At 37.0% G+C, this 72,089-nt stretch overlaps 4 protein-coding genes across 6 annotated transcripts; 3 read left to right on the top strand and 1 right to left on the bottom strand.

Moving 5' to 3' along the window:
• The first annotated feature begins 237 nt into the window (after positions 1-237).
• LOC126825275 (uncharacterized) lies at positions 238-8,867 on the top strand. The gene is made up of 2 exons (XM_050554865.2): positions 238-436; positions 6,031-8,867. Exons 1-2 carry the CDS (start codon positions 347-349, stop codon positions 7,027-7,029), a joined length of 1,089 nt encoding a protein of 362 aa, XP_050410822.1. The 5' UTR covers positions 238-346; the 3' UTR covers positions 7,030-8,867.
• A 45-nt stretch (positions 8,868-8,912) lies between these two features.
• On the bottom strand, positions 8,913-29,014 carry LOC126825252 (SET and MYND domain-containing protein 4). 3 transcript variants are annotated; one of them, XM_050554830.2, is made up of 16 exons: positions 28,866-29,014; positions 26,920-27,064; positions 25,563-25,655; positions 25,273-25,396; positions 24,411-24,473; positions 24,041-24,089; positions 22,261-22,402; positions 21,455-21,582; positions 18,705-18,765; positions 17,882-18,030; positions 16,353-16,993; positions 15,293-15,366; positions 13,576-13,694; positions 11,382-11,547; positions 10,633-10,746; positions 8,913-9,965 (listed from the first exon to the last, which is right to left on the bottom strand). In XM_050554830.2, exons 10-16 carry the CDS (start codon positions 17,912-17,914, stop codon positions 9,697-9,699), a joined length of 1,416 nt encoding a protein of 471 aa, XP_050410787.1. In that variant the 5' UTR covers positions 17,915-18,030; positions 18,705-18,765; positions 21,455-21,582; positions 22,261-22,402; positions 24,041-24,089; positions 24,411-24,473; positions 25,273-25,396; positions 25,563-25,655; positions 26,920-27,064; positions 28,866-29,014; the 3' UTR covers positions 8,913-9,696. The 3 variants fall into 3 exon arrangements, with proteins under 3 accessions (XP_050410787.1, XP_055957978.1, XP_055957979.1); XM_056102003.1 differs by lacking the exons at positions 22,261-22,402; positions 24,041-24,089; positions 24,411-24,473; ... (2 more) ...; positions 26,920-27,064; positions 28,866-29,014 and adding exons at positions 19,503-19,608; positions 22,107-22,164; XM_056102004.1 differs by lacking the exons at positions 22,261-22,402; positions 24,041-24,089; positions 24,411-24,473; ... (2 more) ...; positions 26,920-27,064; positions 28,866-29,014 and adding an exon at positions 19,503-19,608 and having other exon boundaries at positions 21,455-21,894.
• A 3,603-nt stretch (positions 29,015-32,617) lies between these two features.
• Positions 32,618-47,617, top strand: LOC126825271 (metal cation symporter ZIP8). Its single transcript, XM_050554860.2, has 7 exons — positions 32,618-33,285; positions 40,040-40,208; positions 41,049-41,218; positions 42,149-42,277; positions 43,271-43,529; positions 44,031-44,218; positions 45,290-47,617. The coding sequence occupies exons 1-7, from the start codon at positions 32,995-32,997 to the stop codon at positions 45,440-45,442; spliced, it is 1,359 nt and encodes a 452-aa protein (XP_050410817.1). The 5' UTR covers positions 32,618-32,994; the 3' UTR covers positions 45,443-47,617.
• Positions 47,618-69,410: 21,793 nt separating this feature from the next.
• LOC126824263 (cartilage matrix protein-like) lies at positions 69,411-70,585 on the top strand. The gene is made up of 2 exons (XM_050553461.1): positions 69,411-69,426; positions 70,038-70,585. Exons 1-2 carry the CDS (start codon positions 69,411-69,413, stop codon positions 70,583-70,585), a joined length of 564 nt encoding a protein of 187 aa, XP_050409418.1.
• Positions 70,586-72,089: the final 1,504 nt, after the last annotated feature.

Below are 72,089 nucleotides of genomic sequence, written 5' to 3' on the forward strand. Positions count from 1 at the left end.
AGAAAATTCCAATTGTTTGGCCTTACAGATGTATCTACAATCCTTCACATTAACATTTCTGTGGCAACCATCACCACCATTTATATTCTTTTCAAAATAAAAACTCAATTCACACCAAAATCTAGACATTTATTTGAGGTCATTCCCATTGATCAAAAGTCCGAAAAACATAGAATCAAATTGGTGTTGCCTAAGTATTACACTATCCGCGTATACTTTCACTGTAATAATCGAAAAGTGTGGAGATTTCCATTCTCCTTATCATTCATAAAAGTATGCTTCATCTGCTTCTATTCGTAAAGTCTCATTCTATGCAGAACTAACGAGCACGACTATAGTGCTGACTATGCAGCGTACAGATATTCGAACTACACAAGAGAAACCAACATTAGGATACGTTAAAAGAAATAACATGTATCGAGAAGTCGTATTAAGGGTAAGTTTATATATATATATATATATGTGACAGTCAATGTCTACAATCAGGCAATGTGTACAATGCCTGAAATATACCAGACAATGTGTACATTGCCGGGTTAGGGTTAGGTTTAGGGTTAGGTTTAGGGTTAGGGTTACAAAGGCATTGTACACATTGCCTGATTGTAGACATTGACTGTAACATATTGACAGATATTTGTTATACTGGTTTTCAATATACTAGTAGTTTGTGTATAGATAATGACTGTATTCTAGTAAAAATCATGTTCGGTGTAATATAACCGGGTTGCTGCAGTTGACCTGAAATGAAATGAAATGAGAGAGAGAGAGAGAGAGAGAGAGAGAGAGAGAGAGCTGGGGTTTAACGTCCATTCGACACAAACTAGGTCCTTCCGGACCTTTTCGGACCTAACTTGGTTCAATTTTATTTCAATAATTCGCTTGCGCGTAGGGTTCTTTAGCAGTGGGAGGACCCGGAACAAACCCACGAGGTTTGGCAGGCGATCCAACTTCTTCTTGTCACGTACAACCGGAGAATCACAACCACACCAGTTGACTCAATGGCAGACCTTATGATAGTGCGCATGTGCTAAACCCCCCCCCCCCCCGAAATGAAATGAAATGGGACGAAAAACGGAGGTCCTGGATACACATTGGCGTAAACGTAAAAAATCCCTTGGCAGTTTGAATTCGACATAAAAATAGGCCATATAGTACCGTTGTCCTGGCAAAATGTCCCTCATAGCACACTGTATAGCGCATGCCCGTCTTCATTAGCCATTTTCGGAGAGCGTTATGTCGTAATCAGTGTGTTTTAGTGGTGGGAAAATAATTTTTTTTAAAAAATCTTCAAACACAACTGTTGATAGAGGCGAAATGTGCTGAAACAACGCATTGGACAAAAAAAAAAAAAAAAAAAAAAAAAAAAAAATGCATTTCACATGGTGCCAGCCAGCTATAAATTTTGAAAATCTATTACTGAACCGATTCCAAATGGCATCCAAAATGGCGGATTTTAAGTTAATCGTCCTGTTGGAAAGGACTTGTGTAACATGTCATTTATATGGTTTTCAGTGTCGCTGGGTTCAGTTCGGATCTCAAATAAAATTCGAGAATCCATGATGGCAAAAATGCAAATGAAATCCCAAACGGCAGAATTTGAATTAATAGTCAGTCCAAAAAATTTACTTCCGTTAGATATGACTTGTAATATGTCTTATATAAAGGTTATGAGGTGGCGGGTTTGAATTTCTATCCAAAAAACTAACTATGAATAGTCCAGATGGGGTAAATTTAAAACAACAATGAAAATATAATCCAATATGGCCATTTTTTTCCTTGTGGATATTATTTGAAAAATAAAGTTTTCAGAGTTAGTGAATTCAATATGGGGTTCAAAAGATAATTTCCGATGATTGTCAGACATAGAATTAGTGCATAAGCTGAAAACACCACGTCATACCACAGAAACATCATTTACAGTAAATTTTTAAAAGATAGTTCGCGCCGGGAGAATAAAATCCCACCGGACCCCCGTGGAGTGGTAACGCTTCGCGAGGTCAGGTTCAGGGACTTTCGGCCCGCCGTCCGTCTCTGGTATCATCTAGACCGATAGCAAACACAGGTTCATTTCTGTCAGCTGTTCATTTCACAAGTTCATCAGCAATGGACGCTAGACAAAAAAACAGGCAGAAATGAACCCGTGGTTACTATCGGTTAAATAACACCACAGGGGCGGAGATTGATCATTTCTCCGTCAGGGCTTCCCACTCTATAAGGGCGGGGGTCCGGTGGGGTTCCCTCCGAACAGGCGCAAAATTTCTTCAAATGGTGCTTTATAGAGTATATTTAACGTGTGACAACCTTAGCAATTCATCATAAGCTATGCAAATTCATGACTAAAGGGAGACCTCAAACTAAGCAAGGAAATTAACTAGTTTCGGGAACCCTGAAACTATCATACCCTTTTCAGCCCATCCTTGAAAATGGAGGGAAAGATAGGATGTTAAAACATGTTGCAAATTTCTGCATTACTTGATTACTTTAAACATACATTATGCAAGAGCTAAATCTGCCTATAGCAGGTCTTTCTTTAGGCCTGATATGTTATCTAAATTATTAATTAGACATTAATTAACTTATCCAGACCATAATCAACACTCGATGGCATCGCTAGCCTGCGATGTTGATTGGGTTAAGTTCTGATTTGCTGTTCGACTTGCATTCATAATTTAATCATGAAATGGATAATGGAGACTATGTATGTTTTTTATCCTACCGACTTTAGTAATGATGATCGAGGCTAAGCCAAAAATTCAATCGCTAAAATCTCGGTTCATAGTGGATCAATTTGACTGACTGCCAGATCTTTATCTAATCTCCCATAATGTATCTTTAATTATAAAATGATAATTCGTATATTATTTTACAGCTAAAAAACACAAATCAATATATGTTTCAGTTTTACCCAATAAACAATTTATTATCATTTTATGAAGAAAGATATGGTGTTCAAACGTGTTGCAAACTTCCGCATGGTAGATCCGAAATTATAATAAATGTACACATGGTATATTGATCAAGTATTTCACAGCTGCAAGAACGTTTCCATTAAATCGAAAATATCAATAAAAAATTTATTGTTAGTATGAGGGCAAAATACTTCATGTTTGAAATAGAGTTTGTGTGAAATAGGTGTCCTGAATACAAATATCTGGTTCTACAAATTTGGGCGTGGGGTTTCTTGTACCCATCACGAGACACCAGTGAATAACTCTTCTCAGATAAATACTATGCGGAACAATTTTTTCCGTTCCATCGAAAAATCCAATAAACAATTTATTTTTAGTTCGATGGGAAAGTGATACAGGTGGTAGACCATATTTAAATGAACCTATGGTTAATATAGGTCTACATGATACCAGGGACGGGCTAGGGGCCGTGATGGGTTACCACTTATTTATTTTTAGTTCCTTGGGAAAGTGATACGGGTGGTAGACCATATTTAAATGAACCTATGGTTAATATAGGTGTAGATGATACCAGGGACGGGCTAGGGGCCGTGAGAGGTCCCCACTCTATGGGGGTAGAGTCCGGAGGGATTATCTCCAACCGGGCGTGAACGGTGCCTGTAAAGGTGCTTTCTCGGGTATACCCGGTGTTTCTAGCTTATATGCCTATTAACGTGCGGCAATCTTAACATTTCATCAAAACAAGGTAAAGGGGGGGCCCAAACTACGCTAAAACATTAATTAGTTTAGGGACCCTTGAAACTACCATACTCGTTTTCAGTTCATCTCTGGAAATGATACCACAAAGGCTGTAAAAACGGATCGCATAACCATTTCTGAACTAATATTAGGGCCAAAATTCTTAACAACTGGAAATACCGAAACCACTTTTACCCTGGTGAAGATGGTGTAAAGACATGCCGAATGAAGAATAGTTACACTAAAAAAGCCTCAAACCGCTAAACAGATGTTTGGATTTGTTAAATTTATTTTTTAACCCAAAATATAGTTCAGAGAGAGAGAGCGTCCACTCGACACAAACTAGATCATTTCGGGACTAACATATGGTTCAATTTTATTTCAATAATTCGCTTGCGCGTAGGAGTTTTTAGCAGTGGAAGGAAACCGGAGGACCTACTCCTAGTCAAGTACAGCCGGGGAATCGAATGACAGACCTTATGATACAGTGAACACGCACTAACCGTTCGGCCTTCCCACCCCCTATCTTCCATATAAGAGCAGAAACAATCATTCTTTTTAAAAGAAAGTTTTACCACACTATAAACCCCAGAATGCCTCGTTCGGCATTTTGTTCAAGCGTGGCAAAAATTTTCAGCAAATACCCATTACAGTACCTAGTTTTTAATTATTATAGTGAAAACTGCCAGCTCTTTATCTAATCTTCCATAATGTATCTTTAATTATAAAATGATAATTCGTATATTATTTTACAGCTAAAAAACACAAATCAATATATGTTTCAGTTTTACCCAATAAACAATTTATTATCATTTTATGAAGAAAGATATGGTGTTCAAATGTGTTGCAAACTTCCGTATGGTAGACCCGAAATTATAATAAATGAACACATGGTATATTGATCGAGTATTTCACAGCTGCAAGAACGTTTCCATTAAATCGAAAATATCAATAAAAAATTTATTGTTAGTATGAGGGCAAAATACTTCAGGTTTGAAATAGAGTTTGTGTGAAATAGGTGTCCTGAATACAAATATCTGGTTCTACAAATTTGGGCGTGGGGTTTCTTGTACCCATCACGAGACACCAGTGAATAACTCTTCTCAGATAAATACTATGCGGAACATTTTTTTCCGTTCCATCGAAAAATCCAATAAACAATTTATTTTTAGTTCGATGGGAAAGTGATACAGGTGGTAGACCATATTTAAATGAACCTATGGTTAATATAGGTCTACATGATACCAGGGACGGGCTAGGGGCCGTGATGGGTTACCACTTATTTATTTTTAGTTCCTTGGGAAAGTGATATGGGTGGTAGACCATATTTAAATGAACCTATGGTTAATATAGGTGGACATGATACCAGGGACGGGCTAGAGGCCGTGAGAGGTCCCCACTCTATGGGGGTAGAGTCCGGGGGGATTCTCTCCAACCAGGCGTGAACGGTGCCTGTAAAGGTGCTTTCTCGGGTATACCTGGTGTTTCTAGCTTATATGCCTATTACGTGCCAATCTTAACATTTCATCAAAACAAGGTAAAGGGGGCCCAAACTACGCAAAAACATTAACTAGTTTAGGGACCCTTGAAACTACCATACTCGTTTTCAGTTCATCTCTGGAAATGATACCACAAAGGCTGTAAAAACGGATCGCATAACCATTTCTGAACTAATATTAGGGCCAAAATTCTTAACAACTGGAAATACCGAAACCACTTTTACCCTGGTGAAGATGGTGTAAAGACATGCCGAATGAAGAATAGTTACACTAAAAAAGCCTCAAACCGCTAAACAGATGTTTGGATTTGTTAAATTTATTTTTTAACCCAAAATACAGTTCAGAGAGAGAGCGTCCACTCGAAACAAACTAGATCATTTCGGGACTAACATATGGTTCAATTTCATTTCAATAATTCGCTTGCGTGTAGGAGTTTTTAGCAGTGGAAGGAAACCGGAGGACCTACTCCTAGTCACGTACAGCCGGGGAATCGAATGACAGACCTTAAAAAACAGTGCGCACGCACTAACCGTTCGGCCATCCCACCCCCCATCTTCCATATAAGATCAGAAACAATAATTCTTTTTAAAAGAAATTTTACCATTCTCTTTTTTTAGTATGGTCTGACACCATCTTTAATAAATGTGTGTTGAGCCTTTCATTAAGCTTGATTTTAACCAATCACAGCAACCAACATAAGACTTTTAAAGAGAACGGATAGTTCGTTGGAAGTCGTCAGATCTTCATTTAGGTCAACCAAAATTAAAATCGGAACGAAATAAAGATCAAATTTTAATTTTATTGACAAATTTTATAAAGGTCAAATTTTAATTTTATTGATAAATTTTATAAATGAAAGATTTACCTTTCTATTCTATTTTCAGGGATTGTTACGGTTCATCAAACAAAAAAAGAAACCATTTCTTTTCACCATCGTCATGATGATTCTACTGTTCTGTATTCTGAGGTACACTAACTTTCAGAGCCCGCAGCCATTAAATCATATAGAATATATAGATAATTTTGATAAACCAGTCAACAAAGACCAAGCACATATCTTAAGATGGGTTAACAAGAAATGGAAAAGACTTTCGAACTATTGTGGCGGCAATTATAAGTTTTTGAAGGCCACCCTTAAAGGCCCCTCTGGTGAAACCCCTATCTTCGTTCACGAATTGACTGACGACGCGTCAGTATCGGGAACGCTTTTTAGGAATGGGATGTGGGATCCGGACAATGTTAATTTAGTTCATAAATACCTGCTTGAAAATCCGGAAATGGCGCTAATAGATCTTGGCGCGCATGTCGGAACATTTTCTTTAATGGCTGCCAAGCTAGGTCGACAAGTACTGTCTGTGGATCCCTTACGTGAAAACATTTTGAGATTATGCAAGTCCATCGAAGCTGGTGGGTTAACTGACAAAATAACCGTGTTTTTCACGGCTTTGTCCAATACCTACAGTCAATTTACATTTCAACGGGACCATGCCAATATAGGAGGAACTCGACTATCAGACAAAAAGGTGTCCATTGCTATAAATGAATCTGTTATTGACTCAGGTGTGATAAATACAGTTCATTTAGATGACCTGCTGCCATTAGTAAATTTTAAAAGAGCCTTTTTGAAAATAGATGTAGAAGAACATGAATTACAAGTATTAGAAGCCGGAATCCATTTTCTCGATACCGTTGATGTACCGTATATTTTAATGGAGTGGTTTTGGCATAAGAAGTTATTGGGTCAGTTCGGGCAGGGTATAATAGAATTCATGACGGTCCGAGACTATAAACCCTACACCCCATTAATCAGCGAGGAAACCCTTTTACGATTAGAGGACTATAGACACTGGCCTATTGATGTTTTGTGGAAAAAGACATCTTGAATTGACTGACTTCCATAAATTTACATTTAAATAATTACCGCCAATAATAACTTGTTTCGATAAAATTCCAGCCATCAACTTCAAAGGAAAGAGAGAGAGAGAAATGGGGTTTAACATATGTTTCTATTTTATTTCAATAATTTGCTTGCGCGTACGGGTCTTTAGCAGTGGGAGGAAACCGGAGGACCTGGAGAAAACCCACAAGGTTGGACAGGCGACCCTACTCCTGGTCACGTACAACCGGAGAGTCGAAACCACAGTTGACTCAATGACAGACCTTACGATACAGCATGCACGAACTTTAAATGAGGCCAGTCTCTCACACAATATCATCCACAGTCTTTGACATTGCAAACACGACTTATTGGTCAATTTAAATCAATATTAATGTTGTTATTTTGCCGTGCAACGATGGCCTTCTGATATCAAATATTTAAGACAAAATAAAAAAATTCAAAATTGCCACTAAAATCGTCTGCCAGAATGCGTTCCAGTGCCATCTGTAATCAATTAGATGATATTGGGTGATTTTAAATGATTTTTTACGATTTTTTAAACATATATTTGATATTAAATTAATGTGAATGAAATAAGCGGTAAATACACAAGATTAAAACATACTCAGGTTATAGTGCAACTAGTTTAATTTATTTTAGTCAAAGTATTTTTATGTTTATTTATCTTTATAAATTTCGATGTTAGGCTAATAATTTTTTTTGTTTTTTTTATTACAATTTTTTTATTTCCTTGGTAACAAAAATTTTGCCTTGTAATTGATTTAAATTTTTTACTCTTCTTAACTAGTATAATTAAAATTAGAGATCGTTTTGTAAAGGAATGGGATTTGGACATAATTATTAAGTTATTCTGTAACATGTAGCATTTCTTATTTGTATAGTTCGGTGGGCAATGCCAGTATTTAGTATTTTATCATCTATTTTATGTATAATTTTGGCTTGTCTCTCTAATGTTGCTTATTATTAAAAAAATCTTACATGCTTATATAATTATTAACTACTATATATACTGTACATTTTCATCCATTTCATTATATTTATAATATTTATGTTACTGCCATTTTAACTATGTTTATACACCCATTTGCATTAATATAGGAGAGGGGTTTTATATAGGCTAAGCCTGTTCCCCAATCCCTTTCAGAAAACCTGAATAAAAATATTGTTTATAAAAAAAACAAAATGCCAGGGGAGAATTTTGCGTTTCCATTACTTATCTGTAGGACCGCAGTGTTTGTCATATCTGAGCAACTGAACTCACGGCAATCCCAGACAATGAGGCATCAAGTTTGAATCAGAAGGTTTTTCCCTGGGATTTGAACCCTGGGACATAACAAAATAAGCATTACAAAAGTCCCCATTCTCCCCCCCACCAAAATATTTTTTACACCCATCCCAAAATCTATAAACCAGAATAAATGGGTTAGTCAGTAACCACCTTATTCAAGAGTGTCTACATGGGGGTTGGATGGCCAAATGGCCGAATGATTAGCACATGCGTGCTGTATCATACGGCCTGTCATTGAGTCAATTGGCGTAGTTTTGAATCCCCGGTTGAACGTGAGAAGGAGTTTGGTCGCCTGTCCAATCTCGTGGGTTTTCTCCGGGTTCTCCGGTTTCCTCCCACTGCTAAAGACCCCTACGCACAAGCAAATTATTGAAATAAAATTGAACCGCATGTTAGTCCCGAAATGACCTAGTTTGTGTCGAGTGGACATTAAACCCCATTTCTCTTTCTCTCTCTCAAGAGTGTCCACAAGCTTGATTTTATATTACATCTTTAGCTCCATTTTTTATGGGGTGAGGTGGGGGTAGGACACACTACTTCCATTTCCAAATATATAAACTAGATGAAACTTTAAGGAGTTCACTGACTATCACTTCATTTATTTTGTCTTTTAATATAAATACAAAACATGACAATTTATTTTAAAGATGCATTAGGTAAGAACTAAATCTGCCTATTGCATCTTCATTTTCATTGTCTACTTTTGAACTATTATAGCAAGAACGTCCAACTCTTTATTGAAATCTTATATAATGCATCTTTATACGCCCGTCAGACCAGGGTGGCATCCTTCCTGCGCTGGTACGGTGACAGAAAATGGTCCCAGTGCATGTCAAGATCGTCATAAGCGTGGTAAAAGTGTGGTGGAAACGCCAGATATCGTGCTGTGGTCTCCACGGTCGCTGACGTTTGTTTTGAGCATGTTCAAAACAAATGCCAAGGTTCTGTGATTTGACTTGGAAAGCTGTGAGAATGCGACTTTTTTCAAGTTTGTAATTTTTTTTGACATTTTCTTGTGTTGTGTTCACAGTTACCGTCAACCTTATGCATTTTCTGGTCGCCATGCGGTCACACCAGCACAGTAACGATGCCACTCCAATCCGACAGCGGCCTTAATGAAGCCTCTGACATGCAACTGAAATTTATCAGTTCTTTTAATATAACTATAAAACAACAATTTATTTTAAAATATAAAAAAAAAAATAAACACATTCAAGGTTTTGTTTAGCATTAACAATAAACACATTCAATGTTTAGAATTAACAATAAACACATTCAATGTTTAGAATTGACAATAAACACATTCAATGTTTAGAATTAACAATAAACACATTCAATGTTTAGAATTAACAATAAACACATTCAATGTTTAGAATTATTAACAAACTCCAACAAACATACTTTCATTTCATTCAATTCTTTAACAGTTTCATGATTTTCACCAAAATGAATAAGAAATATTTTCTGAGCTCTGTTAACAATTTGTAGACATTTTTCTGGTTTCTTGACATTAAAAAGGATATCTGCCATTTTTTGTAGTTCATAAGCTAATTCGATACTTTCATTACCATATAATAACTCTGTTACTTTGATACTATTTTCTAAATGTTTTAATGCCATTTTATAATCCCCTAAAATAAAGAGAAATTACAATAAAAGGAAATGAAGAGAAATGGGGTTTAACGTCCTACTGGAAACTAATGTGGTATACAAGTTTATCTTTATGAAACTTTGTAAACAGATCAACTTATTATATATAGTAATTGTGCCTTTTGCTAAATACAAAATTCCTGGTTTTAATAATTGTTGTGTTTCCATGGAAACCAATTTGACTTAATTTCTGGTATACAAGGGCGAAAAATGTTTTTGTTTTCTATACACGTATATCAGTCAATTAAACATATCCCTATTCCTTTTATTGTGGGGATCACGATTGCTAAGTGGGTAAGATGCCGGCTCGCCAGCCTGGAGGTCGGGTGTTCGATCTCTGCATTGGCCGAGAAAGTCCATCCAGATTTTCCGCCGTGATTCCCCTTTGCCAGTGATGCAGGACGGAAGGCCTGAAAAGGACAACTGTCTAGTCGTTCGGATGGGACAAAAAACAGAGATCCCGTGTACACATTGGCATGCACGTAAAAGATCACTTGACAGTTGGAATTCGATTTTAAGAGTAGGCCGTAGCACCGCTGTCTGGGCAAACTTTCCTTCATAGCACACTGTATGGCATATAACAGTATTAGAGCAGAAATGTACGACCTTAAACCAACATTTCATTTTTTATAAAGTAATCTCTCCTACCTGACATTGCATAACACCTGGCTAAACTATCTTCTACTGATGCTCTTAATCGATTATTTTTATGTAAATATTTATAACACAACTCTAAACATGGCTTTAAACTTTCCATAGCACCTGAAATACCAAATATAAGATTTAATAAATACTTTAATAATATAAAAAAAATTAAACTTTTAGTTAAATCTATCTTACAAGCGAGAGAAAGAGAGAGCAATTTTATTTCAATAATTAGCAGTGGGAGGAAACGTACAAGTGAGATTTTGAAAACCACAAAACCACGCCACTTGTCTATATGACAAAACTTTTGATCTAACGTGCATGCGTTAAAATTAGCCACAACTAATTGTAGACAGGGAGTTAGATAATATAAGAGTGGCTATGAAGACCTAGTTATCCAGAGTGTCAGTGACTAGTTTCGTTCATATTGAACTCTTCAGACTGATTGGACGCACGTGGCGGTCGTTTTTATTTATACTATTTTGAAACCCAGGTGGGGTTACCGGGGTTGGACTCTTGGCGGGGTTTGCGAATTTGTTACCGGGATTGGTAGCTCGCTTACTGGGTTTGTACAGAGGTTTGACAACTTGGCGTGATTACTGGGGTTGGCGATTTGGTTACCAAGATCTCTGTCTCTCTTTTCCAAATCCTAGTGTATTAAGGATAAGTAAAACCAAAGTTTGAACTATAAAAAATGAAACGAAATAGGATCTGTGCTTTAATCAGATTGTTAAAAATAGAAGTGCTCTTACCTTTTAAATCTGAATGATCAATTGATGTCATAGCTAGTTGATAAAGAGTGTTTATTTCTTCCCTCATCTTTCTATCATGGATACTTTCTTTCTCTCCACAGTCAATACAACATGGTACATCTACCTGGGTATCAATACAACCTTTACATTTACCACATACCATAGCCTAAAACATACAGATATATACATTTACCATATACCATAGCCTAAAACATACAGATATATACATTTACTGAATACCATAGCCTAAAACATACACATATACATATAAATGGGTAGCATCTGGACTCATGCTTTCTGTTGCCATAGTCATCAGTTGTGATAAAAAAAAATGAAAGGAGTGATTAAAAGTTGATTATGGCGCTGATTTTTTATATGTGTCAGAAAAAAATCTTAAAATTCCAATCATATTTGTCCTGGAATGACCATTATGTTGATTGTCAATCACAATCCTGTGGCGGCATACTAAAAATTAATCCGGCACATGTCAGTAATGGTTTCAGTTAATAAATTCAAATGAAATGGGGTTCAACATTTTACATTTCTGCACTGATCGCCATGCAGTATGCTTTGACTGACATTTTGCCCAAACAGCACTATGCTGAACTCTTATTTTGATTTCCGGGGGTTGGATGGCCGAATGGTTAGCATGTGCGCGCTGTATCGTACGGTCTGTCATTGCGTCAACTGGCGGGGTTTCGATTTCCCGGTTGTACGTGACAAGGAGTAGGGTCGCCTGTCCAACTTTGTGGGTTTTCTCCGGGTCCTCCGGTTTCCTCCAACTGCTAAAGACCCCTACATGCAAGCATATTATTGAAATAAAACTGAACCATATGTTAGTCCCGAAATGAACTAGTTTGTGTCAAGTGGATGTTAAACCCTATTTCTCTCTCTCTTATTTTGATTTCCAAGTGTCAGGGGATCTTTTGGTCCCTTATTCACGAAAACTTAAACTAAGATACAATCGAAATTTTAAGAAATACTGCAATTCGATTGGCTGACCAATATGCAAATTGGATATATGCAAATTGATTTTACTGGTCAGCCAATCGAATTGCAGTATTTCTCCTTCTTAAACCCTCTGTCATGCATCAATGACATAGAGAAACCAGGATTTTTCAGTCAACATCGCGATCAAACCAGTGCCCTACTCAACGAACCATACATGAATTAAAGACCAAATCACCACAAATTGCTAAATAATTTAAAGTGATTTGACTGTATCATTATATTAATTTAATAACTGACAAACACCAGTCTGGTTAAAGGGGAAATTGGTCAGATAGTTTATAAATATCTGAAATAGGATCTGAATACCCCCAAACCAACTGTATTTTATTGTTAAATTTCAAATCTTGCGGGTGTTAAAATCCATTTAATGTCTAAATAATAATTTACAAAAAATTTGAAGCCAAAATAAAGACCTGCGATAGGCAGATTTAGCTCTTACATAATGTATCTTTATAGTAATTTAAATATATCTTACATAAAATTAAAGTAATTTAAATAAAGCTTACATAAAATTAAAGTAATTTAAATATATCTTACATAAAATTAAAGTAATTTAAATAAAGCTTACATAAAATTAAAGTAATTTAAATAAAGCTTACATAAAATTAAAGTAATTTAAATAAAGCTTACATAAAATTAAAGTAATTTAAATAAAGCTTACATAAAATTAAAGTAATTTAAATATATCTTACATAAAATTAAAGTAATTTAAATAAAGCTTACATAAAATTAAAGTAATTTAAATATATCTTACATAAAATTAAAGTAATTTAAATAAAGCTTACATAAAATTAAAGTAATTTAAATATATCTTACATAAAATTAAAGTAATTTAAATATATCTTACATAAAATTAAAGTAATTTAAATATATCTTACATAAAATTAAAGTAATTTAAATATATCTTACATAAAATTAAAGTAATTTAAATATATCTTACATAAAATTAAAGTAATTTAAATATATCTTACATAAAATTAAAGTAATTTAAATATATCTTACATAAAATTAAAGTAATTTAAATAAAGCTTACATAAAATTAAAGTAATTTAAATATATCTTACATAAAAGTAATTTAAATATATCTTACATAAAATTAAAGTAATTTAAATATATCTTACATAAAATTAAAGTAATTTAAATATATCTTACATAAAATTAAAGTAATTTAAATAAAGCTTACATCAAATTGTACATCATCCTTTTTACCGTCTGTACAAGGTTTACATGAACAAGTAAAAAAATACTGAGTTTTTAATACTTCTTGTCTTCTAGATCTTATCATACGTCTAAAGTGGGGACCTACAATATATAATAGTCATACCTTACAGTTTGCTGACTGTCTTTTCAGAGATTTTAAACCCCTTACAAGACAGAGAAATAAATGGGGTTTAACGTCCACTTGACACAAAATAGGTAAATACCGAAATAATTTTATTTCAATAGTTCGCTTGCGCATAGGTGTCTTAAGGTGTTGGAAGAAACTGGGGGGGGGGGGGGGGGGGCAGAGAAAACCGCCAAGGTTTGATAGACAACCGAACTCGAAACTATCCCACTTGACTCAATGAGAGCTCTTTGATCAAACCAATCAGCCCCCTAACCCCCTGAACCCCTTACAAACCAAAATAATGTTAAAGTTTTATTTCTAAAGGGAAAAGTAGTCAATATGAAGTTCAATTCCATTCAGTATTTACAAAAGCATGATGAACTGATCATTTCACAATATACAGCGCCCTCTGCAGATGATATAAATAAGAGAGTGCCACCTATATGTGCTGTGTATTTCTATGGCCTCTTTTCAATCAGATGGAATGAAAATTCAAGCCGAGAGATATCTACTGTAGATATTTTGGTTTTTGGTTTTGTTTTCTTTATTAAATGTTTGGGGATCATGTGGCTAAGTGGGTAAGACGCTAGCTCGCTAGCCTGGAGGTCGGGTGTTCGATCCCTGCATTGGCCGAGAAAGTTCATCCAGATTTTCCGGCGTGGTTCTCCCTTGTCAGTGATGCAGGACGGAGGGGCTGCCATGGAAAGCTGTCTAGTCGTTCGGATGGGATGAAAAACCGAGGTCCCGTGTACACATTGGCGTGCACGTAAAAGATCCCTTGGCAGTTGGAATTCGATATAAGAGTAGGCCGTAGTGCCGCTGTCCGGGCAAAATTTCCCTCATAGCACACTGTATGGCGTATGCCCGTCTTCATTAGCCCAGGTTAGGAGCAGAACAGTAGGACGTTAAACTCCATTTCATTTCATTTCATTTCATTTTATTAAATGTTTAGTGATCAATTGAATAACACATGAACTTGGATTAATCTGTGAAAACTTAGCCGAAAAATGTAAAATGATGATCCACCATTTTAAAGGGGCATTATGGGAGATTAGATAGATAAAGAGCTGGCAGTTTTCACTATAATACTTAACTAGATAATGTAAAGGGAATTTGCTGAAACGAGATATTAGCATTTGAAATTTAGGCCTAGCCTAGATCATCATTACTAAAGTCGGTATGTTAAACCATTTTTGGTTTAAATCATTGATGAGCGTTGATCAGCAAATTGGATTCAAATCCAGTGAAAATCTGACACATAAGATAGCATCAAGAGTTGATTATGGTCTGGATAAGTTAATAAATGCCTAATTAATAGTTTATATAAAATTTCAGGCCCAAAGAAAGACCTATTTAAAGATTTTGACAATTGGGGTATTATTAGTGATTAGAACACAAGATCATTTTGCTAGCAGTAAAAAAGTTTTATTTAAATTCGAGAGTATTTTTTAAATTTGGGACAACTCTGCCCATTGATTTCTCAGATGTAGATGTTTAAAACTTACAATTTACGAGGAATCCAACATTTTCTACATCATTAATCTATTAACAAAATAGAACAGACAATACTCACCATAACAATTAAATATTTCCTCTCCTTTTTCAACATTTTTCACAGCTCTCACAACTAACAAGTCTCCTTGAAAACTAGAAAAGATTCAAATTAAAATTTCAGTCTTTCATGCACAAAACTCTTCAATAGTTAATTCAGAAATAACAAGTTTCAAAATGATTCTTATTGGTAATTGGAGAGCTCCTTTCTCAGGTCATCGGTGCTGTGTTAAACCTTTTCATTTCTGGTCCTAAGAATACTGTGTCAATTTGACATCATGGGGACCTTGTAACTGAGTCCACAAAGTTTATTAGCATGTGATGACCCATTGACTGGACAGAAAATAATGATAATTTGATATCGGTCGATATGGTGACCATCTTACTGTCTTCACTGATATTCTAGGGTATTCTAATAATAGAAAGGGGCCCGGTTACTGTGAAATGAAATGAAATGGGGTTTAACGTTCGACTGTTCTGCTTTGAACTGGGCTAATGAAGACAGGCATACGCCATACAGTGTGCTATGAGGGAAATTTTGCCCGGACAGCGGCACTACGACCTACTCTTATATTGATTCCAACTGTCAAGGGATCTTTTACGTGCATGCCAATGTGTACACGGGACCTCGGTTTTTCGTCCCATCCGAACGACTAGACAGAAGTCCTTGTCAGGCCCTCCGTCCTGCATCACTGACAAGGGGAAACCACGCCGGACAGCGGCACTACGGCTTACTCGAATTCCAACTGCCAAGGGATCTTTTACGTGCACGCCAATGTGTACATGGGACCTCGGTTTTTCGTCCCATCCGAACGACTAGACAGCTGTCCTTGTCAGGCCCTCCGTCCTGCATCACTGACAAGGGGGAACCCCGCCGGAAAATCTGGATGAACTTTCTCGACCAATGCAGGGATAGAACACCCGACCTCCAGGCTAGCGAACCAGCGTCTTACCCACTTAGCCACGTGATCCCCACCCCCACCCCCGGTTACTGTGTCCACAGAATGTTTATCTAATAGACCCAATGAAACACTTACTGAAAAGATTAAAAGGAAAAGCTTGTTATTTTTAAATCCACCTACCTTGATATTATAGTAGGATCACATGAATGGTTCATCAAACTAGCTGTTGGGTATATCGCCGTGGCAACTCGTACTTGACTCATCTCATCCACAAGTGTAGAAGATGACAGCGAATCAAATGAGGCCTGGAGTTCTGTAATGGCGTGTGCGTTACATACTAATTGTTGAATATGACGTAACAACAAACCACCTATATTTAACATGTCTGTATCAATGCCAATCTCGGACAAAGATACTCGGGTTTTGACGGAAGAAATATCATCTTCGTGATTGTTTCCTAAAATATTATTACATATTCCTTCACTCTCGGAGTCCTCTGAACCTAGTGCGTCTACATATTTGGCAGACGTCTTTAGTTCACTTGGTTTATGTTTTTTTGAAGATGAATCCATTTTACTTCTAGCAACAGTGCCACAAGTGAAGTCAAGGGCCTTTTTGTCATCAATATTTGAGGCACTTTCACTTAAATCTAGGGAGTCATCTTTACTCTTTGACGGAAGCTTGTCAACGTTCACATCAGCTTTGTTTTCACTTGAATGGGTAGCTGAATCGTGACTGTGATGTTTAGACATTATTTTCGTGTCTTTAGCGTTGTGGAACCAGTTAGAATGGACGAGAATTACAAGTAAGAGGGTGGCTGTCTGCAAGTAAAAAATAAAATCTGTATTAATTTTTCCCCTTGGTCCTTATAGTTACATAACTTAAAGATAGCATGAAATGAAATGAAATGAAATGGAGTTTAACGTCCTACTGTTCTGCTCCTAACCTGGGCTAATGAAGACGGGCATACGCCATACAGTGTGCTATGAGGGAAATTTTGCCCGGACAGCGGCACTACGGCTTACTCGAATTCCAACTGCCAAGGGATCTTTTACGTACACGCCAATATGTACACGGGACCTCGGTTTTTCGTCCCATCCGAACGACTAGACAGCTTTCCTTGTCAGCCCCTCCGTCCTGCATCACTGACAAGGGAGAACCGCGCCGGAAAATCTGGATGAACTTTCTCGGCCAATGCAGGGATCGAACACCCGACCTCCAGGCTAGCGAGCTAGCGTCTTACCCACTTAGCCACGTGATCCCCCTTAAAGATAGCAGCAGGAGGGGAAAAAAAGGGAGAAAATTTGAATAACTGAAAATATCACAAAAATTCTTATTTCATGCACTATTAATAGATTCCCGGAACATAAAGACATGGTATAAAAACTAGACACCATATAAATCTAAATGGTAGTGTCCAATTCTACAAGAAAGCCAATAAACAGGAAGGTCATAAACTCGACGGCAGATATCTTACTAAATAAAATGGGGTTTAACAACTGGGCTAATGTAGATGGGCATACGACATACAGTGTGTTTTGAGGGAAATTTTGCCTGGACAGCGGAGCTACAGCCTACTCTTACATCTTTTACATGCACGCCAAAGTGTACACAGGACCTTGTGTCCTTGTCAGGCCTTCCTTCCTGCACCACTGACAAGGGGAAATCACCCCGGGAAACTACGATGAACCTTCTCAGAGATATCTTACTAATGAATACTGGTATAAATCTAATGATGTCATATCTTCAGAATGTGTTAATAGATTATAAACTGTTGAATAATCTCTTCCATATTGTTTCTCTTCATTTAATCCTGGTATATCATTGGCACATATATCCTTATTATCTTTTATAAATCCTGTAGAAGAAAATATTACATATTTTACAATAAACCAAATCATATTAAAGGTACATTATGTAAGATTTAGATAAAGAGCTGGCTGTTCTTGACATAATAGTTCAAATATACATGTAGATAATGAGATATGAATTTTTAAAAAATTTCAGTCAATTAATTATTCTGGGTGAAGTTGTGAATGTTCAAAGTTTTAACAAGATAGTCTTGATTGTCAAGTACAATTGTTATGATTATAAACAAAGTCTTAATTATCCATTCTATCATTCAAATTATAAAGTGGTGAAGGTGTTCTAATTCATTCCATGGATAATCAAGAGAAACTATTTGCCACCAACAATGGAATCAAACTTGAGGCCTTCTGGTTAGTGAGCAAGTACCATACTCACCGAGGGAACCACAGTGGCTAAGCGGGTAAGACGTTGGCTCCAAATATTCTACTTTGATGCATTTTCTATCATCATTCTTGTTGGCAATAGAATACTTGTGTCCTTAAACAAGACAAATACCTGTATTCCAGTTAAACCATTGGATAGTACAAGGTAAATTAAATGCAGCTACAAAAGTTTGTTGTACAAGATCACTGCCGCAGCCAAGGCTAAAACATCACATAACGACTTTGTAAAGCAAGTTATATAAAAATTTCATTGAAAATGATGAGAATATTTATACTTAACCATTTAAAAACTGTAATCCTGCTGTCAATATTGTTCTTAAACTAAGATGAGCTATACCAACCTAGAAAAAAAAAAAAATAATCTAATACACATTATCCCTAAATTATCAATATAATCTAGTACACATTATACCCAGAATATTAATGTAATCTGATACACATTACACCCAGAATATCATTATTATTATTAAGAACATTTATATAGCGCACAATTCACATAGTGCTCAAATGCGCTTTACAAAGTAAGTAGTAAAAACAATATAAAACAAACAAAATACAATACAATAATTCAGAAATAAAATAAACTAACATAAAATTTAATAAACTTATACATAAAACTGTAAATAATATAATATAAGAAAGCCATTGATAACAAAATAAGAGTATTTAAATATCACGATCTGGATTAAAATATACATTCTTCAAAAAATACTTTAGTTATAAATTAAAAGCTTCTTTAAATAAATGAGATTTAATATTTTTCTTAAAAATTGTAATTGTTGTAGAATTTCTGATTATACCCAAAATATCAACATAATTAGTACACATTATATCCAGGCCCTACGTGGAAGCAAATTAATGAAATAAATTGAACCATATGTTTGTCCCAAAATGACCTTGTTTGTGTCGAGTGAATGTTTAACCTCATTTTTCTCTCTCTCTCTCTTTCAACTATTTACAGACAGATACAACTCGTGCACGGCAAAAAGTAAACTAAGTGATTGATTATCCATAAAAATTGTCGAAGGGAATTAACTGTACTTGAAGACATTGATTGAAATGGAAATAATAAACTTACAGAATGAAGTAAATCTATATAAGAACATTCTATATGATGATACTGTGTCCATGATTCTTGTTGACATTGGTTACCACAATATCTTACAACTGTACATCTTCTACATCTATAAATATCAAAAAAGGCAAGACTCAGCCATCAACATCACATAACCTAGTATACCATAATAAACACCACACAATCTTATATACCAGAATAACCACCAAACAACCTTAATACTATAATACACATCACACAACCGTGTATACCGTAATACACACACACACCACACAACCGTGTATACCATAATAAACACCACACAACTGTGTATGAAATGAAATGAAATGGGGTTTAATGTCCTACTGTTCTGCTCCTAAACTGGGCTAATGAAGACAGGCATACGCCATACAGTGTGCTATGAGGGAAATTTTGCCCGGGCAGCGACACTACGCCCTACTCTTATATCAAATTCAACCTGCCAAGGGATCTTTTACGTGCATGCCAATGTGTACATGGGACCTCGGTTTTTTGTCCCATCCGAACGACTAGACAGCCGTCCTTGTCAGGCCCTCCGTCCTGCATCACTGACAAGGGGAAACCACGCCGGAAAATCTGGATGAATTTTTTCGGCCAATGCAGGGATCAAACATCCGACCTCCAGGCTAGCGAGCCAGCGTCTTACCCACTTAACCATCGTGATTCCCACACAACCGTGTATACCATAACACCACACAACCTTTTATACCATAATAACCACCACACAACCTTGTATACCATAATACACTTCACACAACCGTGTATACCATAATAAACATCACACAACCTGTTATACCACAATAAACAACACACAACCTTCTATTCCAAAAACTAAGTTAAATTTGTTTCCATGCAAGCAAAAAACTATTAAATCCGGGAAATGTTTAATTAGCAACAGGGCATGACTATTATAATGAGTTGACAAAATTTCATCAACTATCATGGAATGGTTTATAAGATATGCTCTGGAAACAAACTTGGGCGGAAAGATGGATTGACTGACCGAGCGCATCTACATATCTCTGCCATAACTTTGTAATAACTGATTGAAATATATTAGCACCATGGTTTCAGTGGAAGTATAAGAGTTTCAGTATTCTATCAATTACACCTGCTGCTTTCCAAATATCAGTTTATTGTCTGGGAAGATGGAATAGTAATTAAATACTTGTTTTGTCTAGGCTAGACATAAATTTAGCGCAGTTGAGAGAGTTAAATCTTATCAAACAGGCTGCATTTGGGACATATATGTATATGAATAGATTCACCCAATAACTGTTAAGAGTTAATTTTTTATAACAATGACAGAGTGTTTATATAAATAGACTCACCCAAGAAGAGTTAAGAGAGAGAGAGAGAGAGAGAGAGAGAGAGAGAGAGATGGGGTTTAACCACTCAACACAAACTAGGTCATTTCGGGACTAACATTGTTCAATTTTATTTCCATAATTCGCTTGCACGTAGGGGTCTTTAGCAGTGGGAGGAAACCGGAGGACCTGGAGAAAACCCACGAGGTTGGACAGGCGACACTACTCCTTGTCACGTACAACTGGGGAATCGAAACCACGCCAGTTGACTCAATGACAGACTTCATGATACAGCGTGCATGCGCTAACCATTCAGCCATCAAACCCCCCCAATAACTGTTAAGAGATAATAGTTCATAACAATGATTACAATAATCCTTTTAAGACATATAGAAATAGATTTCACTAAAATTAAAACACTTATCCGAATGTACTACTTCTAAATTTTATTACCATGTTACGTTTCAATACACATACAGGTATCATTATCAAGCAAATAAAAATCATTATATGCTTGATAATGATACCTGTGTGTGTATTGAAATGTAACATGTTAATAAAATTCAGAAGTAGTACATCCAGATAAGTGTTTTAATTTTGATGACAATGTGTTTATATAAATAAACTCACCCAATAACTGTTAGAGTTAATTGTTTATAACAATGATGACAATGTGTTGTGTAATGATCTGGTAGTAAAACTGATGAATACGGTGTCTCTACTATCAGAGTATCACCAGCTTTTATATCATCATTAGCCTATAAAATATCATAAACAACTGAAAATACTTTATCATTTATTGAGTAGAATAACTTGTATACTAATTTAGTATACTATAATAAAAGTCGGAGTCTGAAAACATTTTAGTTTGCTGGAGGGTGGGGTGTAAGTAAATTCCAGTATGGTGTTGTTGATATTTCAACTATGAATTTGAGTAGCTGATATCATAGTCACAATAAAAGGGAAGGCGATCATCTTGCTATGGGTTGATGTATGCATTTTTTGATCAGAATGACTATTAAGATAGCTCTAGCGGATAATCAAAGACAATGAAAGACAACAAAATGAACGACATAAACCAATCTTCCATGGCTTTATGAGGTTCTAAATTATACAGGTAACAAACATAATTATCATTATTATTATTACAAACATGAGTTACTTATCACCATAACCCTAGAAGCCTGTGTTATAAAATAATTTACTTACCACTAGATAACGGCCTTGTTCTATCTCATATTTGATAACAGCACTAGAAGCCTGTGTTATATAATTTACTTACCACTAAATAACGGCCTTGTTCTGTGTTATATTCAATATTAAGAGCACTAGAAGCCTGTGTTATATATATGTAATTTACTTACCACTAGATAACGCCTTGTTTTGTCTTATATTTGATAACAGCACTAGAATCCTGTGTTATATAATTTACTTACCACTAAATAACGGCCTTGTTCTGTGTTATATTTAATATTAAGAGCACGAGAAGCCTGTGTTATAACATCACTATTACCATAACTCACACATGCTACATTTATACATTTAATATCTACTGGTGTTTCTATCTTTACTTTCTTTCTAAAAACAAAAAATTAAAATATAAAATCTGCTTTCCTCAAGAGCAAGGACTGTACATGCTCGGGTAAGACTGTAAAATGGGCAATTGATAGGGTGACCTACCATAAATAAATATCTCTAAATATCTTGACAATTACGCCACAATATTTATATATATATCAAGCCTTAAATCAGTTTCACACAATTATAGTTTTGAAATTAGTCTCGCTTAACCAGTCTACCGCCCATTCTACGTCTGATTGACAGGTCGGGATAATCAAGATTACCTTTTTACGAAACATAACAGAAAGCTGGAATAAGAAATTGAATTTAGAAATACGCACGTTAGCCAACTCAACAATTGTTTTAAGAAACTTGTAAAAGTAAAATGAAACTACTGCTAGTATCATGTTCCTGCTAACGAAAGTGAATTAGAGATATTATTTGTACTAAACCAAAGGATGCCGCTCTTAACGGTACAGTTAATGATAAAGCAATATAAAAAATAAAAAAAACGTAATTTCTAAAGCTGCTGTAATAACCAAGAAGCTAAATTTTACTGCTATTCAAAATCGTCAACAATAGATTTTTTACGGCTGTAATAGTTGATAGATTTCTAGAGAATTGAACATGCCATGGCTATTTATAGTCTCATACAGTTTGAGACACAACCACTGAAGCGTGCACATTAGCCGTGTTGAGAACAACTTTCTGTAGAGTGCACGGGTCACCCTACAAATGGTTACGGTTAAGGTGTAAGTTGTAAGTTTGCCAGTGCCAGACTTATCTCAATCTGATTATAATACAGATCTATACTTCGTTTCGTTTTTTTATACTTTCGATGGCCTCCACTACATGAAGATCTGACCCGTTGTTGTGGTAGCTCGCGTCAGGTGTCATACGAGCGGATTTTGACCCTATGACATCAGACATTTGATTAACCAATCAGTGTTGATGTTTCTAGTGGGATACCCACAATTCCGTGCATCGGCGCGCCAAGAACTCGCTGCAATAGACCATTTTATTGGCTAATCTCTCACATCAACCAGAATGCAAGTTATATATCAACTCTTCCAAGTCCTAGTGTAGTAAAGACAAGTAAAATGAAATTTTCAACAATAAAAAACGAAACGAAATAGGATCTGTGTTTTAAGCAGATTAGATTTACCAACAGCCTTTGCAGTCTGAAGCCTAATTAAAGGGAAGTCCCGGATTTCAAAGAAATGTGAAAAATAAAGTGATTTCAACTAGCTAAATCAAATGGTAAATGGGGGTTGGATGGCCGAATGGTTAGAGCATGTGCTTTGTATCATAAGGTCTGTCATTTGGTCAACTGTCCAACCTCGTCGGTTTTCTCTAGGTCCTCTGGTTTCCTCCCACTGCTAAGGACCCTTATGCACAAGTGAATTATTGAAATAAAATAGAACCATGTTAGTCCCGAAATGACCTATTTTATGTCGAGTGGACATTAAACCCCATTTCTCTCTCTCTCATAAGCCTTTCTTACAAGCACTGTAGTCTTAAACCTTGGTCATGATCCTCAGCTTTGATGAATTGTGTTTAAAACTAATGTTCTTCTTAAACTTCAGAAAAGGCCAGGATCAGTCTAAAGAAAACAATGGATACAAATCTGTTGAAATAAATATAATTAATACCTACTGTTCAACTATATTTAATTCTAGTTCTTTCATTTCTTTTAATAAATTACCTGAAAGTAAAGAAATAGAACAACATAATTACTTGTATACAAGAGTTACTTCCCGTCTCTAAGTATGGGCTGAACAGGGCAACATCAGAGGTCATCAAGATTCTATTTAATTCTTATAAGAAAAGGAAAATCTGGCATAATTGACAGCAATGTTTATTGACCTAACTGCTAAATCTAGTAGCCTAGTCACTTGTTTTTCACTGCTTGGCTGGTAATCTTCAATAAAAGCACTTTTCCCTTTTAGACATTACACAGATATCAAACAAATGTTTCATAATATACAAATATAAAATAGGTGAGAAAGACAAAGTGCTTACTCACCATACTTTTTATCAACTATTAAAGTCTTCTGATTGTCTAAATATTCTCTTGCTTTCAACAATTCTATTAATAAACAACACATCAGACTTACATAAAGTTCTTTTTATCTAAAGTAATGGGTTGGACCTCTGTCTTATCCTGCCCAAACAACTACATGTATATGAAATGGGGTTTAATTTCCTACTGTTCTGCTCTGACTGGGCTAATGAAGGCGGGTATACACCTTATAGTGTGCTATGAGGGAAATTTTACCCAGACTGTGGCGCCACAGCATACTCTTATATCGAATTCCAACTGCCAAGGGATCTTTTACGTGCACGCCAGTGTGACACAGAAACTTGGTTTTTCACACCATCCGAAGGACTAGACAGCTTTGATTGTCCTGCACCACTGATAAGGGGAAAACACATCGGAAAATCCTGATGAACTTTCTCCGCCAACACTGGGATCGAGCCAATATGGCTCCCCCCAAACAACTAACTACGCAAAAGGTTATCCTACTATTCACTACCATCCGAGCCAATGAATACTAGTTTACGCAATGTTATTTTGGGGAAATTTTACCTGGATAGCAGTACTACGTTCCAGATTTTTCAATTTCAAACTGCCAGGGGATGTTTAAAATGCTGCTAATGATATTAAACCGGATATCAGTTTCCAATCTAATCAAAATGACTGAATGCTTTTCCACGGCAGACCCAAATCCTGCAGTAATGACACGTGGAAATCTGACCCGAAAATCCCATGGAATTTTTTCAGCCAACATTGGGATTGAAACTAGCTTGCACCATATTCATCCAGTAACTATGGTTACCAAACAATAACATACCATATAAAGCAAAAACAAATATACTTTCGTTACCTGACTCGGCCATGTCGAATTTCTTCAAACCATAATAACACTGGGATCTTCGTTGGTATAATTTATAGATGGTTTCTTCAGGAAAACCAGCATCCATAGCAAATTGTATATCACTTAAACATTCCTAATAACCAAATAAATAAACATAAAATACACATGTGATGTCATTTGATTTTAGCATACCATCATTTCAAACCGTGAACTTCTCTGCATAAAATATTTGTATTAAATTTAAATTGATCTCACCCACACACTAATAGAAGGAAAGCAATTTTAACACTCATTCATACCTGAAAATACTGAAGATGATACAAAGCTGCTGATCTGTTTCCATAAGCTAAAGCTAAGTCATGACCTTCTTCTACAGGGGCATGGATGATACTCTTAAAATAATAAAATTGTAATAGAAATTAATATTTATGTTTAATAGCAATCAGTGAACACTAGTCAACTAAAGTGAAACAAATTGCATTGCATGGATGGCTGAATGGTTAGCGTGCACGCGCTGTATCATAAAGTCTGTCATTGAGTCGACTGGCATGGTTTTGAATCCCCAGTTGTACGTGACAAGGAGTAGGGTTGCCTGTCCAACCTCGTGGGTTTTCTCCGGATCCTCCAGTTTCCTCCCACTGCTAAAGACCCCTATGCGCAAGCGAATTATTGAAATAAAATTAAGCTATATGTTAGTCCCAAAATGACCTAGTTTGTGTCGAGTGGAAGTTAAGCTCCATTTCTCTCTCTCTCTATCTCTCTCTCACATTTTCCGCTGATATATATAAAGAACTACATGTAGATTAGGATTTAACGTCAACTAGACACAAAATAGATCATTTCAGGACTAACATACACATATAATGTGACGTACTGTAATTTTTTTGGTAGGGGTCAGTCCTTAGAAAATTCACAAGGTTGGGCAGACAACCCTGCTTCTGTCCATACTTATATAAACATCACAATGATTGGAGGTATTTATTTTTTGGGGGCGGGGGGAATGACCTATTGGTCTCGAGTGTTGCGCTACAAGCTCTAGCTGACAGGTCACCTCTGGCTTGCGGTTGTAGTTTCGATCCCTTGTGTGAGCGTATGTGGCTTGGAGATAGACGCACCTTCTCAACTTCGTGGGTTTACTCTGAGTTTTCCGATTTCCTCCCACTGGAAAGACCCCTGTGCGTGCGCTAAGATAATATAATAAGACAACTTATCTGAGATCTATCACCATCAGTGGAAGCGGATGTTAAACACTAACAGAAGAAGGTATTAATTATGATACATATAACATCATTGAAATGTCTTTGTTTAGATTGTCTAAGCCAAACTGTGTTATGTATTCAAGGTTATGAAGATGGTTCATGTTTGATTGTCTACTGAGACCAAGCCAAATTAATACTTAGTTTTTCAGGAACTTATTAAGAAAATAAAGCCACTTGAGTCGTGTGAACAAAATTATTGTCCAAAATTTCAAAACTTAAAAATGTGAAACTATTAAGTGTTTTTGGATTTAAATAATGTTTTCACCAAGAAATGTGAAGCAAAACTTTAATATGAGTCTCTGAAAAATAAAATTCAAATTGGTGCAGCCTGGCTTATAAATGAACATTTTATAATAATATCCGTATTTGTAATACTGTAAAAAGTATGTACATGTACCTGTGTATAATACTGTATTGCTGTTTTATAGTCTTTTTTCTTGAAATACTGGTTCCCTTTGTTTTTATTTTCAAGTGCCTTGTGAGAACATTTCTGATGAAATAATTTACTGTTATCCAGATATACTTTTAACCACTCAATACTCCTGAAATGTTAAACAGATACATCCCTGAGAGTAATATATATCAAAGTGATCAACATTCATAAATTCAGACAATAAATAATTAATTAATTAAAGCAACCCCGTCCAATTGCCCACCTGTTCCTTAATCAAGTTTCTTATCCTAACTATCTTGGAGTTTAAAGATGGGTTCCCGCGTAAAAACTGGGTGATTTAATGGTATATATGGACTAAAAACATATTCAAACTAATTAATTTGTCATAATTTTGCTTCAAATCCTTCTCAAACATTGTAATTGCGAAGGAATTACATCACCAGGTCATGTTTACATCACGTGACTTACCTCTCTTGGAAGTCAGAGGAGAATCCATTGCATACATAAGACATTGTTGTCTTTAATTGCTTACTATTTATTACAAATATCGAATCCTAATTAAATTCTCGGATTATCCACTACCCGCGTCTTTTTCCGTCATTTTTATCTCAGAAAGTGTTGTACGTCAAACTCTTCATAAAGTTTATCAACTTGTACATCAAGCGCTCAATGTTCGCGTGTGACCTTTGACATCACGCGTGCAGAAATTCCTAATCGTCGGGCTGTCGATTAGGGGAACACTTAATTTTTGTCCTATATACGCTCCATGAGTGTTTTTCGGGGAATCCAGTATTTTTCTAGTAAGATTGGATATTTCTACTTTCCAAAATTACCATACTTTTATTGGAAATAACCACCCGATAAATACTTTTCTGGGAACCCATCTTTAACTGACGCACTGCCTTGGCGACTACACCAAACAAATACATAACTATTATTGAAGCCTGTCTTTTCTGTGAATGTAATAATAAATACCGGTAGCACAATTTACCAAACCCACACAAATCCACCATTATTTCTACTTATTCCAAAATAATATATATCTATATTTGATAATATACCATTTGTCATTTAAATTAAGGGCGTAACGTTTTTATTTTGAAAACGACGTCATGTAATACACAAGTTACACATCCCTTAGTTACAAATGTAATACAACTTCCAAACTTGTTTGGAAATCACATTTTGATTTTGAAGGGCTTTTTTGACACATAAGATAAACGAAGTGGACATTTAACTGTATACGGCAAAGTATCTACTTCCGCTTTTTTACCGTACATCGTTTCTGATTCAAAATGGCGGAAAGTACAGATATATTCCACCATTTTGGCAACTCGTCTTTGAAGTTCGGTGCAGAAGCACAATTTTACGGGAAAAACATAAACCACTGAGTCTTAGTACTTAAATTAAGAACCAAAATCCGCAGAAATGCGCCCTCGACCAAAATAGAATAATATTCTAAATGCTTTTCTACAATTTACATTTATTATCTTATTTTCTTTTAAAAATAATTCTCCAGTTTCTACCATAGAAATTCAAGTATGGCTATTTCGTTCCTTTATAAGAAACGGAAAAAGAAGCAATGTTAGACAAAGAACGAATAGAACTGTTGGGTTAGGGGTTTGGGTTAATGTCAAAAACTGCTAAGTCCAGGTATCAGAGAACTGCGCATGTTAAACAGAAGCGTATGGCAAAATAGTAAATAAAGTAAACTGAGTAAGATAAACGCTACTATTTTCAATTGAAAATAACTATTTGGCATAAAGAATGGTATATTATCAAATACGGATATAAATTATTGTGATACGAGTTGAAATTATAGTAACAGTGTGATTTTTGTAGATTTGGGTAAAACGTACAACCCAAGAAAATTAAAAAATAAAAAAATAAAAAATAAAATTTTTAGACTTTTCGTTAGAAATACATTTTCTGCATTTTGTCTTGCTTACATTAATGATTTATTTGACAGAATATATTGTATCCTGCTGTTGTCATTCTTCAAAAGTTCAAATTCCTTCCAATTTTCTGACACGACAGTCTCTTTCACTAAATTATCTAATGCTTCTTGCCAATTCCCAAAATTTGCCGCCATCTTGTTGTAAACATTGAAAGGAGATAACTTGATTGGATATAATATCCAAGGGGAGTAATTACTATTTCAAAGCTCTGTAGACCCGATCATCTAAGACATTCTGTTATAAAATTGATCATACATCAGTCAAATTAACCGCAAATGTAAGTCATAACAGCATATAGATTTCCTTGATACTACCGCTTTTTAAAAGTAGCAACCCAAAACATAGGCTACCTTAATTCTTTGCATGGCACCATAAAATCTAAGATTGTCCGTTTTAATAGGATATGCAGTGCACTCAGAAGACCTACTTTGAGTCAGCAAATCATCCCACTGCTAAAGACCCCCTACGCTCAAGCAAATTACTGAAATAATATTAGAACCATATGTTAGTCCCGAAATGACTTAGTTTGTGTCGAGTGGACGTTACCCCCCCCCCCTCTCTCTGTCTCTCTGTCTCTGTCTCTCTCTGTATCCAATTCTGACATATGCATCTTAAGATTGTTATCACTGATTGATATAATATCAATGATACAATCATGATTATCTACTATACGTATCTTACTAGTTTAGACGTGTTATAGTAAAGATAGTAAACAGTTCAATGTCCATCAACCATTGTGTATAATCAGAAGAGGTATTTCATAGACATGCAAATCGGATATTAAAGTATATCAAATTTTAGCGGTCAGTCGGTCAAATAAATATATATAAAGTAGTCCATTCATAAAGCCTAATAACACATTCGGGTTTTAGCCACAAGATGAATGATTTTGAGTTAGGGTTTAATGGATGAGCTGCGTCATTTCTTCATTATTACAAACCTTATTAACGTCTAGGTTCAGATTAGAATGTTTCCGAATCGAACCCCGGAACGAGGAAATAAATGAAATGAAATGGGGTTTAACGCCCTACTTTTCTGCACCAAATGGACTAATAAAGATCGGCATATTCGATATAGTGTGGTATCATGAACATTTAGAATTCCAATTGTCAAGAGTTCTTTTACGTACATCAGACGAATAGACATTGTTCCTTGCCAGGCCCGCCGTTCTGCAACACCGATGAGGACGAACCTCACCGAACTCAAAAAAAAACTAAAAAAAAAACCAACCCCACCACATGGGCCAAGAAGAACCCTTTCAATTCCGATTCCCACATACATGTAGGCGGACAAAGAAACAACCCATTCAGGTCCAATATAACAATTGGTAGAATTTGAAACACGGAAGGGGAAATTCCACTATTAGGCACCTGATAAAGTTCTTCTGCCTAAAGTTCAAACGTGACTATGGAACTATTTTCAACTCTATCAGAAGGAACGTAGATATGAAGGTTCTATCGGTATGCTTGAAATATTTGACCTTTCAGCCACGATGGCTAAGTGGGTAAGACGCTTGCTCACTATCCTGGATGTCGCGTGTTCCGTCCCTGCATCGACCGAGAAGGTTCATTGGGATTTTCCGACGTGGTTTCCCCTTGTTAGTGGTGCAGGACGGAGGGCCTAACAAAGACAGCTGTCTAGTCGTTTGGATGGGACAAAAAACCTAGGTCACGTGTATACATAGACGTGCACTTAAAAGATCCACTGGCAGTTGGAATTCGATATAAGAGTAGGCCGTAGCGACGCTGTCTGTATGTCTTATGCCCGTCTTCATTAGCCCAGTCGGATCAGAACAGTAGGAAGTTAAACCCCATTTCATTTCATTTTCAGTTGCCTTTGATACGCTGGATCACAGTAAATTACACAGCAGACTCGAATCCGAATATGAAATCAGTGGCCTTGCATTAAATTCGTTTTCATCTGAACTTACTGGTAGAATACAGACGGTGATGGTAAAAACTTATTTCTCTGACAGAGTTTCTGTTACCTATGGCGTTATGCAAGGAACGGTATTGGAACCCATTTGATTTTGCGTGTACACTAAACCACTTGGTTCAGAAGAAATAAGTCATTGCAAAATGACTTATACCACCATTCGACAAAATTTAATTGCTAATAATATATGCTTTATAATTACCAATATTAAAGCCGATGTTAAATTAACAGATGATGAAATGGCCTTGATAAAACCCACTATCTTCGTTTTATCAACTAGCTTAATTGCATTTGGATACAGTTTACATATCAGGCTTCTGGTTCAGTATAACAATCCAGTCATCTGAAGTTCAGTTTGAATCTTAAAAGATAGTGTTTAGGGTCCTCCTATCGAATGGAAATGAGTTGCTGATTTGTAAATAAAGACAATTTTTTATTTCGATTTTAACCACATTGTATAAGAGGTATCTCACTGCAACGAAACATACGCCCAAAGCAGCTAAATCGTCCGGGCAGTCAAGAGGAGTTGAAAATCGTTGAAAATCAATAGGATTCTTCGTCTGGTGACCTTAAACACCGTGTATAAATTCAAAGTCAATCGGATATTAACTTTAACCTCTAGAGCGTCTACAGGATTTTTCAAAGAGGTCAAGGGCTTTAACTCTGGCAGTAATTATCAGAAATCGTTGAAAACCAATAGGCTTTTTCATCTCATACCCTTAAATACTGTGTATAAAGTTAAAGTCAATCGGATATTAACTAGTCTTTAAGGCGTCTACAAGATGTTTCAAAAGTGATCAAGGGCCATAACTCTGGCAGTCATTATCGGAAATAGGCTTCTTCGTCTGGTGATCTTAAACACTGTACATAAATTTAAAGTCAATCGGATATTAACTTTAGCCTCTAGAGTGTCCACAAGATTTTTCAAAGTGATCAAGGGTCATAACTCTGGCAGTAATCATTGGAAATCGGTGAAAATCAATAGGCTTTTTTGTCTCATGACCTTAAGCACTGTGTATAAATTTATAGCCAATCGGATATTAACTTTAGCCTCTAGAGCGTCAACAAGATATTTTTCAAAGTGATCAAGGGCCATAACTCTGACAGTAATCATCGGAAATTGGCGAAAATCAATACAATAGGCGTCGTCGTCTCATGATCTTATACACTGTGTATACATTTAAAGCCAATCGGACAGTTTCTAGTCGTTCGGCTCGAGGTACATAAGAGACAAAGAGAGAGAGAGAGAGAGAGAGAGAGAGTTTAACGTCCACTCGACACAAACTAGGTCATTTCGGGACTAACACACATGGTTCAATTTTATTTCAACAATTCGCTTGCGCGTAGGGGTCTTTAGCACGACAGGCGACCTTACTCCTTGTCACGTGCGCCAGTTTAATCGGAGAACTGATATTAGAATCATTGGTAATAGATAAACACGCATGGAAACAATAGCCAGTTATTTCTAAAAAGATACATTTATCTCTATGAGAACAGAAGATATTATCGTTAGATTGAAGGAGATACACATGTAATTGTTGTTCTATACTGATAATTCTCATATAAGTATGTATATTCATTATAGAGTGAGTAGTATATACAAGGTGTTAAGATAAGAATTTGTCATGTACACCGTCACTTAATTATGTTCACAGAGTAAAGCTTTGGTTGCATACAACTTTAATGATGGTGACGTTTGCATGATCAACCGAAGTTTGAATCCCGTTATCTTTTAATAAGAAAGATAATTTGTAACTCTGCTCTATTTTGATTATATAACGTGGTGCATTAAGATCAGTTGCATTATATAAATGTTACTAATACACACGAGGGTGATGTATGTAAATCACATTGGGAAAATACTGTGGAGAACGTGTTTTCAGATGTAACAAGAGTTTCCGTATTTAGTTCGTGTTTTTCACAATAAGGACGTTTAGTTATGATATATTTTAATACAATTTCATAACAATATATCTAATGTTAGAAGGTTTGAGACGACAATATTAGAAACATTCTTTGTTCGCGTCTAAAACTTATTTTGTAATGCCAACTGTTGATATTTAACGACAAGTTAACTGCTGGGTGGATTTCTTTAGTCTAGCGTGAACGCTATATAGAGTATAGATCTATTTTTAGAAGTACATGTACCGGAACACATCGTATGTTGTGAATTAACCTACACAAAATGTTCACGCTAAAGACTGTTTTCACGCTATTAAACTTGGTGATAGCATTACACACTGGTCTAGCGTTTGTGCACCCTAGTGGGAGTGACTGTCATTATAATAATCTCACAACTACATACACAGAGGAACTTATTGAAACGTATGGAGAAAATGAAAGGCTCGGTATTGTGCAGTTCCGTAAATTGGCTGACCACGTGCGATTGTCTTCGAAATGCACAACCCCTGACACAGTTCATCTTGCTACAAATAACAATGGGTATTCTCATTCTGATAATTTGACGGACTCTAAGGTAGGAACAAAACAATGGTCTATTATGAATTGATTGATTTATTATCAATTTATATGTCTTATATAATATGTTTAATGTAATTCGATACGATACAAAAATCAAGTACATTTAATTTTCTCGAATTTCAATAATACTGAAACACGAGTTAGATTTCATGAGTTCCACACTTTCACGCTTTACATGTCACGCTTTCCAATGACCCCTGATCGTGTCCTCGGTATTTTTTCCGTTATTCAATAACTAAGCTTATATATTTCCAGATATTTTTCGTGTGTGTGTCTCGATCACGTGATCGTTATACGTTCCTCAAGTACATGAACGTGACATAATGTAATATTAATAACCGGTTTAGTATATAGTAGTCATATAGTAGACACTATAGTGGTGTGTGTATGTAGTATAAATACCATCATTCTTGTTTACATCAGTTAATTTCTAATCCAACGTAATAGTATGATTGACTAACCGGTTGATTGATAAACCATATTGGGGCATTTTCAGGTTGCAGTATTCACGTTTGCCGCCGTCTTCATAGGCGTACGAGCCGGGGGGGGGGGGGCAAAGTGAAATTTTGTTTTTTTATTTCATCTACTTGGCAAAATAAAGTGCCCGCCCGAAATCTAATAAAACACTAATTTTACTTTTCTTTTAATTGAATAACACGAATTTGTACTGAGTTGCTTAACTAACGGGCTAGAATAGCAGAAAAACGCATTTGCGGTGGTTAAATTTTCAAAATTTTCTCCCGGGACGATTGATTGGTTGTTTGGAATTAGGCTATATTAGACCACTTTGAAATTTCTTTGTTCATGGGCAGAAGTAACCGGAAAACGCGTTTGCTGCCGTCAAGTATTCTAAAATTTTCTTTTGGGGTCCATTTTAAGGTAAGCACCGCTTCTTCGTCTCCCGAAGGTCTGTAAACCCGAAATTTCGGGTTCTGCCCCCCCCCCTTAACTTGTCATCGAGCCCTTATTTTCATAAATGCGGGGGATATCGCCCCCATACCCCACGAATCTGAGCGGGAATATTTTCGGTCATTTCATTTCTGCCCCCTCTCTCGGAACATTTGTAATTCAAGTTGGCAGAAAGTGGAATTTCGGTTCCGGAGCCACTTAAATAAGTTTATATCTTGCCACTGTACTCAGGAAACGGAATAGCAGGAAAACTGCTTTTGTTTCCGGCCTTTTTATTTTCATACATTTTCGTTGGGATATTCCCCCACATATCCCCCGACTTGAGCGGTCGTTCGGTTCCAAAGTCACATAAATAAAGCTATATTTGACTACTTTCTTTTTGCTTTATTCACGGGTCGGAATTGTCGAAAAACGCGTTTGCGACCGTCTTATTTTCAAAATTTTCGCCTTCGCCGGCCGCGACGGACAACTTTTCGGACACTCCCATTTCTGCCCCCGCCCCCAAAGCTGACCGGGCTTGTACGCCTAAGTTTATGGAGATGTATTCGTTTATATAAACGTATATTGGTACTAATCCTAGTTATCTTAAAACATGTACGTACGTACACTTTAATTCGCCAGTACTTCGCTCAAAGTTGTCGATCTCAAAATTCGGTTTAAGACAGAAACATGCTCGTCAGTTTTACCTTGCAGTGGCGACGACAAAGCTACGCAATATTATTATCACACTGATTGCCTACTATATAATTTTTTTTTTTTTTTGGAGGGGGGGGGGTGTCCAAGTATATTCAGACCCCCCCCCCCCCATGTGTGACGCCCATGTAAGGATAGCTCTGGCCTTACATTTATAGCATTAGAGATTGTCATTTAAAGGTTACGAAAGTTGATATGTTTATTTGAATATCCACATTGACAACCCACAAAATCCCACTGTTTTTAATTATTTCTTTTGGTTGTATTTCTTTTACATGGATGGTGGTGGGGGGCGGGGTCATCTTTCCCTGAAAAATAAAACCCATTCTTTCGTGGCTGGCACCCCGTGTAGTACTATAGGACTTCTTGTTGTGTTTATTTCCTGGTGATCTTAACAAGACTACAGCATAAAATAGTTTCACAACTTTATTGCTAAGCTGTAATGGCTTTGCAGGTTCCTCGTTCTCAATACTAATGGCTGCTAGGAATTTCTGGGTGAGCTCTGACCCAGCTCGCTTCCACACCCTAATTTATACCCCCTAATTTCTCCAGGTCTTCGATAACCTTGACATTAATTTCCATGCCATATATGGAATAAACCTCTTTATTTCCAACAACTAAGATAGGAGACATTACCTATTTTGGTCTACCAACCATAGGTCAATAAACAGCCAGAATTTGTTGGATATTTTGACAATGATTATGATTTAACCAAAATATCACTGTTTTTTATGTGTAACTATTCTCGTTCATTAAGTACGTGAGACAGAGTGAAGAAATAATTTTGCAAAGAACCCAAAATTGTCTCAAGGACCAAAGCAGGGGCGTACATAACGATTTTGTTTTGGGGGGTGTTTAGCCAAAATGCGACCGACTGATGCACATACCCCCAGTACGAGTGACGCAGTCAGGAACCGCGCACCATAGGTGCGAGTTTTCTAGGAGCCATGTGCAGAGCGGATCTAGAAGCTAGGAATAGGGGGTGGGTGGGGGTGGTTCCAAATCTAGGGCGCCATCCACAATCCCACCCCACAATGAATGTCAACAAAATACTGGCTATAACATTAAACGTCCCAGTAGAACATAGATAGTATTGTATAATTATATAGTTGTTCGCCGATCGTTGTCTCGCCGGAAAGCAGTTTTATTTAAGTTGACATAAAGTTTATGTCATATATGATGATTGTGCCTATAACACTGAGCAACCTGAGAAAATTTTGAAAAATTGAGGTCATTGCTGGGAGAAAGTCTTGAGGACGAGAGGACCAAAAATGTGAGCCAATGGGACAGAATCTCGATATCTGCCCCTGTCAATTCCGCCTGTTTCGCAAGAGTTGACATAACATTTGTATACTCTGAAGAACAATGTTATAACGGAATCGAGCGCCGCAGGCGCGACACAATTCAGATATGTAACCGAGCTTTTAATTTTTCGGAACTGGGCCTGAAAATTTTAGTCATTGTCATGGCAAATGGAACCAAATTCTCGCTAACAAGGGGATAAGAAATGAGACAGAATCTTGTGGCCTATCTGTCAATTTCGCCTGTTTTGTAATTGTTTGTTTGTCTCATTAATTCATTTAGTCTGAGACCGACTGCGGTGAGTACTTTTTTGAGACCGACTATTTTTTTGCCATGAGGGAAAAACATTTCATAGAACAAAATACTCACAACAGAATAAGAGTGACAAACATTTTTTCAAACATGACAAGCAGACATGGTTATTTTATACTATAGTTTTGTGTGACGTATGCAATTTAGGCTCACGGATTCACACAAATACATAGTATTTGGGATCTATTCTGGCATTGCTTGTTTACCTCATTACTTCATTGAGTCGCCGATGCATAATTTTGAGACCGACTGCAGTGACTGCACTTATTTGAGACCGACTATTTTTCTCCCTGGGGGAAATTTTGTTCATAGACAAACATACTCACAAACAGAATAAGAGTTAAACACAACATTTTCTCAAACGTGATAAGTTGATAAGGTTATTTTATACTAAGCACTTATTTTGATACCGACTGCTCTTATTTTGCGACCGACTTCACTGATTTTGCGACCGACTATTTTTCTTCTGGTTATTCCAATCTATTGCGCATGCTCTCATAGCCTCACCGTTTGACATGAGTTGTGGAATATGTCTAGCCTCGTTCTTTCTGGTCACTTGTTACAACTGACACCGAAACGCACTATGTTACACGATTCGTGTACCAATGGTAAAATATTTATTTTATATTAAATATTGGATATCAGAAGCCTACCTTTTACCGGTAAGATCACAATATCAATGTTGATTTAAATTAACAAATAATTCGTGTTTTCAACGTGTAAGACTTTGGGTGATATTGAGTTAGGGACTTAGCTACTTTAAGTATTAGTTACTACATTAGTATTGCCTTTATCATAATTGTTGTGTGTCTCTGTTATACATGTCGTAATATGATCACTCGATAAACAAAAGTCCGTTTCCCCCATCAGTATGTTGCATTTGGTTAATTTTCTTAGAGTAGTAGAGTTTATTATTGACTGACCATAATACAAGATCCGTGTTACGACCATACCAGTTGTTTCATAAGCCCAGTTCGGAGCAGAACAGTAGGACGTTAAACCCCATTTCAATTCATTTCAGTTGGTTATTATCCACGATAAGACACCAAACTTGCATCATTTGATACGTCTTAGTAATTAAGATATGACAATCTCTGATCTAATCAAGGTCTACTCGTATAACTATGATAAAATAATTAGGTCTGTATATAACATACTTTTCCAAAAACATTTTTGCACTGAAAGAAGTTTAAAGGAGCTAAACCGTAAATATTTGGAACATAAAAATTGACACAAACGGGTCGCAACGCATATAATAATGTAATATGAATGTATATGAACTGATTTACATTCAATCGTTTCCGTTTTTACTCTAATTTCACATCAGTTATGTTCGGCGAAATACGCCAGAAGTCTCAATCGAATGGCAATCTACACCGATAGTATTTATTGCACATGCTCTCCAGATAAGAATATGACGTCACCGTTTGACATAATTTGCGGAATATGTCTATGTTCGAGTCCCTTGTTACAAACGGCGCTGAACGCATTATGGTACACGATTCGTGTACCAATGGTAAAATGTTTATTTTGTCTTAAATATTGGATAGCAGAAGCCCATCTTTTCCCGGTAAGATCACAACATCAGTGTTGATTTAAATTAACAAATAATTCGTGTTTTCAATGTCGAAGACTTTGGATGATATTGAGTTAGAGACTTAGCTACTTTAAGATTATAACTAAACTTTATAGCACTGTCATTTGGAACATTCCGGTCAGGAACCATTCGAAAGTAGATTTTGACCACTATCTTATTACGGAAAGCACGATCCAGTTAATACCAAGTGTAGTAGATGTAGTATCGCATTAAAGCATAGATATAATAGAATAACACACGTTCATCATGCGCTTGAGAGAGAGAGAGAGAGAGAGAGAGAGAGAGAGAGAGAGAGGGAGGGTTTAACGTCCACTCGACACAAACTAGGTAGGTATATTGGTAGTTTATCTTATCCTGATCTGACCACTAGACCCCACCCATGCCCCGATATGTTTACTAACCATGCGCGTAGGGATCTTTAATTAGCAGTGGGAGGAAACCGGAGAACGCGATGAAAATCCACGAGGTAGGACAGGCGACCCTACTCCTTGTCGGATACAACCGGGGAATCGAAACCATACAAGTTGACTCAATGATAGATCCAATGATACAGCGCGCACGCACTAACCATTCGCCCCCGCCTCCCCCCCTCCTCCCCTCAAGTACAAGGGTGAATGACCCGTTTCCAGAGAGAGCTTTTGCTTTTTTATATGCCTACATTTTGTTGCCCCGTCCGCCCGGATGTTCGTTTCATTTGTGGACCCTCTACAGGTCAGAATTTTTATTTGATTTTGGCGAAACTTGAAATATAGGTTTATAACTCATTTCGATCGGACGGTAGCGTCATGGCAGACGGCTCCTGATTGTACGAAAAATCACGACCTCTAGAGGTCACAAACTGTATCCGATTTAAATTAAACTTACGACGTAGCTTTGTATCGCAAAGGATTCCTGTCGATATTGGCGTATATCGGACTATAAATTTATAGATTAGGACCCCTGATTGTACGAACAACCACGATTTTAGCTTGTAGACCCGTTGAAATAATTATGGTTGATTCCGAATTTCGTGAAATACTGCCAGACTGCATTTCCGGCAGCCTGATTTTCAAAATCTTCTGGGGGAGCCCCCCCCCCCTACCCCTAGTTGAAACTCGTGCCTTTGCCGTCTTAACCTTGGACTTTGCCCCAGCTTTGCCCCTCCAACCACCGATGGCTGGCACCGCCACTACTTCCATTCTAGAGTTATATCCCCCGCTTTTTACGCAAAATGTGAAATATGTATAAATATTGTACACGTTCCATGAGCTACAATTTTTGTTCGATTTCGATGGTGTGCATCAAAACCTAACTCTAATTCTGTGTAAAGGATTGGGACACCGTTAGGATTAGTTCTATTGATTTTCCCTGTTCCTCACCCATCTCTTGCAAAACCTTGTATGGTAACCGCTAGCTACAATATCATCATAGTTACAAATAGTGAAGAGCGGAACACTGAAATCTCAATCTTATCTTACCAAACAGTTCTTCTTTATTTTCGAGTGACATGAAATCACGTGATTCTGGTTCGGCAGCCTCTTTAAAATGAACCGAAATTTCGCATAGCAGTTGGGTTTAATCAAATCACATAATTATACGGTAAAGTTTAACCTTTATTCCAATAGGAATTGGTTTATTATATGTTAAGCTATGAACAGTACAGTTTGAGGTCAGTGTAATTGGAAATTAAGGGTGTTATAGGACAGTAACTTTTTTGTAGTCACCTGACTATAAAACTTGCTCAAAAGAAGGCCTTAGGACGAACCACTACTGTGGCTTGAGCAAGACGGAAGACATCAGTAGTGGAACCATTGTCTAAGTAACTGCTTGTTTTATTTTCATGAATGGAAACGGATATTGCAGGTGGAGGGGCGAGGTCAAAGTCCAAAAAACATTTGATCGTGTGGTTATAGATCCAGTTCGCTGATCGTTGTGTTGTTTATATATTTAATTTCAGTGTCTAACAGTTGACGATGTTTACAATTTATACAATCGGGACGGAGATGGTCTAACATCCATAGATCTTATAGAAGCCTTATCTTCTTTGGTTTATATTATTGTCGATGACAACTGTGTAAATAGAAAAGGCGATGGTTCCCATGGCAAACGGCCCAGCTCAGGATTAGGTAAGTCCTTAAATATTAAAATATAACATTTTGTCAAGTAAATAATTATGTATTAAAGGGCAAGACTAACGATTTTCAACAAGGCTTCCATAAATTTTAAATATGTATCAGAAACAACCCCCCTGTAACACAAGCAAACAAGATTTTGTAAGCGAGAAATTATTATTTTTTATTAAAATGTTAAAACCGGAAGTGTTGTAATTGGTACAACACGCTCGTCGTGGTCTCTATAGCAACCATATACATTTCGCGTATGCTTAACCCTCTCTTTTGTTCACTCATCGTCTGAAAATTTGATAAAAGGGACTGTTTAATAGGATATTATAAACATGAAATTACAGATTTGGCGTATGTTTAGCACTCTATGTTGCTCACGCATCTTTGTTTGGCCGAAAATCTGACCAAAGGGACTGTTTATCAATAAGGATGTTATAAACATGAAATTATGTTTTAAATGTTTAATCCACAAAGTCGTCGCGTAAATTCACTCATACTGAGCAGTTTTGTTATACCACCCCAACACCAAGAAAAGTTTGCTTGCCAGGCACTCCGTCATACACCAGTGACAACTGTACACCAAACTAGAAAGCCCCATAGAACACCTTGTATCGAAGTCAGTGGCATACAGAAAATGAATCATTTGGATTAGAGCATTTTGATAGATCTATGAGCTTAATTTCCGTAAAATAATTAATTTTATAGTGAATTATTGTAATATTTCGAAGATGTGAATCAAGTTATGATATCTTTCTATCAGTTGAAAACTTTTAACGGATTTAGCTTTATGTCTCCCAATATGTCTTACAATTTTTAATATATGTTCGATCTATTTTCTTAAAGTATGGGGCTATGGTATTGGTTTTGTCACCCTGGTGTGTGTTATCTCAAACATAGGAGGCCTGTTAGGTCCGTTGATGGAGAAGGAATTTTTCCAGAAATTGTTGACTTTCTTGGTTGCTATGGCAGTGGGAACATTGGCGGCTACAGGATTACTCGTACTTTTACCAGAGGTATGACTGCTTTAAGCTCATTATATCAGCAACCCTTTCATTAATAAATAAAGTAATAAACTATAACACATACTTATGGAAAAACAGCTACATGTACTTAATTGATCACGTTGAGAGAAAACTCTTTGCAACGTCGCCCAAATAAATAAGTAGCTGTTTTTCCATAAGTATGTGTTAAAACTATATCACATACTTATGGAAAATAGTTATTCATTTATTTGAGCGACGTTTCGAAAAGTATTCTCTCAACGTTATTAAGCTAATACAATATTGTATTAGCTTGATATTGTATTAGCTTGATAACGTTGATTGAATACTCTTCGAAACATCGCCTAAAAAAATAAGTAGCTGTTTTTCCATACTTTTCCATAAGTATGTGTTAAATAAGTAGCTGTTTTTCCATAAGTATGTGTTAGAGTTTATTGTTCTATCCAGTTACTAAATGCCACCTAAAGATTATTATAAATAAAGTGTTAATGACAATTCAATGTTTCTCTTTAAAATACAAAAGTAAGGTATAATTTATAGGTAACACCATAGAGCAGGTGGTCCCACGTGACCCCATTGTTTACCTTACAGCATTGTTTTCCTGTACATTCATTACGAACACGTGTGTTGACAAACATTTATTTTTGTCATTAATATAGAATATAATCCGGAGACTTCGAAATACGGTTCTCTTATCATCGATAAGGTCACGCGGAACCGAGTTTTTACTAGCGACGCCTGGTGGGAATTCCTTCAGCGAGGACGCCCAACCATAGCATTTAAATGCCACAATCGTTATAACAGATAGAATTTGTATGCCGTGAAATGTTTTATTGACCCTTAAAAGTAAAATGTCCATTACAAAATGATCCTTATATAGTCAGCCAGCAATAATCTTTAAATAAAAATGTATTTACCAAGTACCATTGTTTTCCATGACAGGCCTTTGATTTAATGCGATGTGATGAAATAGCAGATGATTATTTATGGAAATCCGCTACAGCTATGGCGGGAATTTATATCTTCTACCTATCTGAACGAATCCTGAAAATATTATTTTACAAACCGAAGGTACCGTAAAATAAGATCTATATAATTTTCATTTTGATTAAATCTTATGATCCCGAACAGAAAGTCACAAAGCACTTAATATTGATAGGGTCCATCCTCTCATGACCACAATGCTTCCCACTAAATTTGGGGAGCCACGGTGGTTCAGTGGGTGGAACTTTGGCTCGCTAACCTGAAGACCCCGTGTTCGATCCCTCCCTACACAATGCTTTTGACAAAGGGGGATAACTGAATATAAATAGGGTGACACCGGAACGGAAAGTCGCAGAATGTTGAATATCGATAATGTTCATCCTCACATGACCCCAACACTTCCCAAAGTCGCAGAACATTGAATATCGACAGCGTTCCCTTCTCATTTTCCCAATGCTCCCCACCAAATATTACAAAAGTCCGCTAAAAATTATAGCCTCTATCGCATTCACAAGATTTTCGGCAAAGGGGTGGGAGGGGGGTAACTCCGGAACGGAATGTCGCCGAAAGCTGCACTCCAGGTTTGAAAAGAATGCGTCAACAACTGTAGCCTCTCTCGCGTTCACAAAATCTGGAGTTCTAAAAATAGTTTCAGTTTACTCCTAAAATAGCTCTAATTTATTCTTAAAATGGTTCTACTTTATTCTTTAAAAATTGAAACTTTTGTGTTAACAGGGCATTTAGTATATCCGCTTTATCCTTTGAAATCTGATGGACAGTTCTACTCTTTCTTCTTTCGAGTTTTTTTTAACACTGATTCAAATTGTTTACAATGCAATTCTAAGTTTGTATTTCTTAATACCTATAAAAACAGGGTCCTGTTAATCGAAATCTGAACTAAAGATAAAATCCAAATTTTAGTAGATACTTCAATTTTGATTGGCTAAGCACTAAAATCAATCTAATATTATCCAATCAAATGACTAAAATTTGGATTTTATCTTAGTTAAAATTTCGTGAAACAGGCCCCAGTATTATATCTTTTTTCGAATTTTGGTATTTAGTGCGTTCATATTTCAGAACCCACCTTCAGACAGTGTAGAGATTAAAGTTCCGTTGTCTACAGATCATGGACATGGTCATAGTCATTTTCCTGGTAATACACTTGTCGAGTCAGGGCAGAAAACTGTGTCAACTGTAGCCTGGATGGTATTAATTGGTGACGCTTTACATAATTTTGTAGATGGTTTATCTATTGGAGCAGCATTTACTGAGAATATTTATACGGGTGTTAGTGTTTCTATTGCTGTAGTGTGTGAAGAACTTCCTCACGAATTAGGTATTTATATCCTTTACGTACTTACAATAACCCCAGTTGCGCTGAAGGAACAGTCGGATTGATAGGCCCACGGGTGGATATGCAGGGGCCACATGGACCATCGAGCAGTTACTTTTATATCTATGTTTTTTATATCCCAAATATCTCAATATTCGCGCATATCCGACTGTAACTTCCTGTTCCTGGGTAATGGACCCTGAATGTACGAAAAATAGCGTTTTTAGCTTGTGTTCCCCCTAGAAGTCCCAATTTTTTATTTGATTTTAAAAACCGTTCAATCACATCACCGTTACACGCTAATGATGGTTGACGTCGAATTCCGTGAAAATCGGACCGGAAATGCCCGACAAAATGGCTGCTCCCTGTACGCAAATAGTGTAAAAGTATTTACTACCATGTATGCAAAATGTGGGCGTATCATTCAGGGCAACCCCTTTAAGGTATAAAGGAAACAGTAATCATTTATTGTGATATATCACTTTTCTGTTTATTATGTTCTAGGTGATATAGCTATTTTATTACACAGTGGTTTGAGTATGAAGAGGGCATTATTATATAATTTTCTGGCAGCGGTTATTTGTTATGTTGGTCTTATTATTGGTATACTCCTAGGAGAAAATACGTCAGCCAATCGCTGGATATTTGCTATAGCAGGTGGCTTATTTCTATATGTTTCATTGGTTGATATGGTAAGTTCTTCTCTTATGTTGAGAGAGGGTGAGAGAGAGAGAGAGTAACGCACAATTATGCACCTCGGGCCTTCAATTCCATTGGTTCTGCAATGTACTCACCAACAGACCTTATAATCTAAAGCGCACTTAGCTATAATGAAGACGGGCATACGCCATACAGTGTGCTATGAGGGAAATTTTGCCCGGACAGCGGCATTACGACCTAACTTTATATGGAATTCCAACTGTCAATGGATCTTTTACGTGCACGCTAATGTGTACACGGTACCTCGGTTTTTCGTCCCATCCGAGCGACTAGACAGCTGGCCTTGTCAGCCCCCCCCGTCCTGCATTTAAAGCCCCCGTCAGACCGGGGTGGCGTCCCTACTGCGCTGCTGCGACCGTACGGCGACCAGAAAATGCACAAGGTCGCCGGCAAACGTGAACACAACGCGAAAAAATGTCCCAAAAATTACAAACGTCGCCTTCTCACAGCTTTCCAGGTCAGATCGCAGCTCAAAACAAGCGCCGTGACTCGGCGATCATTGGTGACCACGAGACCACAGCACGATATCTGGCGTTTCCATCACGCTTTTACCACGTTAATGACGATCTTGACACGCTCTGAGACCATTTTCCGTCGCCATAGCAGCGCAGTAAGGACGCCACTCCGGTCTGACGGGGTATAACTCGAATTCAGTCTCTGTGTTAGATAGAATTTTAGTAGAACAGAAAGAGTCATTGTCATTTGTCATTAACATAAATTATTTTATATATTATGCTAGATCCCACCATCAGGATCGTCGTTTTAATCGTAGAGTAATCGTGGTGATCCTGTCAGGTCTTATTATATATTGATGTTAATCGTAGCAATCGTGTTGATCGTATTGAAACGTATCCGAACGTGGACTCAACAGGGACAGTCCTATCGTTGAGCATCGCACGACAGTCGGAACCTAGCATTATTACTTATTCACATTGCTTTATTCAATATGTTTTCTAAAAGACGATAAAATATTATTGATTATCCTTTTTTTTATCAAAGACACCCCTAAAACTAGTATATAAACTTTATTATGTCTTTTACAGTTACCGGAACTGAGTCATGTAGCCGATGAATTCCAGCGACAAAAACACAACCCGTGGAAGATAATGTTTTTACAAATATTCGGGTTACTTGTAGGATTTGGTATTATTCTTGTAGTGGCATTTTATGCCAGCCAGATTGTCATAGATGGTTAACTTAAAGTAGGTGAGTCTCTAACTCAATATCATTCAAAGTCTTCGACATTTAAAACACGAATTATTATTTAATTTAAATCAACATTAATGTTGTCATCTTTCCTGGAAAAAATGGGCTTCTGATATCCAATATTTAAGACAAAATAAACATTTTACCATTGGTACACGAATCGTGTACCATAATGCGTTTTAGCGCCATTTGTTACACGGGACTCGAAGAACGAGGCTAAATATATTTCATAAGTCATGTCAAACGGTGACATTATGTTCTTATCTGGAGAGCATGCGCAATAAACACTCTCGGTGTAGACTGGAATAACCAGACGCTAAAGATTGACATTCGATTGAGACTTCTGGCGTATTTCGCCGAACATAACTGATTACAGTAAAAACGGAAACGATTGAATGTAAATCAGTTTATATACATTCGTAATACATTATTATATGCGTTGCGACCCATATCAAAACTTTCATTTTGTCTTAAATATTGGATATCAGAAGCCCATCAATGTTGATTTAAACTGACCAATAAGTCGTGTGTTTTCAATGTCGAAGACTGTGGATAATACTGAGTTAAAGACTTGCCTCCTTTAAAACAACATTCAGTCCAAGAGCAGCATCCATATGATAATACACATCCTTATAATTGGACAATCTGCGGGTATATTAGTGGAAGCATTCCATCTTTTTATAATGAATTGTAGCCCTGCCCATCTTACACTTTTTAGTGTTGTAGTTCAACGAATTAAATTGGGGATTCCCCAACCCTTTCAAGAAGATAGAACATCTGATACCACATCTTTGTCATTTATTAAGTTCTCACAGATAACATACGATAATGAATTGAACGCATGCATTAACACATCCATTGTTATTCCTGGTGCTAAGGGCAGACGAGCGTATTTTTTCGCCTTATCGCGTCGAATAAAATTCGCCAGGGATTTTTTTACGGCCGATAACGAAAGGGTACACTTAGCGGTCGTCTCCAGAGTGTATACCATTTTGCGAGTAAATTACACCGATCATGTGATTTGTTCTAAATGGCGAATAGTCGAAATCGTAAGATTTCTGTTGTAGCTTGCTATTTAATTGCTAAAAATAAAACGGAGAATACCTAGAATGGCTCGTTGGACAAATTGAAACTTGTGGTAATGGAATTAGATTCCACGCTTCGGCACTGGAGGCAGACATTTTGAGATCATGTGATATTAATCATGTCTCAGATTGGCTTATAAAAAATTGTTTGCCCGACAACATACGCGAATTTGATCGCCGGCGAAATATATTCGGCCGAAAATATGTAACATGCTAGATACGAGAGATTTATCGGACGAATGGTTTGTCGAGCAGAATCGTCGTCGCCGTGAATGGGCACACGGCCTTTTTTTTTGAGCGATTTTAAAAATCGGCGCAATCGGGCGAAAAAATACGCTCGTCTGCCTACAACTTGATAGGCATTTAGAGATTGAGCACAATATAAAACACAACATTATATGACAAAACAATGGCTACTCAGTACACATAAAGCACGACGTTTCGGCAAATGTCAGCTTGTCGTTATGAAGCACAAACGATATTTTACAGAGAGAGGGGAGAGGAAGGGAAAGAGAGAGAAAGTTTAACGTCCACTCGACACATCAAACTAGGTCATTTTGGGACTAACACACAGTTCAATTTTATTTCAATAATTCACTTGCATGAAGGGATCTTTAGCAGTGTGTGTGTGGGGGGCGATTGGATGACCCTACTTGTTGTCACGTACAAGCGGGGAATCGAAACCACGCCACCTGACTCAATGACAGACCTTGTAATTTCACACCACTAGACTCCTACCCCCGAGATATTTTACAAACTAATGTAACACTCCTGTAACTGCACCCAGGTATGAGAATATTCCAACAGGACAATACAATGCTCCATCAAATTAAAATCAAAACATATATATTAGTCCCGAAATGACTTCGTTTTAAACGCTCTCTCCATTTTATTAATTTATAATATATTTTATTTTGTTATGTTAACAAATGTAAATTACAGAAAATTACCCCAAGATCATGAAATGTTGTTCTGTTCCATATCATTAACTATTCGAATAAACTCAATTTATTTAAAGTTTTATTTCTGTCTTAATAGACCTCACAATCTTAGGATCAGATTAGAAAAAAACCATTTCAAATTAATTTGTACATTTGTGAATCCTAATTTTATTATTGTCTATCTGACTTAGTTACTAGTAGGGGGGTGGAGCGGTCAATCTCAGTTGGGGGTTGGGGGCCGAGGCTATTTGCCCGAAAATATTCTTTGTCACCCGAATTTTCAGAATGAATCAATCATAAATGATTAATAATGAAATGATGGATAGATGTAGTAAACACTAAAACTATTATTTTAACAGAAAACAAACACAATCGTGTGTCAACTAATTATTTTGACACAGACATTATCTTCAAATCTGTTGATAGTAAAACAAGAGTCATCCCCCTTTTATGTTTTCAACCAGACCTTTGGCTTACATTATCCCCCTTTAATGCATAAGCATTAGGACACAGATCACTAAAGATTTCCCCATTGACTCCAATGTTAATTCTCGTATCTTAGACCGGCTCTTACTTTTTCCCAAATTTTCGTTGGGTAGAACGCTTTCTACCACAGATGGAGCAACATGTGGCAACCACTTACCCAAAAGCACGTATGAGGTTCTTCATGAAAAACTTGAGATACACAAGCTGGAAGTAGAGACAAGTAAACATGCAATTTCAGGCCCTACATTTCAACCTAACCAACCTCTCAACTCTTGTATCCTTCCGCATCAAAAATATGAATATTCACCAAAACCTGGCAGAAAATGTATTTTCAAACCCTTTTCCTCGATTCTACACCAAAAAGTCAACAAAAATCGCCATGCAAAAGGGGGAAAAAGGAAAAGGGAGAGGAAGACTAAAAATAGCTTTGGCCCTTGTTTCGTGGGTGACGGGGTGACGGCGTAGGAATATTTGGTGATCTGACGGGGTGACGGCGTAGGAATATTTGGTGATCTGTGTCCATTAAACAATGCCGGATCTAGTTGAGGCGCACCCGTCTCAATTTCTGCCCTTGCATAAGTTACCAAATTTAATAATTTCTAATTATGAAAAATAAAACAAGACAGCAACCGAATGCAATTTTAAATTGTTTTTCACAAAAATTCTCAGTCTTCTGGTGGGCTTACAATCTGATTAAAACAGAGATCTTATTTCGTTTCGTTTTTTATAGTTCAAAATTTCGTTTTACTTGTCTTCACACTAGGATCTGCAAGGGTTGTTATATTACCGGCGTTTTGGTTAGCTAATAAAAACGCTGGAACACGATTTCTCCTACGGTAGCTAAAGTTATAGACCGCTAGCACAGATATCAATTGTACATTCATTTTGTGTCTTGTGACGTATGCATTTTGCTAATATAAGTACGTCAATCGAATAATATTTGGGGGACGACCTAACATGTTTTGTTTATGTATAATAAATATATAAAAATCCGGTGAAACAAGCCGATATTGACAGCAAAGGTCAAAAAGCAATGAACGGTATGCAATCAAATGAAATGGGGGTCTAACGTCCTTGGGGCCGTATGTAGGATTTTTAAAGGTGGGGTTACAGCAGAGTGGTGGGGCGCCAAAAAAATGCCCAAGTTACTCATTGAAATGTGGGCGCCCTTAAAAAAAAAGACCGACTGATCAGTGCCTTAAGAGCATTACTGTGTGATCATAATCAAGTGTATTATTTTATGATTGAAAGGTTATCAATTTTGTTTTTTTGGGGGGGGGGGCGCTATTTCTCGGGGCGCCATATTTTTCCGTGGGTGCAATGTACCGCCTGCACCCCCGCTAGATACGGCCCTGAACGTCCTACTTTTCTGCACAGACTGGGTTTATGAAGACGGGCATATCTTATACTGTCTATACTATAAGGGAGTTTTTGCCCGGACAGCGGCGCTACAGTCTACTCTTATTTCGAATGGGTTTGTGTAATATTTTAGCGGTTGAATATGTGATAATTATTACCTCTGATTAGTTTAAACTTGAACATTATTAGACAAACCAGTAAAGTTGATGATCCGGGTCCTTTCATATATAATGAAACATTTCAGACGTAAATCCAGCTTGACATTTCCGTTTTACCTGCTTGCCGAAAGGGGCCCAGTTGTATGTTTGTATTCGATAAGATATGATGCTAGCCTCCATGGTCTATAGTTAACATGGTTTGATTACAAGGCGACATAAACCCAAAATTTAACGTCGTAAATTGACATAAGGAAAGGATACTTCACACTGACAACATTTTCATAAAGGCCGGATCGCAATATTAGCCTCTAGGTTTTTTTGCAATGGTTTCACAGAAAATGACTGAAAATTCAACATACTTCCTCGTCGTACCCAGACAGGAAATTTACATAAATTCAAGTAGACCAGATGACGATGGCGGTGTGTTAACATGGTTACAAAGATACAAAGAAGTGCCGGATTTTCCACAATATTTGAAGTTAAAAACACAAATTAGAAATTAATATTGGTCCAATTCAAAGAAAATTGAGGTTGTTATCTTTCCGTGAAAATGTAGGATGCTTACATCAAATATTTAAGACACCATGCACATTTTAAGATCAGTACACGAGTCGTGTATTCCATGGTTGTAGGCGCCATTTATAATTAACAAAGAAAAACATATCCTACAAGTAATAAGTAATGGCTTTCACAAACGATGACACAATGATAATTTTTTTAAAAAGTTTGGAATGGACTAAAAGCAGGCGTAAACGACCGCATTTAAATTTGGACTGTTCACGTATTTCACCGAACATAATTGATTATAAATTACAAAAAAAGTTTTAAAAACTGAATATTAATCACTTTATACACATTCACATTACATTAATATGTGACTTTAGTCTATTTTAAGTTTCCCAAGAATAGAGTCATACACCCTTTAAGCTTGCACGGGGATCCTAGGTGAAGGATCACATGGGCTTTTGCATCAACAGTGGGAGGTGGGAACATTCCGGCGCCAATCGTAACAATTATTCGAGTCAATGTAAATAAATGGTAAGTATAAATACCAAACAAACTCCGATCAAACCGATCGGAGAATATATTTTAAAATTGCCGGATTTGTAAAGCTTAGGAATTTATTTTCGAATTCTGACACACAAGCCTACATATAAACATAAACGTATTTAACAATCGTTATACGATGTATTTATACAACAGTAAAACCAAACAGACACCGCATAAACTTTCACTCGATCGCTATACAAAGCAATCTCATTAATGCGGATGGGAACTGGTCTAAGTTTCGATCACAAAATAATTAAAAGTCAAATCACGTTTTTAATAGAAATGACACCCTTTATATAAGATCTAAGACGATACCCACAGTGAGAGAAAACATGTGAATTTTAATTGCGTTCCCGTTCATCAAATAGGGAGAGCAGCTCCGCCCTCATTTGTAAACATAATCGGTAAATTTTGCTAGTCAATGGTCTGACTCTGCAGTATATGTATTGAAACTAAACGAGAGAGAGAGAGAGAGAGAGAGAGAGATGGGGTTTAACGTCCACTCGAGACAAACTAGGTCATTTCGGGACTAACATGGTTCAATTTTATTTCCTTGATTCGCTTGCGCGTAGGGGTCTTTAGTAGTAGGAGGAAACCGGAGGACCCGGAGAAAACCACGATGTTGGGCAGGCGACCCTACTCCTTGCCATGTACAACCGGGGAATCGAAACCACGCCAGTTGACTCAATGACCGTATGATACAGCGCGCACGTGCTAACCATTCAGCCACCCAACCCCCTGAAACTAAACGAGACCACGACATATATTATCAGTCAACTGAAAACAGTGACCCCATGTTTACTTACTTTTCGTTGTCGTTTAATTGTCACACACACACACATAGGTTATTTCGGGACACGCACATGGTTCAGTTTTATTTCAATAATTCCCTTAGCAGTGGGACAGAGAACCCGGAGAAAACCAACGTGGTTGGGTAGGCCACCCTACTCCTTGTCATGTATAAGAGGGGAATCGAAACAAAGCCACTTGACTCAATGACAGACCTTCTGATCAAACTCACACGCGTTAACCATTCCCCCCCCCCCCCGTATATAAATATAAATACAATGTTACAATGTTATATTATTAAATATGTATTATGTAAAAGCCACATATACTTTCTAGCTTCAAAGATATGAATTATTATTTAGACATTGATTTATATGACAAACCCATAATCAACCCCCTAGACGATCGGGTGGCCGTGATTTTCAATGAATTAAAACACAATCACCATTTAATAATTTAAAGTAAAAATGGATAATCGAGACTTTGTTTATTATCGTAACAATGTTACTTGAAAAATAACTTGTTAAAACTTCAAACACTCATAACTTCGTTCAGTAATTTGACTAAAATTTCAAATTATTCATTTTTAATTATCTATTTTTTAACAATTTTAGCAACAGCTTCCAGCTCTTTATCTAAATCTTACATAATGCATCTTTAAAAAAATGTACAGGTTCCTATAATAGAACAAATCACAAGAACCTGTATTCGTGTTACATATCAAATTGTAAAAAATTGAGAAAAAAAATCAGAGTATAAAAATTAAGATCAAATATTTACAGTACATATTTTACATTAACAGTACATGCTTTGTTTATGTTAATGACAGGAAGATAATTAATTAATAGGTTGTTGCCCTTGGTCAATATCTTGTACTGTTCGAACAACGGTTACGGGTTTATGGTTTACTAGCAACCTATCTTTATTTTAGTCGTTTAGTACCTATTTCTTTCTATCACATTTATATAAGATAAATCATTAGTGTCCGTTTGTCACATTGTGGTTTAAATTCTGTTTGCTTTCTTGTAGGTTTTTTTTATTGTTTTCTTTTTATTATATTTCGTTTCGCTTCAATATCAGATTTCTCACAGTTTATTCCACGTTAAAATGTACTCAGATTGATTGATTATATAACATTTAATTAAGAAAACAAAATCAAAATATCAACGCTATAGATTACCTCCATCGAATTTTTTTTATAAAAAGGGTATAAATTCTAATCGCCCACAACAAAATAGTGGCGGGCTTTTTACATAGCGAACAGCACAATCTGATTAAAACATTGATCCAATTTCGTTTCGTTTTTATAGTTCAAAATTTCGATTTTACTTGTCTTTACTACATGTAGTGTAGGCCATCGAAAGTATAAAAATCGAAACGAAATATAGATCTATATTTTAATTAGATTGCGAACAGCATAGATCGGAATTGAACCATTTTTCGACCGATACACCTATTGGAGATTCGCCTTTCACAATATTTCAAGGTATTCCTAGTGCGGTAAATGACGCACCTATATTTTAAAATTTATACTTTTATTTCATTTAATTTTTAAAAAAAAATTGAACAGCTTTACAGTTGACTATTATATGACGACCTCAACCCAGATGTAGCCTTATACCATAAAGGACTAACCACGTTTGTCAAATATATTAATTGATCGTTCAATCATTGAATTATTTAACTAACGAATTACAAGGAAGGACTTTTAAATATCTACATGATATTAGGTGCATGTATTATGTTTTTCGGGTCTACAAGTCTCGTATTAGTTGTGTTTTATACATGTACAAACGTTTGTTTCATTTATGTTTAGCGACCTGTTCAGCTTCACAATGATCGGTAGAATAAGACGCAAACGGGCGATGTAAGTCAGTAGTAGAGTGTCCTTCCAAAACTTTAAGAATAAAGTCGGCTGCTCTAAAATGTATATAGAGGGTTGAGCAATGCAGAAAAGTTAATGGATTATTAAAGAAAGCTGGATAAAATCTAAAAACAACTATTTGATATTGTCTAATGGGAAATGGTCAAATCCCGATGAAATGATAAAATTTGTTTTAATTTTGTGTAATGGAAAATGGTCCTCGTTCATAAGATTACGGTCAAATCCCGATGAAATGATAAAATGTATTTTAATTTTGTCTAAAAGAAAATGGTCCTCGTTCATAAGTTTACGATTAACATATCTATCGAGATACCGCTTTGTCGACACCCTCGTATTAAAAGTGTACATGGAATCATGCGATGACACAACAAATGTATTGATACCTTTTTGGCCTGAGCATTCAACCCGGACACTCAATTGATTATTTACATATCATGTATACACACTCACCTCTACATCTCTTAAGACAGAGGATTAATGACAAAACTTTAACAATATTCCTTAGCGTTTAGTCGAAAGAAAACTTGAAGTTTTGTGAATCATGTGAACCACACCCCGAAGGTTAAGTATATATGTAAATAGTCCACGAACCCTATTACATGAGACATGATCCCAAATACCATTTAAGAATAAAATCGAATTTATTTTGTAAAAAAATGGACCATGGGAAAATTGCGATGTAATTATGGAAGTGGATTGAAAAGGAGAGATGGGTGGAGAATCAAATATAAAGAATAAAACATGGCATTGTTGTATAGAATTTGAAAGACATTATATTTTGGTGGATATATAAAAGTCGAGCGGTAATGACAAATGACTACATTTTCTTTAATTCGACCGGTTACAACACAAGGAATCGTTATCAGACTAGGACACAAGGTAAGGTTAATGCACCGTTTTATCTTTAAAGAAATGAAATAAAATGAAAAGGTGTTTAACGTCCTGCTGTTTGGCTCGAACGGGGCACGAGGACGGGCATACGCCATACAGTGTGCTATGAGGAACACTTTTCCTGGACAGCGGCGATACGGTCTGGACTTATATCGAATTCCAACTACCAGTGGATCTTTTAAGTGCACGCCGATGTGTTTGCGGGATTTCGTCCCATCAATACGACTAAATCTTTACCTCTGCAAAGTCCTCTGTCCGTTATACCACTGACAAGGGGGGACTACGACAAAATAAATCCTGATGAACATTCTCGATCAACACAGGGGTCAAACACGGGCCCTCCAGCTAAAAGAGCCACCTTCGCTTCCATCAACTTTAAAGAAAAGCAGAGTCAAGTTCCATAAGGATTAACTTCTATAATTATCGCCATATTTTGCTGAATTTTCAATGGTGTTAAGATAAATGAATTCGCTGATCGCTATTTACACACCGTTTGATCCACGCTAAAATGTTTTTCTTTCATCAAAAGGTAAACTATAGTCAAGGAATCGGGTTAAATGCCAAAGTTAAAATTCATGTACCCACAACGTGAAAATTATTGCAAATTTTAATTGACAAATGATGCTTATACATAAATACTTCAGATCCAGTCAAATTCCCTTATATATTTTTTAATATTAATATTTATGGTGTATTTATTTATTTATAGGATTTCTAAAATGAATCCAAGCCTGATTTTGGTTCTTGCCATCGTTGTTCCCGGTGTGCTTTCTGTGAACTACACAAGAAGTAAGTTGATACGACAATACTTGCCGGAATCATACTAAATACCAACAAATTATGTTGTTAAACAGGACAACTCTCTGATCACGGAACGCCTAATCTTTGAATAGGGCTATACAACAAGAGAAGATGAGGGAGGGATAGAATTACTAAAAGAAAAAATACCGAAATATTTAGTAGACAGCTACCAATAGACAGACAGATGGCTTTTTTGTGGTGCCTTTGAAATGACCAAGGGGACATAGTCCAATAAAAAGTTTCGACAAGCTGCCGCTCGGTGAACAGCAAACATGCCCCCATTGAATTGATTCTGTCGTCAAACAATTCCTAGTATAATTTGGCGTCGTTTAGAATTATCTTATACTGTAGTAATTAAATGAAAAGTACTGTGACGTCATTCACACACGTTTATATGGGCTACACTAAAGAAATGAAATGAAATGAAATGGGGTTTAACGTCCTACTGTTCTGCTCCGACTGGGCTAATGAAGACGGAGTGTGCCATGAGGGAAATTTTACCCGAGCAGCGGCACTGTAGCCTACTCTTATATCGAATTCCAACTGCCAAGGGATCTTTTACGTGCACGCCAATATGTACACTGGACCTCGGTTTTTCGTCCCATCTTTACGGGGGGTTGGATGACCGAATGGTTAGCACGTGCGCGCGGTACCATAAGGACTGTCATTGAGTCAACTGGCGTGGTTTCGAATCCCCGGTTGTACGTGACAAGGAGTAGGGTCGCCAGTCCAATCTCGTGGGGTTTCTCCGGGTCCTCCGGTTTCCTCCCAATGCTAAAGACCCCTATGCGCAAGCGAATTATTGAAATAAAATTAAACCATATGTTAGTCCGGAAATAATCTAGTTTGTGTCGAGTGGACGTTAAACCCCATTTCTCTCTCTTTCTCTATATCTCGTCCCATCTTTACGACTAGACAGCTGTCCTTGTGAGGCCATCCGTCCTGTACCACTGACAATGGGAAACCACATCGGAAAATCCCGATGAATTTGCTAAAAAAAAAGGTCCATAGGAATCATATGTGTATGATTCGTATGGATACGCATAGTATCTAATTATGTCATGATTAAATAGTACAGGATAATACATCCTGCTATCATCAACCAAATATCGACGTCACAGCAAGTCATAATAGGTCTGCAAGTTGTAAAATATCAAGTTTTACCTCCCTTTACATCGTCTATATTACTGTGATATCTTTATTCCAGGTTGCAAGCAACTCCTAGACGTTGTAGCAGTTGTCGATAGTTCTGATAGTATAACTGATGAAAGTTTTAGTTTAATAAAATCTTCCTTGCAAGACATAGTTGCTGATCTACGTATAGGAGAGAATGAAACACGTCTTGGTATCATTTTATACAGTTCGGACATCACCTCGAGAATACCATTTAGCGATGATCCGGAGTACCTCCTACAAGCAATAGCAGAACTAACGCACGCCCGAGAAGGAACAAACACAGCCCTGGCTATCGAAGACATGATAGTGATGTTCAAATCGGAAGGACGGGTAGGAATTCCGAAAGTCAGTATCGTCATCACTGACGGTATTTCCAAGAACACGACAGCTACAATTGAACAGGCGAAGATAGCCCAAGGGATAAATATTAAGATGTTTGCTGTTGGGATATCTTCTAAAGTAAACATGCCTGAACTAATGGCCATCGCATCACCTGGTAACGCAGTTTTGTTTGGAGAAACTTTCCATAGTCTCGGCACTATGCTACAGAGGGTCGTCAAAAGATCATGTCCTGGTAAAACAGCTTCAATATTTTTTATTTAACATTAAGTTGGCGGGAAGTGGAGGGGTGGTGATATCGAAAACAAAATGTTTGTAGAAGCAACACAAAATTAGGATTAGCTTAGCTTGGTTTTACATTCTTATTTGCGTTTTCTCTGTGTTAAGTAACATCATTGAAACCTAAACAACTGCAGAACAGTAATGTATAAAGGTCCCACATTGGTGTTTGGAATTAACGCATCTGAAGTCATATGTAAAAGATGCTATATTATCATTTCACGCTTTATCTAAGGTAATGTTAACTTCATATTTTAACATCTTTCAGAACGCGAGTGCCACGACTACCTGGAAATTATTGCTGTTGTTGATGGCTCTGACAGTATATGCTCTGAAGACTTCGAAGCAGTGACCTCCGCTCTCCGAAATCTGGTGGAAGAAGTTAACGTCAGTCCTCAACGTACGAGGTTTGGTGTCATCCTATACAGTAGCTCGATTACGAAAGTTATTTCTTTAAGTGACAACAAAACGTACCTCTTAGAAGAGATTAACAGTTTAACACCCTCTAGGGACGGAACAGAAACGGCTATGGCACTTGAAGAAATGTATAGGATGTTTGTTAACGAGAGTCGACCAGGAGTTCCAAGAATTGGTATAGTCATTACAGACGGTATTTCTAAAAATACCAGCAGTACCATCGAGCAAGCCAACCTCTTAAAGACAAACCTGAGTGTCAACATGTTCGCTGTTGGTATCAGCAACAAGAGTGACATTAATGAGTTAACTGGAATAGCTTCTCTAGACAGAAACATTCTCACTATTAATTATTTCGATGACTTAGAACATATATTAGAAAACATTGTTTTTATGTTCTGTCCCCGTAAGTCCCATTTTTTAATATCCACTCCTATATCATTCTAAATACAATAATTTAATTATAATTTGTTAAAATATTCTTTGAATAATGTGTATAATAGAATTTGTTACAAAATATTCTTTGGATAATTCGTCAAAATATTCTTTGGATAATTTGTTAAAATATTCTTTGGATAATTTGTTAAAATATTCTTTGGATAATTTATCAAGATATTCTTTGGATAATTTATCAAAATATTCTTTGGATAATTTATCAAAATATTCTTTGGATAGTTTATCAAAATATTTTTTGGATAATTTATCAAAATATTCTTTGGATAATTTACCAAAATATTCTTTGGATAGTTGAAGTTTAAGAATACATTCTCTAACCCTAATTACAACCGTGAGTAAATTAACATGCCCTTTGAAATTGTAATTCAATTAGTTGGAAACACCTCTGTCATGCATCCTACCCCGAACACCCCCACCCCAACCCCCTAACAAGACACACGTAACTGCTGAAATGAAAACAAATATTTATTAACCTAGACATTTTATCAATTTTAAAACGAATATTTATTAACCTAGACATTTTATCAATTTTATCCATGCACATTTTATCAATACGCTATATGTTTTGGTATACTTAATTGTTTGGTTTAATAAATATTTTTCAGTACCTGTTTGCGAAGCTTTGCTAGATATATTAGTCGTTGTAGACGGTTCAGATAGCATATCCGCACCAGAGTTCACAGCACTGAAACAATCTTTGATCAATCTGATTGTTGATTTTGATATTGGAAGCAACAATAGCGAGGCTCGGTTCGGTGTGATCTTATACAGTAGCAACATAACAGCTATCATTGAATTCAGCAGTAACGCAACTTTCCTGAGGGCTGAGATAGAAGCTTTGGGTCAACCCAGGGAGGGCACGCAGACAGCTTTAGCTCTTTGGACGATGATAGAAATGTTCAACAACACTGACCAGTCAGGCGTACAAAGAATCGGAATTGTCATCACTGATGGCGTTTCCAAGAACCCGAATTTAACTGCCATTTATGCAGAAGAAGCCAAAAGCAGCGGAATCATCATGTTTGCTGTTGGAGTTTCCTCAAATGTCGACGAAACGGAGCTCATGGCAATTTCAGACGAAGATCGGATGTTTACGGCAGAGAATTTCTATCAGCTAAGTGGAAGTTTGATGGAAATCGTGAGAAATATATGTCCTGGTAAGTTAAAAGCTTTTTCGCTTGTCATTTAAGCTACAAACTTTAGTACATATAAGTTTACTCTACAATCGGATATCCCCATTGTTGGACATGCAGTCACGCATAACCCACGAGAAATTTAAACATGTACTAGTTGGTAATAGAACTTGTCCATATATTACAGGAATGCAAATAAGCCCCACAAGCAGTTACCACTATAATGAAAAAATAGGGGTATATCAGACATACAAAGAAAACAACTGATTTATATTCTGAGATCAAATTAAATATTATTCACTCACTTGTGTTATTTTCTATTTAAACATAAATTAGGAAATGGAAGTGGCAATGGGGGTGATGGTGTAGATGGTGGCGGTAATCCCGTAACACCCGACGGCATACCTGACACAACCGCAGATGATGTTACTACAGAATCAACATTTATAACAAATATAGTACTTAGAACATCAACAACTAAAGCTTCTGAGGTCTCAGATCCAGTATCAACTAGACAATCTGCAGGTCCCGCATCAACGACACCTTCTACAGGTTCCGTATCAACCACACCATCTACAAGTTCCGTAGTACCCGATTCATCCACATCATCTAAAGCTCCGGTATCAACTACACCACCTACAGGTTCCGTGTCAACAACACCATCTAAAAGTACCATATCCCCACCAACAGTTCCCGATTCGTCCACACCATCTCAAGCCCCCGTATCAACCACACCATCCACAGGTTCTGTGTCAACCACGCCAACAGTTTCCGATTCGTCCACATTATCTAAAGCCCCCGTATCAACCACGCCACCTACAGGTTCCGTGTCAACCACACCATCTAAAAGTACCGTAACCCCACCAACAGTTTCCGATTCATCCTCACCATCTAAAGCTCCGGTATCAACCACACCATTTACAGGTTCCCTGTCAACCACACCATCTACAAGTACCGTATCCCCACCAGCAGTTCCCGATTCGTCCACACCATCTCAAGCCCCCGTATCAACCACACCATCCACAGGTTCTGTGTCAACCACGCCAACAGTTTCCGATTCATCCACACCATCTAAAGCTCCGGTATCAACCACACCATTTACAGGTTCCGTGTCAACCACACCATCTACAAGTACCGTATCCCCACCAGCAGTTCCCCATTCCTCCACTCCAGCTACATTTAACTACCCAGCAGATACAACCACTACGATGAAAATACCCACAGAATGTGACGGTTGTAGAATAGTGAATGGTGTAGGGTTTAACAGCCATCCTGATAACTGCAATCAATTTGTTCGATGCATCTCTGACCATGAAGGTCTTATCTCAGTCATTATTCAGGATTGCCCTGTTGGCCTCTACTGGGATCAAGATCAACTGGTCTGTAACTACCCAGAAACTATGAAATGTACGAAAGGTAAGATATCTAGTGTACCTAACACTCTGGTTTTGTCGAGAGTTTGAGAGAGACGGTTGGGAGGGAGGGTGTGTGTCGGCTACATTAATCAATTATGGGATATAAAATGATAAATAGCTTGGACATCTGAAAACCAAATTCAAAACTTCACTAATCAGCTGAACCAGTGGCGGCAACTGTAGCACAACTACCGGTAACGTAATCATAAATTGTCACGTAAAGAGGAAAATGATATTTAATTAAAACTAAAGATATTCCCCCATAAGAATTATACGTGTAAATATATCTAATTACACTAACAGAATAAATTGATACAGTATTTTATCTTTTCGTTCGATCTGGAAGAGAGGAATTTAGTGGTGCACCTGATAATGCTTGTAAAGGATGAGGATACTTCTTCAGCATCAAGTTTATATCTCATAATTTTATTTCACAGATCCTTGTTATAGCCAGCCTAATGGTGTATTTAAACCCTCTGATAACTGCCGAGAGTATTTCCTATGTAATAACGATGTTTCCTATCTGAAATGCTGTGCTGAAGGCTATGGATTTGATGCTTCAGTAGGAACGTGTGTTATTAATAATACTCCATGTACTGTACGCTGTTCATTAGATGTTCCAGTAAGCACAGGTTAGTTATCGTGTTGTTATAATTGTCTAATACACAGAGCCTTCTCAATTCTGGAGGCTCAAATCTCTGCGTATTGAGTAGTTGGTAGCGTTACTTAAACATAGTTTAGCTTGACCTGTAGTAGTTTGAAGTTTGAACCAGATCAAAATGTAAATTTATGAACGTTGTAATGAGAGAAGATCAACAATCATCGTACAGTGTTATACGAACCGATGCTCTTTTTCAGTGTGTACACTCACAGCTGTGATTGGAGACAGTACTTCATACCGAGATTTCAATGGTGATATTAGACCATGTGCTGCTGGTACAGTATTTGTTCTTGACACTTGTTCCTGTTCAGAGTTCCTGCCTAATCCCGTAACTCCGTCAGTTGTTCCACCAACTACTTCAGAGGGTATGGATTGTTGATTATTATTTCATTTGGGAGCCACGGTAATCCGGGGTTCGATCCCTATGCTGGCGGGGGCAGTTCGTCCGTATTTTCAGCCAGATCTATCCTTGTCAGTGGTGCAGGAATAGGGTCTAATCGTTCGGATGGTTCGAAAAACCGAGGCCCAGTGGACAAATGGGTGTGCACGTAAACGAACTTTTGGCAGAATTCAATAAAGAGCGGTTGGAAATGAAACTGTCCGGGTTAATGCCCCGTCTTCATTAGCCAGCTTAGCTCAGACGAGTAGGATGTTATTTCATTATTTATTCTTAAAGAAACAGTAAGACGTGTTCTCGAATGCAACTTTCAGAATATGCATACGGTTCCCTATTGCACGGCCTTTACTTCGAAAACTGTACTCGCCAAGGCATTAACAACCCCCATATAGGATTGTTATAAACTTAGGTGTCTGAAATGCCATTTCCCAACTGCAGCAAACCTAGTTGTTGTCTGAGAGTCTGTTCCCACTGCAAATTAGAGATACATAATAAACAAACGGCTAGCGTATATTAAATTGTGGAGATTTCTTGATTAAAAATGTCAGGGTGTTGGATAGTGCGTTATGGGTGCATGGCATTTGAATTAGTGTATATGATTGTCCATTTTAGCCGCTTGTGACCCGGCTCTATATTTACCATTTGACGCGGACACTTCCGACCAATCTGGTAAAAACAACTACGTTCAAAACGAAGGCGTCACTGTTAAAGATGGCAAGGCTTACTTTGACGGCAACAGTGGACTGAGAATTCCAAGATTTTCTAACATGGACTTTAGCGGCACTACTCTCGTCATAAAAATCAGATATCGTACAGATGGACCTGTGACGTCACCACAATCTCTGGTAACGAATGCTGATTGTGGCGCTACTGGTCCGATCCAATTACTGGCAACTTCCACGGGCACGTCTTTCAAGATGGATACAGACAGCAGTAAGTTTTCAGTGCCTAGTCCAAGCATGGTAAGCTTCTTTTATCTATTTAAATTTTTTGAACATATCTGGAGGGGCTGGGGGTCACGGTGGCTAAGTGGGTAAGACGCTGGCTCGCTAGCCTGGAAGTCGGGTGTTCGATCCCTGCATTGGCCGAGAAAGTTTACCCAGATTTTCCGGCGTGGTTCCCCCTTGTCAGTGATGTAGGACGGAGGGCCTGACAAGGACAGCTGTCTAGTCATTCAGATGAGACGAAAAACCGAGGTCCCGTGTAGACATTGGCGTGCACGTAAAAGATCCCTTGACAGTTGGAATTCGATATAAGAGTAGGCCGTAGTGCCGCTGGCCGGGCAAAATTTCTCTCATAGCACACTGTATGGTGTATGCCCGTCTTCATTAACCTAGTTCGGAGCAAAACAGTAGGACGTTAAACCCCATTTCATTTCATTTCATTTCTGGAAGGGCTGTATATCACGTAGTACCCGATCCTTACAAACACTGACTCTTAATGTCGGTTTATCAAGTCTGTTTATGACGAAGCGGGCATACGGTATGGTGACAATTTTATTCCGGATATATTCTATATTCTGGATTATCAAGACTCCCCGGGTTTGTGAAATAATTGACCGTATCTTCTTATAAACTATGTGAAAGAACATAACATCCTCTCTCGTGTTCACCAGCGATAAAAACACCAAACATTTTCTTTCAAACATTTCACTGAGTATAATAGAAGAATAATGCTTTTGATATGGAGCGGAAACCTGATGACTGGTGTACAAGTTGGCATGCACGTAAAATAATCCCATGAAATGCTGCTATCTGTCAAAAATATTATAGCATATTGCATGGTGCATGCCCGTCTTCATTAGCCCGGTTGGTGAAGAAAAGTAAGACGTTAATCCCATCTCATTTCCTTTTAGGGTGACTGGACGGATGTTGAATTCTTCTATGAAAATGGTGTATTATTAGGAACTGTAGGCACAAATATAAGTGACCCCTCTTCAACTGTTTCTAATATAGGAGATTTAAAGAGTGAGTATTTGCTTTGCATTTATAATGTAAAAAAACCTTGAAAGTTGTAGTTATTGGATCCATAGAATCCTCATATGAGCTGTGTCAGAAGGACAAAATAAATACAAACTGTCATTTAGCTAAAGTTAAGGTAATGTATAAAATGGTCCAGAAGTTTCTCATATGCATTACACTCAAGACTCTAGGCTATTTCACATAAGAGACCCTCGCAATCCTCCATCCCTACGACTGGAGGAAGACGATAGTGTATTGTAAATACAATTGAGCAAAGTCAAGGATGGTGCGTGTATGGCAGTGTTAAATATAGTACGTGTATACACCTTGGCCGGAAACCCCTAGATCTTGAGGCACTGGGCTTCAGTCTGTGAAGCCTATAAGTTACCCGGCACTGATTATACTTTCTTTATTCTAAATAATTTACATAAATAGGCTTCTCTGATTTATTTATCAGGTGTTCTTGCATTACCACGAAACGCCCATAATTGTGTATACATATCATAATAGATGTATATCTATTTCTTTTTATTTAAGCAATTTCCGGAGCCATAACTAGAAGTCACTATGCTTTACAGATTGGAAGAGGAGATCTGTTCGATTTCTTTAAAGGTTGGATGGAATATGTAAGTATGAACATGCTATTTGACTCTGCATAGCAACAATACATTATGGCTGTTTAATAACACAATTCATCGACGACATTAAATTAATAATTGAACTGGATATACCGAGCAACGTTTATTTACGAGTGAAATTGCGGAGTTGTCCTTCAGTCATATTTCAACTTTTAAAGCTTGTGAAAGCGGTACACGAAACAGTCCTCGCCAGCGAGATTGTTCATTTGGGACCCTATCGATATGCAGAATTGTTCTATTCCCGGTTTATGTTCCAGTATATTAGTCGCGGGTTCGATCCCGGTGTTGGCCGAGAAAGTTCATTGGGATTATCCCGGCGTAGTTTCACCTTGTCAGTGGTGCAGGACGGAGGGTTTACCAAGGACAGCTGTCTAGTGTTTTGGATTGGACGAAAAACCGAAGTCCATGTACACATTGGTGTGCACGTAAAATATCCCATGGCATTTGGAATTCGATATAAGAGTAGGCCGTAGCGCCACTGTCTGGGCAAAATTTCCCTCATAGCATGATGTATGCCCGTCTTCATTAGCCCAGTCGGACCAGAACAGTAGGACGTTAAACTCATTTCAATGTTCCAGTATAAGGGATCTTTATTACAATTGCTGTAATGTTAATTTAATAGAGAATTTTCAATATATAGTTGCAATAATTTTAAGTAAGAATATTTTACAATTGTACTCTTTAATAAATTTATTAATTGTTTTGGTTTTAGGTTTATGTATACATCTGTTAAATGGTTTTCGACTTTTGCTACGACTTCTGGACATTCTCTATTTTTTTCAATGATTTTGTAAATATATTTATGTTTTAATTGTTCTTGTGTAACTTAGCATAGAAAAAAGCAAAAATGCCTAATAAAACATTGCATCATTTTAACTGTTTTGTCTTATTTTCTCCATCCCTACCCCCTCTCTCTCCCTCTCTCTCTCTGTCTTCCTGGGTGATAGTATAGTTCGCCTACTCTTGCTGTTGGCCATTGCACACCTTAGTCGATAAAAGATACAAATCCGAATGGTTGATTTTTTAAATTGATTATGAAATTTAAAATGTTCTAATCAGACTGTGTGAAAAATTTGGGACAGATCTGCAAATCCATCAGTGAGGCATGGATGTTTTAGCTGTACGAGCTGAACATGTTATAGCCAAATTAGCATTTAGAAACTGAGCTCACCAGACTATTTATTGTTGTAATGTTACACTCACAGTGAAGAATATCCTTGCGATTATGAAAATTGGAAATTCCCCGAAAATGATAAGATTGGCACGGAGAAATACTGAAAAAGTAAAGCCTTACAAATGTTTATCGATGCTCGCGAATTTCTTACAAGAATGGAACGACTATACAACAGATGCGTAGCCCGTACTTCTGCTTTGTCACGTATGCCAATCACACAGTGGCGAATGGTCTTACGAACAGAAAACCCCACCATTTGACAACGATCTCAAGGTGATTGCAAGACATTCGTAGATGTTCGTGAGCATTCACTGTTGTTCCTGGGGTGTTGCGAATATTAGGAACATGCGCACAAAAGTCGTCGTGAAAGCATATTCTCAATGCTTTTGTAATACTTTCGTCAGCAATCGCAACCCATCCTTACAGATGTGTTACAATCACTCTATATGCCTTGCCATCAATATAAGAATGTCTTGTGATTGCTTATGAAAGTGTTGCGAAAGTAAAGTTCACCGAGAAAACTGCAACAGAGCGAAAGACAAAGCAGTTATCCAGAAAAAAGTCACAATGCCGCACATCTATTCCTACTGGTTATAAAATTCATTTACGTTAAATATCTCGTTCCAAAGTGCATGGCTGAATATTTCAAATGATGTATTTTCGGAGAATTTATACGTAGGACTGTATGTATGTAGTATTGTCATAGTCTGTTTGTCAGGCAATTGGTATGTTAGGATTAGCATTATGGTCCATAAATCGACTAGCTCTCAATATTGACAAAAACAATAAAATGTGAACTTTTTCACTAATTTCTTGTTTAAACATTCCTTGGTAGCTTGTGGTAGAGAGTAAAATAATTGATATATACTCACTGTGTTGACCATGGGACTAATATGTAAATACTATCTACGTACATACACTCAAAAGTGTAAACTGTTGAATTAGTATTCTCCTGTTATTGGTATAAAAATGAAATAAAATGAAATGGGGTTTAACGTCCTACTGTTCTGTTCCAACTGGGCTAATGAAGACGGGCATACACCATGCTATGAGGGAAATTTTGTACGGACAGCGGCGCTACGGCTTATTCATCTGCGAGAAATCTTTTATGTGCATGTCAATATATATACACGGGACCTCAGGTTTTTCGTACCATCCGAAGGACTAGACAGCTGTCCTTGTCAAGCCCCCCGTCCTGCACCACTGACAAGGGGAAACCACGGTTGTTGACGCAACTGTCTGGGTGTGTTTAATAATTGTTTTATAGTCAGATCTTTAAAACAATTCATTTTAAACACAGTGTTGTCATCTACTATCTATCCATCCAAGTCCAAATATTCCGTATGTCCTGGCTCTTACATCCTGTTAATTACAGTTTTGTATTTTACGGAGAACACCTCAATGACAATAAAATCAAATGGAAACAAATAAGAAACGAAAGGATTTAAAACCCGTTAAACATATGGATATGACTAAATAGAAGCTGGGCATATACCATTCCTGTATACTATGGTCATTTGTCGGTTAGATTTGTCTTAAGAAAACTTTGTCATTCGGCAAACCTCGGCATACTCCGGTACCCTTCCTAGCTTTAAATTTAGTCAAGCAATGTAAGCTTTTACTATCAGAAGTACATAACAAACAACGTACCGTTTCTTGAGGTTAGATTAGGGTACTGGAGTGGACCGAGGTGTGTCGAATTATACTTTATAAGGCATTGAACCATGATATTCAACAGAATATTTGGTTTAATTAAATAGTATTTGATTCAAGAGAAGATTAGTGTTTACAATTTATCCTTTTGAAAAATATAAGTGAATAGGATTCAGTAGCAAGCAAAGATGATTATATAAAACTTTTTTATAAAATAGTTGATTTAACCAATATTTTATTCAATAAATTTACAGAATTTATTTGATAAATTTAGGATTCGATAACAAGCTTTATCAGCTTCCTTAGAATGAATCTTTAACAGATTTGCAACTGACAATCATAATATCAACACATAAATTTAAATATACAGAATTGAATTTATATGTACAATTTAGATGATAATTTAGGATTTATTAAAGAGATACTTAGTTGTATAGTCTTAAACCTGTAGTCTTTACTGTCAGACAGTAACACTATGATATTATTTTTTCGTCAATTCACATTTATGTGAATGTGTTTGCTTCAAAACACTACCATTTGACAATTGATTTATATTTGGATATCTGATCTGTTTCGAATTTCAAAGAAGCGTTGCATCACGTGGCTAAGTGGGTAAGACGCTGGCTTGCTAGCCTGGAGGTCGGGTGTTCGATCCCTGCATTGGCCGAGAAAGTTCATCCAGATTTTCCGGCGTGGTTCCCCCTTGTCAGTGATGCAGGACGGAGGGCCTGACAAGGACAGCTGTCTAGTCCTTCGGATGATACGAAAAACCGAGGTTCCGTGTATACATTGGAATGCACGTAAAAGATCCCTTGGCAGTTGGAATTCGATATAAGAGTAGGCGATAGTGCCGCTGCCCGGGCAAAATTTCCCTCATAGCACACTGTATGGTGTATGCCCGTCTTCATTAGCCCAGCATAGGACCAGAACAGTAGGACGTTAAACCCCATTTCATTTCATTTCATTTCAAAGAAGCGTCGGAATACTTTGACCTCGGAAAGATTGGTTTGTATTTGTTTGTGATCCAAGTTGTTGAGCAACGCAATGATTTTCCAGTAACAGAGTCAGCTTTCAAAGACAGAAAGGGGATTGGGTTTATTGGCTGTTTCGTTGAGTGGCCAGGTGCTCGAACTGTCCGATTTCCTTCAATTTACTATACATGAAACCTCGGACCAGAATTGATACAAATAATGCTTCTCTACGGATTAAAGCATCGCGGGGCCCTAGCCTAAACTCTATGTAAGCAACGTTTATTAAATAAATTGGTTGCCATGTTACTTTCGATGTAAGAATGTCCATTGGCAGAGTAATGATCAATGTAAACGGGTTTACAGAGTTTGTTGAGCTGGAAAAAAATGACCGAGCGAAGCGGGGCTTGAAAATTGTGCGGAACTTCACTTTGTAAAAACATCTATGAAATAGATGCAATAGACGGATATTAGGAAGGGCCTCTTTGTAATGTCGAAATAGGATAAACACCTCAAAACACCTTTTATTAAGAAAACCTTAAAAAGATGATCATACAACTGAGATGGAAAATCGACATAATTTTTAACCCGCTGTTCCTGGTGGTATCTTCTTAGTATACGGGTGTCGTACACGGGACAGACACAGCATGACCCCGTGAATGTTTTAGGCCATCGAATTTGGACTCCGGGCGAATTGGGCCTTGGCCCCGGGCGAATCACGCTTCGTTGCTGCCCCCCTCCACCCCCCACATATGTTGTATCAAAATTAACCAGAATGATCCCGTGAATGTTTTAGGCCATCGGATTAGGGCCCCGGGCCCCCTGGCGAATTCGGCCTACTTCGAATTTGTGCCCCGTGGGAATCTGGGTATCCTGCTATATAAATGTTTACACCCCTACCCTATAAATTCATGCCATTTTATCATTTCAATAGCAGGCTAATTCTACATTTTACACTGAGCTGCCGTTGAATTGAACATTTTTTTTTGTTTTACAGTGCCTGTGGAAAATGACGTTCTAATATAAATGTTGCGCCATTCGCCCTACCTCGTTGTTTAATTGATACACCTTCGTTTGTTTTACTCATATTGACAATGATATATATAAGTCAACACGATTAACCCACAATCCTATAAAATAAAAGCTTCAATTTTTTATTTCCCCAAAAACAAAATCCATCAAGAAGTTAATTACAACAATACATCTACACGTTATGTATTATGTCATGAAAACTAATATTTGATTTCGTAGAAACTGCATGATTCGAGAATTTGAAACCTTTTTCAACATTTCAAATAATCCGGGTTGCCTAACTACATATTTACCAGTTAAATTGTTTCCACATCCATTTGAATGATAGAGAAGAGAAGGCGATAAGTTACATACTAGGTGAGTTACTCTATTAATTAGCAGTTTCGATTTTTTAAAAAGAAATTAAATAACTTGGATAATTGAATGTAAAATTCGATTTTTTTAAAAAATGAAATTGGTGGACAAATATATTTTTATGGTTACTTATTATTTGCTTCTTTTGGAAAACTTCGATCAATTATATTTTTTTGAAACTAATAATATACCACGTTAGTATTTTCTGTTCTGTAAAACGTTTTGGATTTTAAGTGAGCTAAATACATGGAAAAATATAAAGATACTCGTCAGAGGATTGTATATCGGAATTCGAGAAGAAACCCAGCATTAAGCTAATTTTAATAGTTATGGGCAATACTTAGGAAAATGGCTGGAATTTGAAAAAAAAAATAAAGGTTTGGATTTTATTTTTTTTAAGGTCCTAACAATGAATCTTTTAGGGATTCTCGTAGCATCACTGCTAATATCTCAAGGACTATCGATGACAGATATGAAAGGTAAGACAGTTTAAATTATGTGGGCTCCGGGTATCAAGTCATTCCTATTATGAACGGTTATTATGGCACTTCCTTAATTGAACATTAATAGCCGCTTTCATTACTCATTATCCAGGACCAAAATATTTTGGGTGAATCAAGAATATACTTTTTATTTAAATTATATTATACAATTCATATAAGAGTGGTGATCACATTATTTCTTAATAATAGAAAGAAATACCCTTTTCATTTAAATAATATACAATTCATAAGATTGGTGATTGCATTATTTCGTAATAAGAGAAAACTGAAAATTCGCCTTTGGCTACCCGCTTTTATTACGCATTATCTTTAAGGAATTAAGAATATCCTTTTCATTTAAATTATAATATAATATTATATTATATTATATATTATATAATTCATGTAAGATTTGTGATTGCATTATTTCTTAAAAATAGAAAACTGAAAATTCGCCTTTGGCTGCCCGCTTTTATTAACGCGTTATCTAGGACCAGAGGAATACCCTTTCCATTCAAATTATGTAATACAATGCAAGCATGAGTGGTGATTGCCTCGTTTCTTAATATTAGAAACTGAAAAATTCTCCTTTGGCTTTGTTATAGAAGACTGTGTGGAGGATGTAGATGTTCTGGTTGTACTAGATGGTTCTGAGAGTATCAGTGCTGACAAATTTACAGGAATTAAAGATGCCTTAAAGATGATGGTCACTGATCTCAATATACGTGAGCGACCAACTAGAATGGGAGTTATCCTTTACAGTTCTACTATCAGTACCGTTATTCCCTTGTGCAGTGATGAGAAGAAGCTCATGGACGGTATATCCTCCCTTCAGCAACCCATGGAGGGTACCCAGACACATTTAGGTCTGGCGGAAATGAATAAAATGTTTTCCAGAGAGGAAAGACCTGGGGTGCCTAAAGTAGGCATCGTCATCACCGACGGAATGTCTAAGAATAAAACAGCTACACTCGCAGAAGCTCGGCTATCAGAATTACAGGGCATCCACATGTTTGCTGTTAGTACAAATGGTGATGTAGATAGATCAGAACTTGAAACAATTGCCACATCTAAGAATCGGGTACTTACTGTGGATCAACTGCCCGAAATATGCCCACATTTAAAGACCCTCCTCACAAAATGTCCAGGTATGTAGACTATGCGAGACGGTTTAGTATCGGTATAAGGAGCCGTGGTAGCTCAGGGAGTAAGACGTTTAGTGTTGACTATCTTGGAAGTAATAGGTTTAGACACACCCTATACTAACTTCCCAATGCAGCTATCAAGTCACTAAATGTTAATGCTCACAGAATGATTGCTTCGAAGTTTAGAGTTCTGAGCCTGTTATTGACCTTCGTTTTCAATAATCAAACTGTAAGAGCATGTTTTTTAAAATTTTGTGCATGGTACGTTTCCTATATTAAAGTCTCTTGTCGGCTTTTGGTCCAATTCTGTTCAGTATTTACACAGATTTAATGAATTCAAAATTTTGCAGCATTTGGCATCCTCTTCAGACGATATAAACGTCATATTGTCAATTCACTTAGGTAAAAAAATATTTGATCTAAATATACGTAAATATATATCATATGTATTGGATTTGTATTTGGTCATTTTGACTAAATAATATGGTCCTTTTCACTACATTTTTTGGCTTAACGCGTCTATGAAACTTTCGAATCCCCGGTTGTACGTGACAAGGAGTAGGGTCGCCTGTCCAACCTCGTGGGTTTTCTCCGGGTCCTCCGGTTTCCTCCCACTGTTAAAGACCCCTATGCGCAAGCGAATTATTGAAATAAAATTAAACTATGTTAGTCCCGAAATGACCTAGTTTGTGTCGAGTGGACGTTAAACCCCATCTCTCTCTCACTCTCTCTCTCTCTCTCTCTCTCTCTCTCTCTCTCTCTCTCGTCTATGAAACATACAGCGAAGCCAACGTCACTTATATTCTTAGTTACAATCATTTGATGGGCATTTATTTTATTCCGATTGAAAGCAGGCGGGGATATTATCATACGTTGACAAATGCAAATAATGATCATAAGCAGCTTAAGTCTGTGAGGTCTGCCAGGGTACCAGTTTCTTTTTCTGTTTCACGACTTTTCATAGCTACATACATATACCGTAACAGACCATTGGTCCTCCAGATATTCAACATGTGTATTTTTTTTTTAAATATTTTAAATTGAAATTTCTAGATTCGGCTTCTGGTTGCAAGGATTATATTGATGTTGTTACTGTTATTGATGGATCCGACAGCATATCTAGGGGTGAGTTTCAAAACATAAAAGAAGCTGTTAAGAAATTTATCACTGAACTTAACATTGAAAGTGGCTCCACCAGATTCGCCATTTTACTATTCAGCTCAAACGTCACCTCGGTAATGGACTTTACCGCGGATACCGCCACCTTGTTCACCCACATTGACTCTCTACAACAACCCAGAGATGGGACAAACACAGCGGAAGCTCTGGGAAAAGCACATCAATTATTTGTTGAAGGTGGTCGTGAAGGGGTGGCTAAAATAGCGGTTGTGATTACTGATGGATATTCAAGAAACTTCACGGAAACGACCCGATATGCAGAAGAATTACGGAAACTCGACGTCAGCTTGTTCGCAGTTGGTGTTACTGAAGAGGTGCATGGCGAAGAGCTGATGG

This window comes from Patella vulgata, chromosome 6 (assembly GCF_932274485.2).
Source record: "Patella vulgata chromosome 6, xgPatVulg1.2, whole genome shotgun sequence".
In the NCBI taxonomy this organism is placed as follows: Eukaryota; Metazoa; Mollusca; class Gastropoda; family Patellidae; genus Patella; species Patella vulgata.

Bases quoted from the DNA above. Each gene is read 5' to 3' on its own strand.
- LOC126825252 (XM_050554830.2), bottom strand. From the start codon at position 17,914: ATGACATCATTAGATTTATACCAGTATTCATTA. The intron at 10,747-11,381 runs GTAAGAGCACTT...TTGGTATTTCAG, and splicing joins TGATCATTCAGATTTAAAAG to GTGCTATGGAAAGTTTAAAG. The intron at 9,966-10,632 runs GTAGGAGAGATT...TCTTTATTTTAG, and splicing joins CAGGTGTTATGCAATGTCAG to GGGATTATAAAATGGCATTA.
- LOC126825275 (XM_050554865.2), top strand. From the start codon at position 347: ATGCAGCGTACAGATATTCGAACTACACAAGAGAAACCAACATTAGGA. The intron at 437-6,030 runs GTAAGTTTATAT...TTCTATTTTCAG, and splicing joins ATCGAGAAGTCGTATTAAGG to GGATTGTTACGGTTCATCAA.
- LOC126825271 (XM_050554860.2), top strand. From the start codon at position 32,995: ATGTTCACGCTAAAGACTGTTTTCACGCTATTAAACTTGGTGATAGCA. The intron at 40,209-41,048 runs GTAAGTCCTTAA...ATTTTCTTAAAG, and splicing joins ACGGCCCAGCTCAGGATTAG to TATGGGGCTATGGTATTGGT. The intron at 41,219-42,148 runs GTATGACTGCTT...TTTCCATGACAG, and splicing joins TACTCGTACTTTTACCAGAG to GCCTTTGATTTAATGCGATG.